Source organism: Cynocephalus volans, chromosome 1, assembly GCF_027409185.1.
Source record: "Cynocephalus volans isolate mCynVol1 chromosome 1, mCynVol1.pri, whole genome shotgun sequence".
Taxonomy (NCBI): domain Eukaryota; kingdom Metazoa; phylum Chordata; class Mammalia; order Dermoptera; family Cynocephalidae; genus Cynocephalus; species Cynocephalus volans.
This window is the reverse complement of record NC_084460.1, coordinates 259113728-259185816: the sequence shown is the minus strand read 5'-3', so window position 1 is coordinate 259185816 and position 72089 is coordinate 259113728. Positions and strand designations below refer to the sequence as shown.

Here is a 72089-nt window from a genome sequence, read left to right as displayed (position 1 = left end):
ATGTAGAAGTAGTGCCTTATACTCTTAAACTTTTCATGTAGGCGTTTTTATCAAACAATCTTTCCCATTAAATATTTTACTTATCATGGAAATATATTGTATGCAAATGACATTTCTATTGATTTTTATAAGCTTCAAATATATACCATCTCCTGACTTTTATTTTAAAAGGTTCTAGTCTTCTTCCTTTAGAATTTGGAAACACCAGACACCATTCTAACTTCTTTCACTTAATCCAAAAAATGATAGCTAAATTAGAGCTTCTCTTAATTTAATAAAACATGCATGCAAAGTAGAAAATAAAATTATTATCTTTCCCAATAGATAAGCTGAATGATGGCTGACCAAAATGTCAGGTAACTTTTTAGACACTGAAAAATATATTATTTAAACATAGATTATTCAACTTCTTAAAATAATAGACATATTCATATTAATGAATATGGATATGTTTGCTCATTCATTTTACTGTTGAACAAAATAAATATTTTGTGATCAAATATAATATAGCATTATTTTAATGTTTTTGTCTCATAATCATCAATATTCTGCCATTACATATAAAAATGGCATTTGTTAATTAAAATAATTTAACAAGTGATTAATATGTATAAAATAAGCAGATAATTAATATTATTTTGTGTCCACCACTTTCTTTGTATTAGGTTAAATGATTTTGCATCTATTAGCTACTTAATTTTGAAAACAACTAATTGGGGTAGGAATTACTAGTCATAATTTAAAGGCAAAGTGAAATTTAGAAAGGTTAGTAGTTTCCCATATACATTTAGCATCACATCGAGGAAGTGCAACTGTGGAAATAATGGTCTTACTGAAACTACTTAAATATACAAGGGAAAACTGAAGCCAAAAGAACATCTGATTTAAAAGTGCAGGATTGCAAGAATTTACTTAAATGCATTGGAATAATGCCGATTTGATTAAGAAAATGTTACATTGGAAATCTTATTTATGTGAAAAAGGCTATCTCATACTGTGATTACCATAAAAGCTTTCTCTTAAAAGTATTTTGAAATTTTACCTGGAAAGAATGATCCAGTTGAAGCCTCCTCTTATAGTCAAACTGACAGGCGAAAAACAAGATTATGATTTACTCTTCTGGATTTACAGAATTATGTACCTTATTCATTGGACAGCCTTAAACATTCTTTTCACTCTTCTTCAGGATTTATTGTGAAGGAGTCAAATACTATATCTGAATACAATCATTATTGAAAATACTGTTTTTGTGTGGCATTAAAATAAGCATCTCGTTATGATTATTTTGTTCATCATTCCCCACTAGTGTAACTTGTGTTTTGAGTTGTCTTTCTTAGAGTAGATGGAGCTGTATCAACTACTGTTTTAATCTAGACCTCCTTCAGGCTAACCAATAAGCAAGCTAGAAATGGTGTCTCTGGCCAAGGATATGCTTTCAGTAACATCAACTGGCTCATGTGAGGATCAAAAGTTCAGCTTCAGCTGAATAATATGCACCAAGTAATTGAGTCCTTTTACAGATCAGCAAATTACAAATTGAGGGACTTGGCGTGAAACAAATTTTATGTAATATGAGATTAAGTTTAAAAATCCAAGAACATGTAAACAAAATTTCTCACGGAAAGAATGTCAAAATACTCAGAAATTTTTCCCTAATTAAAAATGCAAATAGAAAGCATTCCATTCGATTTTTATTTTAGAAGTTTAGGATTCATTTAGCATTACAGCCTCTCTAATTCTGAAAGAAAAGCAGCCTTCTCACCCAAAGTAAACTATTTCCTGATTAATCTCCTTAAATAAGTGTTGAGAACAAAGTTCCGATAACTAGTTTGCCACAGTCAGAAAACTAGGTTTCTGTAGAATGTCTGAAAGTCACTTGTTTCATTTATTTTAATGACATCAGCACATGAATTACATCTTTGGAACAGGTGGACTTGTTATCATTTGGTCAGTCTATCTATCTTTTCCTGATGTCATCCCCAAGAAAAAGTGCCATGACACTGTAGTGCTTATTTATTGTGGCCTTAAACAAAGAGTTCCCTATAGAAAAACCTCTGTAAACAGAAGCAGACAAAAAGTTTACCACTTTATTTCTGCTTACTTACCTCTGGTTTCTAATGGAGAGTCAGGAAGACTTTGTCATTCAAGTTAGATATTTTGTATGATTTTGGAGAAATTACTCTTTATGATACTTGGATTCTTTATCTGTGAAGCCACATGAAATCCTTAGGACAATGCATTAACATAGCAACTGTAAAGAACAAATCAAGAAAATTTCTTTATTGTCCATTTTCCATGCTTAATACATCATTATTTACTCTTCAAGTTTAAATTGTGCATTCCCACATGACTAACAACATTTTAAGCAAAATTACTTAAATCACTGTACTACAAAACTTTATCATATTGCTAGAAAAGCTCAATGTTCAACAGAAGGTTAACAACTATTTTTAAACATTTAATAATGATGCATTATGATATGTCCACAAATTCCTAAATGCATCATCCAGAAGGAACACAAAATCTCAGATAATTGGCCAATTCATGCTAAAGATGCATTAATTCTCCTGTGTAAAATTTCCATTTCCTCAGAGTTCAGCAACCACATTATTAGAGAATAATCCTAAAGACATTGAGAACAGTTTCATCTCACCTTGACTAATAGACATGTGCAAAAGTTCAAGCTTAGAGAAGTTCAGGTAGTCTTTCCTTTAGGGAGAAGACAGGGCTGTAGCCATTTTAATTATTGGCTCTCATGTTGAAATGTGGAATGAACTCAAGTGGGCAAAACATAATGTACTTAGTGTTGAAGAATTAGACAAACTGAAGTTTCAGAGAGTTAGTGCACCTTTGGTGGAGGGACAGAAAGCGGGAACTAACAAACTGTGTCTCAGGCACCATGCTTATTTCATCATGTATATTACCTAATTTTAGAGGATGTAAAAGTGGAAGAGTGGAAAAAGTCATCTTAAAACAGATGGTAACTGAAACCATGATTTCAAATAAATTGCCTAAGAATTAAAAAATTTAGAATAGAAAAAAAAAATTAAAAAATATCAAAAAGGTAACTGTGGGCCAAGAAATGACATGGCCACAAAGGTTTCATGACTTAAAATTATATTGTGTCAAAATGAATATCTGAAATTTCAAATATTGATTAACTGGAAGTTCTGAAGAGCTTGGGCTGTGTCTTTCACCCCTCTTTCTGCAGTGTCTGCTATGAATATTCACAGAATAAATGTTCACTAAATTAAAAAGTGTTTAGTAATACAGGAATCACTTAAACATTTGTTTATATAGTGTTATCTTTAGTGCTTGGAGGGTGACAAAAGTGAAGAAAAATATACTCTGGCCTAAATAACATTACGGTGCTATTTTCTAGGTATTTGATAAAAGGTAAAGTAAAAATTTGCAAATTCCATTATTACTAAGGCAATAAAAATGCCGACTTTGACCAAATTTTTATTATGTTTATGAAATCTTTATGTTTGTAATATGGTACAGAATTCTTTAATTAAATTTTTTAAAGATTTTTGTCAGTGTTTATGCAAAAATACTTAGGAACAGCTGTATGACGATATTAAAATCTTTCCTGTTATACTATTATTAGTATTTAAATAGCAAGTTACTTTAGAAACATTATTCCTATGGGATGATGTGCTAAGTTTATACTTTTGCATGGTGTTTCATCAGGATGCAATAATGTTCTTAATAATTAGAGGAAGCCCAGAGTTTCTGAATTTTGAAATCATTAGTAATTGATCACTTCAAATGAGAACACTGCTGTTTTGACTAATGAATGCATTGTTAATGTTTGTGATAGATGATATTTTGTACTGATAGAGAAATGACTATGTATGACTATTTATCATCTGATTCTCAACAGGATACTGTAAGAAACAAGATAATTTATCTTAATTCCATATTTCCTTTTAATGTGTTTTAATAAAACTTTGAAGTATAAGGAACAGTATTAATTTGTTCCTTCAACTTCAGTTATCCAGGTGTATTATATGGTGACAGTTTTCCATCTCAGAGAGAAATCAATTTAAATTATCTGTTAAATTCTAGTGTGTAAACGTTTCTGACCAAAGGTGCTTATGAAAGGACTGAAGTAGGTAGTTAGAGGATACTTTATAAGAACTTCTCCAAGGGCTGCTGTACACTTTTCCATCTATTGAGCTGTAATCTCAGAATGCTCTGTATCTCTTATCTTACAAAGGGAACTTGTAACCACAAACTGCAAATGCTTAAGCTTATGTTGCAAATATTTTTTCAGTGCTTAGGATAGTTGAAAACACTTGACAATTATCACCCCTCTATTAGACACATAGCAAATATGTTCTTAATAAATATTCTCTTTCTTTAATCTCTTCTTCTTTCTCACCCACCCAAAATAGACACATATTCATATATGACTCTTACCTCCATTTCTTTTCTCTCTTACCAAAGAAATAACTCCATCAGGAGTTTTTGCTTCCATTAATTTTAATTTCAGAAATATCCTTATCAAATATTGACCCCAAGCCATTAATAACTACTCTTTGGCTACCTATCCATATTTAACCTCTTGTTCAAGGTTGTACAACCTCCAAATAGTAGGCTGAAAAATAAATTATAACTACTGATTAAAGTGTCCAAGTTTCTTTTTCCTTTTAACTAACCTGAATTGTTTTGCTTTATCTGACAAGCAAGAACAAATTCAAAGCATAGAATATCCTGCTGAGATGCTTTATAAATATACAGCCATTTTATTTTATAACTTTTTTTGTTTGTTTTAATCTAACAAAAGCATTTACATTTGTCTATCTAAAGTTAAGTTCCCCAGTCTTAGATCTATCTCAGAACATATTTTTTTTCTTTTATTTTCAATTTGTTCTTCAGCAAAAATGGAAAGCTGATTTCTTGCCCCATTCTACCCCCAATAATGGCAAATAAGAATACCCAATGAGCCACTGAAACAACTCATATTTACATAAAAAGGGTAATGATGAGGCAAAAGTAAAAGTAATAAAAAATAATGTAGTTATTAAAAGCTTTACATTTAGGGCCGAGCCCGTGGCGTACTCGGTAGAGTGCTGCGCTGGCAGCGCGGCGACACTCCCGCCGCGGGTTCGGATCCTATATAGGACTGACCGGTGCACTCACTGGCTGAGTGCCGGTCACGAAAAAAACGACAAAAAAAAAAAAAAAAAAAAAAAAAAGCTTTACATTTAATGTATTTTAATAATATCATAGTACTTTTCAGGCTTTCTTTGTCTTAAGATTATAATGGAAAATTATTCTCAGAATTTGAAGGAAGATATATTATGAGTATTTCATCCCCCAAATCAATGCATATTTTTTCCTATTGATTAATAAAAATACATTATTTTTATCACCAGGAGGTAAAGAAAGTTTCCAAAGTCTTCTATTTGTTTGTTTTGTTTTAATATTCTTATACTTCCCAGATAATTATGTTCTAAGTGCAGTGGAAAGGATATATTTTCCTGTGCTGTCATCTTTCTCAGAGTTTTCCATGCTGGGAATCAGAGGAGACCTTCACAAGTGAGAATACCAAAATAGAGTTGACTAGCTCTTAAAACTCTGTTATATATGATTATTTGAATTTTTGCTAGTAAAACTGCCATGGGCTCTGTGTGTATGTGTGTGTGTGTATTTCATAAGGAGCTACAAAATCATTTTCGTAATGTCTTATGGAAATACTGTTTGTAAAATATAGTTATAGTATAGATATAGTCACACATGGAATTTATCTAATATCTTGAAGTTCTTTACAGTGTTACTATACAAAATAATGATAATAATCGCTAGCAAGTATTACAGACTCACGTGGTATCAGATACTGTTTTCATAGGTTTCATGTATGTTTCCTCAAAATCTTGTATCTGTCGTGTGTCATTATTATTTGTATATTAAAGATGTCAACACTTAATTTTAGAGAGGTTGAGAAAATAATCTAAGATCACAAAATAACATATGGAAAGAATAAGAGACAGGCTCAATGTTTTCCAGTGCCTGCTCTCTTAGTCATGAGCTGTCTCTGAAGATCTTACTCAAATTTAATCTCATATATTAGAAAATTAAGAGTATGCAGAAAAGGAAAACCAAATATGCTTGAGTCAGGTTTTGGCCTGATTCTCTCCTGGTTCCAACAGATTTCGATTGAGCTACATATTGTACGCTACCTCTGACATAAATTTTAAGTCAGTAAAGAGAGAAATAGATTCTATCAAACATACTATAATTTTCAGTTTTTTAGTTCAATGTCAAGGCTGATAGGCTTTTGCTTAGTTATCGAGGAATGTTTATTCTTTCTGGTCTAACAGTTAGTATTCAGGGATTCTAAAGTTGACCACTGACAGTTAAGAAAAAGAATAAATGCAAACAGTATGAGATAAATATGACACTTTAATATTTTAAATTAAATAGCTTTAAAGTACTGAGGGCTTGTAAGTGCATGTTAAAACTATATCTAATAATATATTACTATAAAAATGTTCCAAACTTCAGTTTTCTTAAAAGACTTTATACATTTTAATGACTTTTTGTTCATAAAACCTACAAAAAAAAAAAAAAAAGCACAGTCAGTGGTATTAACAAATGTTTTCATTGTATAATTCAGCCTGGAAAATTAATTAGAGAACTTAAACTATCAGATTTTATATAAGTGTAATCGGGTTTTGTGAATTGATTGATAAGAAGCACTATTTGTCTGGCACAACGAGGAATAATTTTCCACATTATTACTTAGTTCCTTGAACAAGTCAACCTAAAACTTGGCAACGATTCATGAAAAGAAAAGCATTACCAAGTACACTTGACTTTCTGAAGGACAGAGTTATATAATATAAATATATGAATATACCAAATGGGAAAGAGATGTGAAACTAAGCAAGGACACATAAGAAATACCCAGCCATAACATGTAGTTATGTAGCACTTTAAGAAAATGAGATTCAGAAAGATAATCAAAGTCAGTGTTTGGTAAAAACATTAAAACAAGACATAATCAAAATATAAATAATCAACAGGGAGAAGGTATCTGGAAAGCATGAATGCCAAAAATACATGGAATCAAGGTACGCAGGAGATTAAATGAAAGAGAGAGAGGCACTGTAAAAGAGATTGTCATAAAATGGATAAAAGCCCACTCCAACAGGAAGCTTTATTTTTACCCCCTACCCTGTCCAAATATGAGCCTATAATGGGCAAGATAACCCTGCCTGCCCCGCCACCTGCAACCTGCCTCAATGAGTAAATGATTCCATCAGTCTGAATTTCAAGATTTTGAGATGCAACCAAATGGCCTCAGCAGGAGTTTAGGAGAATAATATTCTTCTATGTTCTACTTCCAGCCATCAGCATGTTTGTTTATATCTACTTTGATTTCGTCTTCGCCTTTTATCCACCTTCTTTAAATTGTTACTTTCTTTGTTCTGTTCTTATTTGGTTTTGTCTTAGTTACAGGAGTATTCCTGATGTGTCTGTGCTTGGCTTTAATTTTACCACATTACCACCTACTGTACCATCCATAGCTATACCTTATTTTATTTAGACGTTTGTATTCATTTTATAACAAGTCCTTATCTATAGGATTTTAGAGAGGGATATAAACTTCAGATATAATTTAATAACTTTTTGTTATTGAAAATACCAGAAATACAAAAAGAAGAAAGAATACTGTAATAAACAGCCACGGATCAATATTCCAACTTCAGTAATTATCAATTCATGTTTCATCTTTACCCTCCCCCTCACTGCTTATCCCTTAATATCATGTCATTTAATTTCTAAATATTTCAGTATACAATTTTATAAGATAAAACCTCTTTAATAATATAACTTCAATAATATTATAACACCTAAAATTTTGCAATAATTTCTTAATTTCAGCCTATATCCAATTAGAGTTCAAAATTATCCAATTGTCTTATACATTTTTAAGACGTTTTCTCAATTAGTCAATAAATCTTTTATGTCAGTTTTATATAAGGACCAATTTAAAAAACTTATATTCCATTTTGTATGCAACTTTGGGCAGCTGAATCAGAATTTATATAACATCATAATGTATTAGAACATTAGTGTATGGACCCCCTGATTCCAAATATTTAACCGCACATTTGCAGAAATGGATTGATTTTCAAAACCAAGATCAGGTAGCCTCAGCCCGTTGTCACAGTGCAATTACACACTTGAGAAAGGTATTCTCCTCAGAGATATACACAAAAATGACTGCTTTCTTAGGCTCCAGTGTCACTTGAATAATCCAGTCTTAGTGATAAAGTGGGAGTAGAAATGAAGATGTGCTCATTCAGATATTTTTAGAATTTGCTTTCAGGAATCCTTGGGTCATTGAATAGCAGGCCTACTTTTTAAAAAATTTTTCTCAGAAAACCTTTTTCCAACTGTGTCAGAGAGTAGCCAGCTGATTTTTTAGTTTTAGATAAGAAGACATATTGAGATGGTTTTAATTAATCCAGTCCAGGTTGAGGAGGTTGTATTTTCCATTACACTCTGAAGTAAGAAGAAAGGTCACACTATGATCATAAATATATTTATCTTTATAATTCTATCTGACCATGCATTTTATGTCGGAAATGTATCTCTATTTTATTGGATTTTGTGTCTGGATGAAGGGGTAGAAAAGGCATTAGTAATGAAAGGGACTTGATTTTGGTATGGCACACTTATTTATTTGCTGTAAAATTTTGTGCAAATTCTGTAACTTTAAATATATGCTCTACCATTTTTTTTATTGAAGCATAACTGATTGCACATATCTAGGGTACAGCGTTTAATATCACTGCCTGTGTGTAATATGTGATGCTCAAAAAAATTTATTACATATTTAACCTTACACATTGTAATCATTTTTTATGGCCCTTTACCAATTTCTCACTAACACCCTCCTTCCCACCTCAGTTGGCCTCAGTTCTGTTCTCTCCTTTCAAAAGTTCAATAAATTATTGTGATTGTTGTTTCATTCTTTCTCTTTCTTTCTTTCTTTCTTTCTTTCTTTCTTTCTTTCTTTCTTTCTTTCTTTCTTTCTTTCTTTCTTTCTTTCTTTCTTTCTTTCTTTCTTTCTTTCTTTCTTTCTTTCTTTCTTTCTTTCTTTCTCTCTCTCTCTCTCTCTCTCTCCCCCTTCCTTCCTTCCTTCCTTCCTTCCTTCCTTCCTTCCTTCCTTCCTTCCTTCCTTCCTTCCTTCCTTCCTTCCTTCTCCCACTTATGAGTGAGGACAAGCAGTATTTCTTTTTCTGTAACTGACTTATTTCATTTAACATAATTTTCTCTAAGTTCATCCATGTTCCTGTGAATGGAAGACTTTCATTTTTTATGGCTGAGTAGTATCGATTACCTATCCACACACACACACACATACCACATTTTCCTTATCTAGTCATCTGTTGATTGACATTTAAGTTGGTTCCAACTCTTGGCTATTGTAAATAGAGCTGCAATAAACATGGGAGTGCAGGTATCCCTTCAATGTGATGATTTCATTCCTCTAGGTCTAAACCCAGCAGTGGGATTTATGGATCATATGGCAGTTCTATCTGTAGTTGTTTGAGGAAACTCCATACTATTTTCCATAATGACTGCACTAATTTATGGTCCAACCAACAGTACAGGAGAGGTCTCCTATCTCTGCGTCCTCACTAGCATATGTTATTCTCTGTCTTTTTGGCAATGGTCAGTCTAACAGGGTGAGATAATATCTCAGTGTGGTTTTAATTTTAATTTCCCTGATGCTTAGTGATATTGAGCATTTTTTCATGTGTCTGTTCACCATTTGTATATCTTCCTTTGAGAAATGCCAATTCAACTCCTTTGCCCATTTTTTAAATGGGCTGCTTATTGTTATTATTATTATTATTATTATTATTATTACTATTATTAGTATTATTAATTTTTACTGTTAGGTTGTTTGAGTTCCTTGTATATTCTGGATATTAATCCTTTTCAGATGCATAGCTAGTAAATATTTTCTCCTGCTCTGTAGGCTGTCTTTTTGCTCTGTTGTTTCTTTTGCTGTGCAGAAGCTTTTTAGTTGGATATAATCCCATTTGTTTATTTTTCCTTCTGTTGTCTGTGCTTTTGGGGTCTTATTAATAAAGTCTTTGCCCAGTGATGCTTCCTGAAGTGTTTCCCCCTGTTTTCTTGTAAGAGTTTTTTATAATTTCAGATATTATATTTAAGTCTTTAATCCATTTTGCATTGATTTTAGTGTATGGCAAGAGGTAGAGGTCTGATTTCATTCTTCTACATATGGATATACAGAACCATATGTTGAAGAGGCAGTCACTTCCCCAATGTATGTTCTTGATGCCTTTGTCAAAAAATCAGTTGGCTGTAAGTATGTGAGATGATTTTTGGGATTTCTATTCTGTTCCATTGGTCCATGTGTCTATTTTTATGCCAGTATCATGCTGTGTTAGTTACTATAGCTTTATGGCATAATTTGAAGTCAGGTAGTGTAATGCCTCTGGCTTTGTTTTTTGTTCAGTATTGCTTCGGCTATTTAGGATCTTTTGTGCCATATGAATGTTAGGACTGTTTTTCTATTTCTGTGAAGAATGTCATTGATATATTGGTGGGGATTACATTAAATCTGTAGATTGCTTTGGGTAGTATGGACATTTTCACAATGTAAATTCTTCTAATCTGAGATCATGGAATGTCTTTCCATCTTTTACTTTTTGTGTCCTCTTTAATATCTTCCAGCAGTGATTTGTACTTCTCACTGCAGAGGTCTCTTATTTTCTTCATTAAGTTTACTCCTAGGTATTAATTAATTAATTAATTGGTAACTATTATAAATGTCCTTGCTTTCTTGATTTCTTTTTTGCTAGTTTGTTTTAGGAGTCTAAAAGTGCTACTGATATTTTTATGCTTATTTTTTATCTTGCACCATTACTGAAATCATGTATCAGCTCTAAATGTTTTTTTTTTTTTTTTTGGTAGAGTCTTTAAATTTTTCTATATTTAAGATCATGTCATCTGCAAACAGGAACAGTTTGACCTTGTCTTTTCCAATCTTGTTGCCCTTTATTTCTTTCTCTTGTCTGATAATTTGGCTAGTATTTCCATCACTAAGTTAAATAGGAGAGAGAAGAATGGACATCCTTGTCTTGTTCCTGAAACTTTTCCCCATTCAGGATATTGATGTTGGGTTTGTCACATATAGCTTTTATTGTCTTGACATACCTTCTCTCTATACCTAAATTGCTGAGAGTCTTTACCATAAAGTGATGTTGAATTTTGTCATTTTTTGTAGCTATTGAGAGAAACATATAGATTTTGTCTTGGATTTTGTTGATGTGGTGTAACACATTTATTGACTTGCATATGTTGAACCATCTTTGCATCCCAGGGATGAACCCACTTAATCATAGTGTATAATCTTTTTAATGTGTTGTTGTATTCTGTTTTCCAATATTTTGTTGAAAAATTTTGTGTCTATGTTCATTAGAGATATTGGCCTGTAGTCTTCTTTCTTGTTATATCTCTGTCTGGTTTTTATATCAGGGTGATCCTGCCCTCATAGAATAAATTTGGGAGAATGGCCTCTGTTTCAATTTTTTGGAATGGTTTGAAGACAATTGATATTAATTCCTCTTTAAATGTTTGGTAGAAATCAGGAGTCAAGCCATCTGGTCCTAGGCTTTTCTTTACTGGGAGGCTGCTTATTACTGTTTTAATCTCACTGCTTGTTATCGGTCAGTTAAGGTTTTCTATTTCTTTTTGGCTCAGTCTTGGTTATTTGTATGTGTCCAGAAATTTATCCATTTCCTGCAAGTTTTCAAATTTGTTGGCATACAGTTTTGTATAATAGTCTCTAATTATTCTTTTTATTTCTGTGGTATCAATTGTAATGTCTCCTTTTTCACTTCTGAATTTTGTTATTTGGCTCTTCTCTTTTTTTCAGTTATTCTATGTGACCTCTTGTCTATTTTGTTTATCTTCTTAAGAAAAACAATTTTTTGTTTCATTGATCTTTTGTGTCATTTTTTGGGTTTCTATTTCATTTAGTTCTTCTTTGATCTTAACTATTTCTTTCCATCTACAAATTTTGGTATTGGATTGTTATTTTTATAGTTCTTTGAGGTGCAGTGTTAGTTTTTTATTTGAAATCTTTCTATTCTTTTGATGTAAGCATTTATGGTAGTAAACTTCCCTCTTAGGACTGCATTTTGCAGTATCCCACTGGTTTGGATGTGATGTGTCATTATTTTCATTAGTTTCAATTTTTTAAAAAAATTTCCTGTTTAACTTCTTCTTGGATTCACAGGTCATTCAGAGCATGTTGTTTAATTCCCATGTATTTGTATAATTTCCAGAGTTCACTTGTTATTGATTTCTAGTTTTAATCCATTGTGGTCTAGAAAGATACTTGAATTGATTTCATTTTATTTAAACTTGTTAAGATTTCATTTTATATAAATTTGTTGAGACTTGATTTTGACCTAACATGTGGTCTATCTTGGAGAATGTTCCATGTGCTGATGAGAAGAATATATATTCTGCAGTTGTGGATGAAATGTTCTTAGATATCTGCCTGGTCTAGTTGTTTTAAGGTGCAGTTTAAATTCTGTGTTTCTCTTTTGATTTGTTGACTAAATGATGTGTCCAATGCTGAGAGAGAGTTGTTTGGGTCACGAACTATTATTGTATTGGGGTCTATCTCCTTCTTTAGGTCTAATAGTCTTTGCTGTATATATTTGGGCACTCTGGTGTTGGGACCATATATATTTATATTTGTTATGCCTTCTTGCTGTGTAGATCCCTTTATCATTATATAGTGGACTTCTTTGTCTCTTTTTATGGTTTTTGTTTTAAAGTCTATTTTATCCAATATGAGAATAGCTATTCCTGCTCATTTTTGGTGTCCATTAGTGCCTTTTTCCATCTTTTCACTATTAGTCTGTGTGTGTCTTTAGAGGTGAGGTGATTTTCTCGAAGACAGTGTATAGATGGCTCTAGCTTTTTAATCCAATCAGTCTGTGGCTTTTGAGTGGAGAATTTAATCCATTTATATTTAGGGCTGCTATTGAAAGGTATTGTCTTACTCCCAACATTTCATGGATTTTCATTTGGATGTTTTAAATACCTTTTTGTTCTTTTCTTTCCTTTTGCTGTCTGTCTTTGGTGTATGTTGCTTTTTTGAGGTGGTAAGATATAGTTTCTTTCTCTTTCTCATTTTCATTTGTTTTCCATCAGCGGGTTTTGATCTTTCTTGTGTATTCATGGTAGTGATTATCATTTTTAGGATTCCAGATGCAAGACTTTCTTGAAGATTTCCTGTAGGGCTGGTCATGGGGTGGTGAACTCACACAGCTTTTGTTTGTCTGGGAAATAAACTATTATTTCCTTCATTTCTGAAGGATAGTCTAGCTAAGTGTAGTATTTTTGGCTCCCAGCTCTTTTACTTCAGTGTTTTGAATATATTATGCCTTTCTCTTCTTGCTTGTAAAGTTTCTGCTGGGAAATTTGCTGTTAATCTGATGGGGACTCCCTTACAGATGACTTGACCCTTTTCTCTTGCTGTTTTTAAGATTCTCTCATTGTCTTTGAGTTTTGCCAGTTTGATTATGATGTGTCTTGGACAGGACCTTTATGAGTGAATCTATTTGAAGAACTTTGAGCCTCCTATATCTGAATGTTATCTCCCTATATCTGGAAGTTTGTGCTATTATTTTGTTGAGAAGATTTTTAATGCCTTGTCCTTTCTCCTCCCCTTCTGGAACATCTGTGATTCCAGTGTTTGTATGCTTAAGTTTGCCCATTAGCTCTCTTAGATTTTCTCTATTTTTTTTATTCTTTTTCTATTTTTTTTTCTGTCTGTCTTAGTTATTCAAAAAGACAATCTTCAAGATCAGAAATTCTTTCTTCTGTTGTCTCTAATCTGCTGCTTAAGCTCTTGGTTGTATTTTTTACTTTGTTGAATAAATACTTAAATTCCAAGAGTTTCTGCTACGTTCTTTTTCAAGGTATTATTCTCTTTGTAAATTTGCTCTTTCATATTCTGGATACTCTTTCTCATTTTGCTGTGTTGCCAAACTTAGTTTTCTTGTATTTTGAGTTTCCTTAAGATTGTTACGCAGAATTCCTTTTCAGTCATTTCAAAAGTTTCATGCTTTATGGGATATGGTGTTTTAGAATTATTGTATTCCTGTGGTGGCATCATATTTTCTTTTTTTGTATTTCTAATATTTCTACATTGATATCTGGTCATCTGGTAGAGCAGTTGCTTCTTCTGTTACTCTGGAGTGGGCTTTGAGGAGAGAGACTTCTTCCTCTTGGATATGCTTTACATTGACCATCAAGTAGGGTCTATTAGTATAGGTTCCTGGTAGACTTAGCACTGTAGTCTCTGTGTGCATACTTTGGCCATATTCAGTATTGGAGATGCATGTGAGTGCCTCCCTGGCCTAGGCACTGGGGCACTTAATAATTCCTGGCTGAGCTTAGTGACACTGTGCTGGTTTGTCAGAGACATGGGCAAGCTGTCTAGTTTCGGGGAGGAGCACTCAGGTGCCCTGTCACTCTTTGGCTGGGGTGGTGACCCTTGGCAGGCTTGTTGGCACCCTAGCTAGATTCCCATGACCCCAATGGGTACACTGGGTATATTGGGGCTCCTCATTTTCAATGGGTTACCCTAGGCAGGGTTTCTTTTTCTTAAGGTAGAGGTCCCTTATGGGTCATTGCTTCCCCCTGTTGGAGGATGGGTGGGTAATGTTTGGGAATTTTCTTCCTTACTCTGCTTGGGTATCCTGATTTCTGCACTTCTGGGAGGTACTTCCTGCCATCTTCTGCTCCAACACTTTTAAACTGAGTAAAAAATTTCTGGGCTGAACCCGTGGCTCACTCGGGAGAGTGTGGCGCTGGGAGCGCAGCGGCGCTGGGAGCGCAGCGGTGCTGGGAGTGCCACGGCCGCAGGTTCGGATCCTATGTAGGGATGGCCAGTGCACTCACTGGCTGAGTGTGGTTCAGTCGACACCAAGCCAAGGGTTACGATCCCCTTACTGGTCTCACACACACACACACACACAAAAGATTCTTATACCATTAAATTGTTTTAAAAATTATGTGATAATATTTATACCACAAGTAAATGATAAATATTACAAAATAATGCTTTTGAAATCATTATTCTGGGGAAATAGAACAAATCTCAAGGAATCTCCCACCCCAACCCCAACACTCTGTTTTTAAAGAGAACATTTATTTGAATTCCTAATATGTATACTTTACTTTATAATACAAGGGTACTTCAAGGAGTTTGTGGAAAAATTGAATTAAAAGACCATATGAATCTCCACAAACTTTTGAAGTACCCTCTGATTATCTTTTATTGTGTGTATATGCACACTTGTATGCATAAGTTAATTTCCAGACCAAAACTGTAATGGTAGAATTTCAAGTCCCCTCCTACAGGTGAGAAAACTAATCTTAGAATAAGTTCAGTTACTTCCCATCCCTTTTCCACATGACCAAGGGGGAAAATATCAAAGAGAAAAATGCCAATGTTTCTTTCATTGGCCTATTCACAGGAGTTTAATAGAAAAAATGTGGATTTCAATAAATTTTTATGTTTTGAAATGTGTTCTCTATGAGAATGGGAATGAAGTGACATCATAGGCATAGAGTTTTTAAATGACTCGAGATTTCTGCTTCTGGCTATGATAAAATAACTGGCACTGAACTAGCCCTCTTGCCTTGAAAAGTTTTAATGTGGACAAAAAATATGAAGCAATCATTTTCAGGCATTTTAAATCAAGCCAATCATTACTGCAACATTGAGAGAACAGAAACTCTGGAAGTAAACCCTAGATTGTTCTGGCTCTAGATTTATGGTACACATAGCCAAAGTCCAATTAGAGTGTGGCACAACTACAAAATGGAAGTGGCAGAGATATCAATTCAGGGCTGTTGCATCAGTTGGAACGTGTGGTACATGGACATGGTAAATGAATTGTATAGGGGAAAACCCCATAGCTCTGTGTTGTTGTTTGCCATGTGTTCTTGGCTGAGAACTGGTCTACACATATGCAAAAGTGAGAATACGTGGCTTACAAGGAGTGGTTACTACAGGATAGAAAGCAAAGTAGAAATACTAGAAGTTAAGTAGTGTAGGAAAGAGTGGAACTTCAGTCTATCCAGAGTGTAGAAATAAAGTTAATTCATCATTAACACCCTGAAAATCCAGCCAAGACATTAGAAATGTCACATGATAATTAAGAACCAAACTCTAATAAGTCCTACCTTAGACTCACCCCAATAAACTTTAAAACCAACAGACCATGATTGGAGATTGAGGGGTTTGTGAAACATCTTGGATATGCCATAAAATGAAGTATAAAACCAAGCCTACAAAAGTTTAAGGCGATCAGCAAGTAATTAAACTGCTTAATAGAATAAAAATCTGTATTTTTCAGAAGAAAATAACAAACTCCCATCTTCATACATATCACGAACAATGTCCAGTATTCAAAAATTATCATACAGGCAAAGAAACAGGAAAATGGGATTCATAGTCAAGAAGAAAAGAATAGTAAGTAAAAACCAACCAACCTCAAGACAGTTAACTACTGCCTTGAGCAAACCAAAGATGAAGGCAGCTATGATATCCAAACAATGAAAGAAACATGTGTTCAAACAATTAAAGGATAATATGGTTATAATGAACGAACATTTAGAAACTCTAAGAAAAGACAAACAAACAATAAGAAAATGAATGAAATTCCAGAATGAAAAGCTATAATGACTAAAATTAAAAATTCACTAGTTGACTTAATAGTGATTAAACATGGCTGATGAGTCAGTAAACTTGATGAGAAATTAAAAGAAAATATTTACTTTGAAAAACATAAATTTTAAAAGTTTGAATAAAACTAAACAAAACATGAGGCACCTCTGGGAAAATACAAAATGGTCAAATATTCAGAGGAGAAAACGTTAATAGGTAAAAATATTATTTAATGATATCTTAAGGGAAAATTTTTCAAATTTTATAAAACCATTGGCTTATGGATGTAAGAAATTGGTAAATACTAAACTGAATAAATTAAAACAATAAAACAACACATACACACACACCTGAGGTATACATTATAAGCCAGATAATTTTAAACATATACACATATGCGCACACCTAGGCACACATAAATTATAGGATGAAAATATTGAAAGATCCAGAGAAACAGACCATTACATATAGGAGATCAGCAATAGTACTTGTTGCAGAGGAAGTAAGAAAAAGTAAAGACCAGAATATAAATCAAAAAATTGAAAAGAGACACCCAATATAGAAAGTTAACAAAGATAAAAGTTGATTTTGTGGGACAAATAAAATTGATGAACCCATTGTAAAACTTTTAGAAAAGAATAATAGAAAATATATATTACAAATATCAGGAAGAAAGATTGTGCACTATTGCAAATCAATCAGAAACTAACTATAAGAGAATATTATGAAAAGCTTCATGACAATTAAGTTGATAACATAGATGTTTCTTTGAAACAATTTATCAAAAGTGACTCAGATAGGAACGAAAAAATCTGAAGAACTATTCAATTAATTCAATTCATAATCAAAATACATCTGGCAAAGAAAATTTCAGGCCCAGATGGTTACACTGGTGAATTCTATAAAAATTCTAAGGAAGTAATCATACCAATCATAGAAATACTCTTTAAATAAAGGGAACATTTCCCAATTTATTTTACATTTGCATAAATAAACTACGCATTCATAATACAATATTTCTGCAAACTAGAAATATAGTTAAACTTTCTCTAACTTATAAGGAACTTCTACTAGTAATATACAACTAGCATCATAGTTAACAGCCAAAGACTAAATGCTTTTTTTCTAAAAATAACAATTTAATGTTTAATCTCATCACTTTTATTCAACGTGATGCTAGATTTCTAGCCAAGGTAATATGGCTATAAAAGCAACAAAAGGCATAAACTAAAAATAATGGTGTAAAAATGTCTCTATTTGTATAGACATTATTTTGCCTCAAAAAATCATATGTAATCTACAAAATAACTACTAAGTTAATGAACAAATATAGCAAGACATTATAATGTCAATAAAGTTGTAACAAAACATTGTAAAAATACCATTTAGTATAGTATCAAAATCATGAAATATATGAGATTATATTTAGCAAAGAATTTGTAAGACCTCTATAATAAAAATTTCAAAATATACTGAGAAAATTTAAATATTTAAATAAATGGGAGATAAGCCATGTTAATAGATTGGAAAAAAGACATATTTTTAAGATATTCTCCAGGTTTATCTAGAAAATCACCAGAACTCCTTCCAAAAGCCTAGCATAATTTTGTTGGAATTGAGGAAGTGATTTTAAAATGTATACAGTAATGCAGAGGATCTGGAAGAGAGAGATGAACAGTAATGAGGAGAGGAGATTAATTAAAAGGATGTAAACTACCCAACTTGAAGACTAATATTAATCTAATATTAATCTAATATTAACTAATATTAAGGAAGTATAATAGTTGTTTTTTAAAAAGAAAATAAATCAATGGAAAGATATGAAGTCCAGAAATGGAAAATGCACACATACATATGTAACATAATTTAAATTTTCTAAACAGGTAATGGGGTAATTCATTGGAGAAATGATTTTCCTTTCATTGAACTAAATACCTGTCTTAAAACATAAAAGATCTTGCTTCTCAGAGCATATACCACTGTTTGTTCATAAATATAAATGTAAACAAAAATAAATAAATAAACATCAAATTTACAGTTCTAATGTCTAAAAGCATGCATAGAATATCTTCACAAGAAAGGAAATATTTTCATATGGTGTGTATGCATATGTAAAAAAACCACTCATCTATTAAAGATAATATTGATTAATTGGACTTAATGAAAACAAAAAGTTTTGCTCTCCAAAATATAATATGAAGAAAATGAAAAGGCATGCAGCTGGAAGAAAATGTTTGCAATACAAAAATCGATGAGAGATCTTGTGCCTAAAAAATAAAAATTGCTCTTATACTGTGGTTCTCTTCAGATAATACAAATTTTCACCTTTTGTTAAAGAACTCTTACAAACTCAATAATAAGATGACAAACAACACAACCAAAAATAGTCAAAAACTAGAACAGATACCTCTCAAAAGACAAGTAGAACAAACCAAAATGTATATGAAAACAATATCATCATTAGTATATCAAATAAATGTATAATAAAACAATGGCATGCTATTCAGAAATAAAAACCAGTAAACCACCTATACAGACAAGATGAAAGACTCAAAGTTTATATTGAGGAAAATAGTTCTCCCTTATGGAAACAAAATGTGTATACTGTATAATACCATGTATACAGAATTCTAGAAGCAGCAAAAGTAAATCTGTAATGAAGAAAATCACATCAGTGCTTGCTTGGTGGGTTTCCTGCAGAAGTTGACTGCAAAGGGGCCCAGGGGAACTTGCTGAGGTAAAGAAAATGTTCTATGTCTTGATATAGATCAGAGTTAACTTTTGTTGAAATTTGAACTATACACATTTATCATGTGCACTTAATAGGTAAATAATACACCCAATAAATTTGGGAGAAATTTAAGAACAATTTGAGAATAGATGTGAGAATCATGGAAAACATGCTGTATTTGAATTTTAACATAGGCATTTACAGTTAAAATTTTAATTAATATCCACAACCACCACGAGTTAAAAAGCACTGTATTTGGTAAAACGGAACATAAAATTGTAATCCAAGAGGTTAAGTTGTTTCAAATTCCTCAAGTAATACCAGAATACGTCAAAATTATTTTTCTTAATGAAGTAATTCGTTGAAGTAAATTATGCTTATGATGTAAATTGGGTTGTATACAAATTCTTTCATATCATCTTAAAGCATTTTACACTGGACTAATAATGACCTGTTTTTCTATGTAGTTATTTTAGGCTTATTTCTATTTTCAGAAGGGACGATGACAAAATTTTTATTTAAATATGTGAACTTCCTTGTGGGAGATGGGAGGGCACAGGCACAGGAACGGTTTTATGATGAAAGTGACTGCTGAATAAATTGGAGAAGTTGTAGGTAATTGTTTGGTAGATAAACATTTTGAGTAACTTCAACTATTGGCATAATTGTTTCAGGCATGAGAAGTAGCATGCATATTTCAAAACTGAGATGATATTATATTTAATATGTTTTCTAGATTACTGCTTTGTGAAACTGCAATCTACTGCTAAACAATGGTAGTATATCCTATTATTTTGATTTAGTTAAAAAGCACCATCAAGTCCAAGTTCCCCTGCTCACAGAACATGTTTGGCAGGTGCAAATCAAAGAATTGAGAAGGGTCAACTTTCTGTACACACAACTTCTAGCCAACACTTCCATAATAAAACTACAGTTTATTTCTACAGCAACATTTCTATAGGTTTGGAACCTTGACAGTCAAACTATTCTGTTATATGTTAGGCACTTCCAAATAGAAGTAGTTAACACTACACCAGATTCAATTGCTTGCAAAACATATGCCTTGGTCATCAAAAATTAATGGTATATATTTACTAGAATTATCGTAATTTTATTTATTTGTATATTTATATAGATCCTTAGTAAGGAAAAAGATATATTTGCATCCAAATCCTTGGCCTTTAAAGTCTGTTCTACTTTTACCAAGTCAAAAGAGAAGTACCAGAAAGCCCTTAAAAGTTCCCAAGAGAAGTAACTTATTTCCAAGGATGTACTTAGTCTTTAAAGAAAAAGGAGAATGAAGGATGTTGGGGGTGGGGAGAGGCAAAAATATCACAGGTGCCATTGATTTAAGATTGTGAAAAGGAAAAGAAGAGAATCAATTTTTCCTAGGTCAGTCATGTGTAAAGAGGAGTGTTACTAATATTGCACACTCAGTGAGGGACTATCTTTAGAGTATTTTTATGTCACCAAGATTTCAGACACACCTCTAGTCATAACAGTTCAAAATAAATGAGCCATAATTGACCACAGAGTGCATTCTACGCCACATTCACTTCAGTTTTCTTGGGAGCAGATGTAGGAACAATCTTAACCAGAAGGCCAGAAGAATACTCCATTTCAGAATTCATGACAGTTATTATAATTTCAAAAAAAGAAACAAAACAGATACCAATAACAGATGGACTAAAAGTTACTGTGCACATTTTATGTACAATTGCACTAAACACAGGATGTAATTTAAATGACAAAAAGAAAAAAATGGAATATTAAAGCTAGAGATAAGTTAATTTTAATGAATTTCTTATCATGTAGCTGCCTTTGCTTCTCTACAAGGCAATGTAAATGTGAATATGGTGCACTCCAAATACTTTGGTCAGCTTATTATGATACATTAATTTTGTAAAATATATTGTTACCCCAAAGATCACCTATTTTTATCTTGGATAGCTTATATTATATTTTGCACATTTTATAACTATTTTAAACATCAGTTTCAAGTTTCTACATAGTAAATTGCATTTAAAATGACATTTAAAATTTTAATTTATCTTAATTCATAATCACAATTATGCATTTGAGTAGTGAATTTAAGCAATCTGCATAAAGTTAAAAGAAGATAATATAGATGCACTACACCTGATGTTTATATATAGCTGGTAATTCTGCAAAGAGAATTTTTCTCAAAACCCTCATGTTTCTTATCCTCACTTAAACAATGTAGGAATTTATGTCTCCCTTCACCTTTAGTTTCCCCATGACTGTCAGAACAACCTCACAACCAAAGCCTTTTTTTATGAGCATAGACCCATTTGTTCCTAGGAAAAGTCATTGCCTTAGCCATATAACACAATCAGAAATGTCATTAATATCCTTATTGATAAACGTGTGAGCAGGTTTGTCTTCATAAAAAGAAATAAACTAGAGTGACGAGGTTAGCGCAGAAAGTGAGCTAAGAATCTGGGATGAAGCATTGGGTGTGAATGCCCAAGGTGAGTAGAAGATTGGTGAATAGATTACCATCTCTACAGAGGAAAATATACCTAAAACTGCTCGGTAAATAATAGAAATTTCTAGAGCACTAATTTTCTACTCTCTTGGCTAATTACTTTTGCGTTTCCTATAAATTTGATATATCTATCCATCTATCAGTCACCTATCTACCTTTTGATCCATCTATGGTTATATACATATATTTATTTCTCAATGTTGTCACCTGAATTTATCAAGGTCATGCTAGTCCATACAAATTTCAGAGATTAGTAGGGGATTCTAGGATTAAAAAGGCTGCTAATAGTAACTTAATTTCTCTATCTCTCTGGATGCAAATAAAATTAATTATACTTTCAATTCTCTACTCTTATTTAGACGTTATATACATATGTACACATACTTATAATGTGTATACATATTTAACAGACACAAGAGATTCTGCCACAAAAATTGCTCTGCATATTTAATTAATGTTAAAACTTTTTATTTACTATATTTTGACATTATGTATTAAAGTAATCAATTCTATGAATATTATGGTATATCAGATGTTTTATTTTAGATTGTAAAGAAGTTGAGGTGATTTATAGCTTTTAAAATAAAGTAACACATTCTTCAGTGTCTAATTTTTATATTTCTTTATGTGCTAATTTTCTAATATAAATAGCTTAAAGCTGAATTTATATTATTAATCAAATTTAATCATATTTTCCTTAATATTCATATTTATATTTATGTAATAACTCAGTTATTGTTTTGTTCTGGTTCATTTATGATATAAAATTTTAATAATATATGAAGAGAAATACCATTGAACTAAGGAATTTGCAAATAATAGTAGAAAAAATGTGGGATATATCATGGTTACACACGAGATTTTTTTAAAAACCCTCAAAATGATTTTGACAAACAAGTTAGTTTCTTTCATTTGATTCTTACTACCTAGACACTGAAAGTAATAGGAGATTAATATGTTTATTTAATACATACATAATGCTCACAACTTTTCTTTCTCGTAGTAAGACAAATGTAGAATTATTCTATTTGGTCCATTTCCTTTCTGATTAAATAATGACTGACATGCAGGTGGCTGTTTTCTTCTTAATGGAACAACGTACCTTTTAATCACATATGGAAACACATTAATTCCCTGATGATTACATCTGAGCAACCTGTGAATTAACATCTTAATTTTTTTCTTAATAGAAAACAATGAATGTCTAGTTGTTCGTGACTTTTCATTAACAAGGCTACATTGCCATTATCAAACACAAATAGGAGAAATAAAATGATTAAAATAGACTTCAAAAATTCTGACCGTATTTCTTTAAAAGAAAAGCATTTTTCACCACGGAAAAGGTTTTCTTCTAAGTGTTCTCATATGATGTTCTTTTAGCTCAGTAGTGCTTTTCTTCTGCCTTTCCTATCTCTCCTTCAGCAAATATCTAGGTTTGAGAGAGTAGCTCCATAAGATGTTGGCAGACTCTGTGACTAACTGTGTGAGCATTTCCTAAACCAAATCTCTGCTGATAAAAAAGTAAAGACAGATCAGATGAATTCTAATAGATTCTGGACAAATTTGCTTTCAAGCCCCAAGTCAATATTTCTCAGTCCTTATTCAGGACACTGAAATTACAGTCTGTCAAGATCTGATCTCCACTTTCCCCTTTTGCAATAAAGTCCAAAGTAATAATGCATGTAATTTTAATGTTTATAGATTATTAACTTAATTTTCAGAGATTACTATTTTCTTGTTTCTAAACTAAGCAATTTGATTAGTACACCCAGAGATGTCTTAGAGTTTTGTTTTTTTTTTAATCAAACACTGTCGAGATGTTTTGATATAAAACTACTCATGCGTCTTGTAGACCAGTAGGATTTACACTGAGGTTAATTTTGTTGATCTTTGTAATTGTTTTCCTATACTTTACAAGGTCAGTGCCATGGCCTGATGGTTCTCAAAATACCATCTGCTTCTATCACCTGTGTAATTGTTACATTTCCCACAGCCCAATTACACAAGCTGTAACACAGTTCTCTGACTCTGTCACCTCTAAATTTGGAGATGTGACATTATGCCATATCATATCCTGTAGTTACATCAGAGCATAAATTCTGAGTGCAGGAGATAACTTCACCATGAGGCAATAGTTGGATTTGGGGGATGAAAATAATCTTAGTTTTTTGAAGTATAAAGAAAGCATAGATATTAATATAGTACATAAACATATATAGTATATGCGCAATATATCTATGGTATTAAAATTTCTTGGGTGATTATTAGGTCAAAAATCTAAATTTTTTCCTTAGGAAGTGATAATGAAAACAATAAAGTTTGAGAAACACTGAGAGTGAGAGCCATTCATTGTCTAACATTGCTTTTTGTGTTCTCTCAGATTGACAGGCTCAGGAACTTGCCAGCCATCTAAAACATGTTTGGTCATGTATTTCCTGCTGTGTGGCTCCAAAAGATCACCACCATTTATAATTCCTGTTTCCACTTTAAAACATTATCAACATTGCATTTAATTCTACTAGTCTTCCTAGGTTTAAGAATGATGTATACCTAATTGTGATTTCATTAATGAAGTTTATTTTTGAATGATTAACTGAGTTAATCAAAATTATAAAATTGGTCTCTTAGTCACAGGAGCTGGGGATGTTGGGGGGAAAAAAAAAACACATGAAATGAATTTTATAAAATATCAGGCCAGAAGCCTGGAAGAAGTAAGAAAGAGAGTGAAAAGTAGTAGCCAGGAAGAACTATGAGACAACTGGAAATTTGAAAGCAAAATACATAAAAGAGTTTGCTCATTTAAGGATTGAGAAAGAGAAGTCCATGGGGGAAAGACAAAATCTTCTTACGATAAAATATTATTAGGGACCAAAACTATTTAAATGTTAGTAAGTTTTTAAACTATACTAAAGCCATCATTTATTTGCATCAACATCATTGGTTCAAGCAGTAAAACAGCTCTTATAATAAACATTCGGGACCAAAACAGGCCAAAAGAGTTTTGGCACTGAACTATAAGCCCTCAGTTTACCTAAATTGGAAATACTGAAGAGACTTTTGATTTCATATTGAGTTCTTTTTTGAAGACAGTCAAGAAGCACAAGGGACAGTAAATATAGCATTGCTAAGTCAGATGCTTAGGCAGCTGAGCATTAAAGAGTTGGCAAGTCCCAGGTGGAGCACAGCATCATGGATCATGAGGGAATCGCTCTTTTTTCATTAATTTAGTCTTGTGCGGGGTTGCTCTTAAATTATTCCATTGAGAAAACGAGTCTTATATAGTGAGGGGAAAGGCCATGTTGTAATATATAGAGCACAACCAGGGACTCATTTTTGACTTATAATTTATTTCTTCCTGACATGACGATATTTGGATGATTGCCAGAGACCAGTCAACATGTGTATTCAACGTAGAAAGGACAGCTGCTAGGATATTCACTTTCATAGTCCCTTCAGAATCAAAAAGAATCAGCCATTATTTTTGTATGCAAAGGACAGAAACACGTGTATAATTTCAGGGGAAAAAAATCCACAGACTTTTAAGACTCTAATAATTTGTGTTCTTTGTTGTTTCCTTTTCTCTGCTATTGCTCCTGCCAAATCTCCCCTAGTCTGTAGCTATAAACATTTTACAGAATTTCTCCACCTCCTTTCCTTCCCTACTCTAATTTATTCTGAAAAGAGCTTTCACGTTGTGCTTCCTAAATCCCAGTCCTCTTCAAAAAGTTGTGGTGGCTTCTGTTTCATCTGGTGTTGGTGCCAGGTGCTCACTGATACCCTTGTGTGACTTGGGTCTATCTGTGCAGTTTTATCTAGCATTTCTTCCTTATATAACTCTTCGCTCAGAGTAAATCATTTATTGTTTTCTGAGCACACCACAGATATTACTGCTTCTTTACCTCTGTTCATACCCATTTCTCAGCTGTCTCAGATTTTTCCTCAGACCCACATCATCAGCTAGAAGATCTTCTTTACTCAGCATATGTAAAATGCCACTTAATATACAGCAAATAATTTATAACCAGTAAATTCTTAATTAATTTTAGGACTTTCCTCTTATTTTTATTTTTGTTTATTTACTTTATTTATTAATTTTCTTGGTAAATATTAAACATTTTAGAGTGAAAATTACAATGTTCTTATCACATTTCTCTCTTCATTGCCTGGCAAGGGATCTGGTATATCAGGAGAGTTAGGAATATTTGGAAAATTGAATTAAATTGGCAATACATTTACAGACAAATTTATAAGGGTTATATGCTACTTTTTACCTGCATCATTTATGCTCTGCTTTGTGGATATCAAATAAGGAACACTGGAAGTCATACATATCTTGATAAACTTTAGGACCACTTGATGATTCAGAAATAGAAATATATTGAAAAAATATAGGAAATATAGAAACACATAAAAAATAGAAAAAATGTAACTGTTAGAAAATGATATTTTCTTCATGAGCTCCTTCATAGTCTTAAAAAAGTCTCTGGTGACATGATCCTAGCTAACATGGGGGTACACACTCACACAATTATATTTCACATAATATATTGGGCACATTCCAATTTTCAACATCTATCCTTCTATACTGGAATATTAAATTTGAGTGATAGTTTCAAATCTAATTAAAATTGCACAATTCATTTACTTAACTAGTTATTGAGGACATGTCTTAAGTCAAGTGCCCTGCTGAAAATCAGTGTGATGACAAATAAGTAGTGACCCTTGCCACGTGGGATCTCACAGCCTAGGAGACAGGCAAAGAGACAGTGCTTATATGGCAGTAATTACAATAACTGAAGTGGAGTCTAAAGGATCTCTACCATTGAGTTAGGAACAGAGCAGCTTCTTCTTGAGTAGCTCAGAGAATGCAGATCAAAACAGGAACTTGCACAGGATCTTGAAAAAGATAGCTAGCCAAATCTACTTGGGCAGTCTAAATAAAGAAGTTTTAGTCAGAAATATCGGAATATACAATGGTACAATTATGGTATTGATCCAGGAAATATGCTTTCAACTATATATAAAAACACCTGAAGCAAATTGGTTTTAATGGTACAAGTATTTATTATACGGGGATCCAGAAGTATGGTAGGCCCCAATTTTTTTTTAAATTCAGCAGCTCAAATATGTTTTCAGTGTGATGGTTAATTTCATTTTTCAGCTGGACTGGGCAAAGGGATACCCAGATACATGGTAAAACATTAGTTCTTGGTGTGTCTGACAGGGTGTTTCTGAAAGAGACTAACATTTGAATCAGAAAATGAGTAAAGAAGATCCACACTCACCCACGTGGGCAGGCACCATCCAATCCATTCAGGGCTCTAACAGAACAAAAAGAAGGGAGGGTAAATTCTCTCTTTTCTCAAACTGGGACAGCCATCTCCTCCTGCCCTCAGACATTGAAGCCCCTGGTTCTTGGGCCTCCGGACTCCAGATATTTCACCATTGATCCCTCAGTTCTCAGGACTTTGGACTTGGACTGAATTACGCCACCGGCTTTCCTAGTTCTCCAAATTTCAGATGACAAATCTTGGAACTTCTCAGCCTCCATTATCATGTAAGCCAGTTCCCATAACACTCCTCTCATATTTCTATGTATATCTTATTGGTTCTGTTTCTCTGAAGAACCATGACTAATACAGTCCGGAACCCATATCTATCACTCTGCTCTTCCATCCACCACGATTATTTTTCTATTTATATTAAGTATAAGCTCTATTTACTTAGGATTGCTTTTCTTTCCCTTAGGTTGATATGTTGACTCTGCATCCTGTATGTTTTTTCCTCCTTTTGTTTCCTTGCCCCTATAAACTTGCCTCTGCAACCTCCTGCTGCAGTAGCTTAGAGTAGGTGGGTATGAGTAGCAGGAAGGGCAAAAGAAACTGAAAATTCTTCCCAAGGATCTTGATGCTCCTCCTAGTTTGACGCCGATGTCTGCAGTGTGCTTCTCATGATGTCAGAGGTGTGGCTTACTGCACATGTCTGCTCATTCCTAGCACACACCTTTGAGGGTGAGGACACAACCTGTTTTGAACATGCACTGGTTCCTAGCATATTATGGTGTAATTCATCATTGTTGTTAAATCCTTTGTCACTTGAAATACACTGTATTTTTTTTTCTCATGGTTTATAGTTCAAAAATATGGTGTCACAGCAAAGTTTTACTAAAGGAGATACACAAACTTCTATATTTAATTTTTCCTTCCTCATTTTAAATTTCTGGGCAGATAAAGTAGTAAATTGGGGTGAAAGCATTCTTTTGAACTATTTTCTACAATGTCTTGCTTTTATTTCCCCATTTCAATATAAAAATTCATTTATAATTTGACTCTTAAAAAGTTCCAGCTTATATTTTTGATAAGTTATTATTATGTTAAAAAGAGAAAAATTACATATACCTATATGCATCATTTAAAATGAAATCATCAATTTATTTTCTGCTCAGAGGTGGGAAACATTATTCAAGAAACACTGTTTATCATTCTTGAATTTCTGTTCTTGATTTCTTTCCTCAGTCAATTGAGCTCCTTGTACTGTGTTAGAGATTCTAGTGGTACAAAGGTAGAAATTTAGACTTGGAAATAAAGTAGAAGCATAGAGCTATCTGGAAAATAAGAATGCTTGTCGATCAGTTTTGCCAAGTAAAATTCACATATTGGAGGATACTCAAATGTGAATTGCTGATTTGACTATCTGAAAAATGAAAATGAATCATTCCTTATGATTAAAGTAAAATACAAACAAATGATAATGCCAATATAATTATAAACAATTTATACCTAAGCACTTATTACTTGTTAATGTAGCATAGATGAATAGTAATTTCACAAACAGGTGGCTATGAAGGTCATTAGGAACTAGGTCCTCTATAAATGTTCTACGATATATATATCCCCTTGCTAGCACAAAACCAGTTCAGGTCTGTTTCCATTACTCCAAACATGACAGTATACTGAAAACAGAATATCCCAAGCCAGAATGCAGATTCCTTGTGCAACTTTGTCAAATATTCTCTCTGACAGTCAAATTTGTTATCTCTGTAGTAAACATGTTGGACATATAGATTCTGCAGTTCTTTTTAACTCTAAGACTCCTAGAGTCTATTTAAATTTAGTCTGAGATGTATGCAAAAGTTTCAAGCTTCTTTTGTCCTGGTGCAGGGAGAACAAATAGCTTTCTTTATAGTTTCTAGTACTCAAAATAGCTCACCCACCCAGTTTACAATAGTGTCAGAAATCTCTCCTTTATAATACAGTATTTAGAGTTTAGTCTTTAAGACTTCTCTTAAAATAAAAATTTCACCAAGAAATCTTTTTAGGTTGTCATCTTCTATTTTAGTCTTACGATGCAATCTGTGACCATGACCATCATAATAACAGTTACAAGAGAGACACTGGGAGAGAGAAAGAAAGGAGAGAGAAACTGATTTTGATGGAGATGATAAAGAAAACAGGTAACACATTAGTCCTATTAGCAATTAAGCATATTTGGCATTAATTAACAATAAAATTCTAATATATCTGCTTATAGTAGGTAACCAGTGGCATAAAACACATAATAAATTCCATAATTGTAGGGAATACAACCATAGCACATTGTAAAATTTTAGAATTCCTCCTGCATGGAATCCCTGAGCAGGCAGGAAAGCAGACTGAGGTGATCGGGAGAATATGCAAACTGAGGGAAGGCGGTCTGAAAGACAGGAGAGAGTCCTTAAAAAAAAAAAAAAAAATGCTTCCAGTTTCTTTTGTCTACAGGTTGCTCTGATAATCCATATATTCCCAACTGAATCCCAAACAAACCAACCATAAAATTAAATTCAGAAATAATGAATTACCATCTAATACAAGGTTTTTCTCTCTTGCCAGAGATAGTTGAGAGAGGCATGCAGTCAGTCAGGACTCCTTCTGTTTAAGTGAAAAAAAGTTAAATAGAAATAAAGAGTGTGAAAATGAAAATTTTGTAAATTAGATGGAATTGCCCTTGAAGATAAATAGAAGCAGTGACATAAATTCTATCACTTTTTTGTTTTATTTCAAATACTCTCAAAATTGTCAGTATCGTTCTCTCATCAACTTCTCCAAAGACTGGAGAACTGGCCTTAGACATCTTCAGTCTTACCTCATGACATTCTACAACCAGAAAGAAATCACTGGGAATGTGAGATTTCCACACGTGAACATATCCTCAGAACGATGACTGCAGTGAAGGGGATGCAACACTATGACTGGCATCACTGTTCATTGTTTATGTGGCCAGGGACTAGGGGAATGAGGGAATGCTTCCCACCAGCATCTCAACTGTATGTTTAAATAAAGATATGTGTCAAAAGGAGTATTTGAGGAAGACGAAATAGAAAATACCCACAATAAGTAGGAAGACTTTATTAGGAGGTTTGGTCAGTAATAACAAATGTAAATTATTACCAAATCACTCACTTTCCAACCACTTATATAGTAATAAATTACTATCACAAAATGAGAATCTTATTTTGGATGTCCCAATTAATGCCTGATTCTGAAGAAATTGTGCATAATATTTCAAATAATCAAAAGGTATTTATGCCTATTAGTTATTTTTCTAAAATTATCTTAAATTATATTTATCATGTTGATTGCTACCTTCTTACTTAAAGCTTTTTTTTAATTTAATGTTTTGGCATTGTTCTTTGCATCATGTGTTTGTTCTCTTATTCCAACTCAATTAAAAAGGACTGGCCTACAGTTAAATGATCTTAACTGATCACATTTTTGTGATTTAAACAATTTGCTTCATCTTTCTATTCACTAATTTTCCATCTTCCTACCCACCACCTTTTATACCTACAAAGAAGGCTGATACTGATGAATCACATCAAAGGGCAGAACTGAGATGCTCAGACCTAGCTGACACGCATCACTAACTTAAGTACATTATATAATATTTTTAAGGCTTTTGAACAAAGTGAAAATTACACTCAGAAGGATGTTAATCAATGTATACTCTTCTAATGTCAGTGTATCTATTATGAATCCTAGCAGTATAGTAGCATTTTGTCTGCTCGTATAAAATGCTATAGAATTACTTTAATTTGCACTACTGATTCCAAGACAGGCTTTTTTGTCGACTTCTTATTTATGTAATGTACACAATATGAACATCCTGGTTTGAAAAAAAAAGTTATCTGTCATTTTTATGTATATGAAAAAAAATCCAGAAGTTCAACAGCAAGTTTTTGAAGTTGTTATTTAATCTTAGTTTACCAACTGTGGGGAAGCAAATTACACAAGAAACATTTAAATAAAACAGAAATTTAAAGCCAGGAAGAAAATAATTAACCAAGTTATAGGTATATATCAGAAACAAATCATTGTTATTTAATTCTCACATGTAATCTTCAGTTATTTCAGTTAATGGCGAAAGATGAAATAGAAGAAAAAACTGCATGATTAACTCAGTTATTAAGAGTTATTTTGAATTTACAAAATATAGTTGTTTTTGCAATATAGGAGATATGAGCTTTTTTTAAATATCACTATTGCTATTCATCAATTTTAGGCCCTAGTTACACAATTACCCTTGCTATTTCTGATGAATAATTTATGAAGATTAAAAGAAAGAACAGACAGTGAAATACATAAGAAAATGACAGTACATAAATGCAGTCTAAACATATCTGGGTTTCACTTGAAATGTTTTAAGACAACACGACACATGGAATATTTTAAGACAGGAATCACTTTTCTAACTTGTAAATATGAGCCTGTCTAAGACCATTACTTTGACATCCATAGTCAAAATAAGTAGACCCGATTATCACTAATATCCTATTTAAATTGAGTCAAGTTGCTTAGGTAAGCCAGAGGCTCAGAAGATCAGAATAGCATTATTATAAAACCCCACTCACCTATACAAATTTCAAATTAATTAGTAGTGTCAGGATAACGTTGCCTTAAAGATGTGTGTGTCCTTGAAGATTAGACTTCTACACTTGGATTTTTTTTTAGAGATTCATCCAGTGACATATAATTATACAGATTTTTTGTTCTAACGCATTGATTTCTTTTCCCTGAGTTCTTATTGTATCTTTATTCATTTATTTTTGTTCTGTTTTGTTTTTTAAAGAAAGTGAAATTTTATTAATATTATTTTTTACATTCTAGGATGCTACTGCGGAGCAGTTGTGAGGGAAGGGGAGAGGAGAAAGGGGAAGGAAATGGGATGGAAGATAGAGGAAGGAAGAGGGGCCAGATTGAGGCCTGTGGCAGCCCCCTCATTCACATAGGGGAGACTGGGGGGCTTCCAGCAGTGGTTTGGTCATTGCTGGGCTGGGTGCAAATGTCAGGGGAGTGTGGAAAAGCCCTCACCCCCGACTAGCCCAGCTTGGGAACCCAGGGCCCTTCTTGCTGTGGCTTGGTAGTCGATGCGGGGCTGGTTGCATGTGTCAGGGGATGTGGCCAGGCCCAAAGCCTCCCACAGCTCCTGCTTGGGAGAGACTGGAGCACTTCCTGTGGCAGCTCAGGTTCAAGAGAGCCCAGGGCAATTCCTGCAGTTACTTGGTGATTGCTGCTGAGCTGGCTACAGGTGTTGGGGGCATGGCCTAAGCCTGAGGTCCCCAACCACCCTGGTTCGGGAGAGCCTATGGCACTTCCTGTGGTTGCTTGTTGGTTAGTGCTGGGCTGGCTGTGTGACGCCACCACCTCTGTGAAAGCCCAGGGTGCCACCTGTGGCAGCTCGGTGGTAGCCACTGGGCTGGCTAAGCATGTTGGAGGAGTGTAGCCAAGGCCCTCATCTCCCGTGCTTGGTATTTGTTGCAGGCATCAGGGGCTATTGCTGAGGCCCCTGGTCCTCCACCCTTTCTGGCTTGGTATCCCACAGGACTTCCAGTCCTTCTATATGTTATAGGTGTTTTTTGGTAAAATGAGACCTTTGCTAGTTAATGTGAAACTTTGTCTCTCTGGTTGCGGGTTCTTTGTTTTTTCAAGTTCTGTGTTGAATTATTTGCTGTTCCCACCATTTAAACTCTGTGCTGGAACTAATCTGTTGTCCTTTGCTTACTTCTAAAATGGGGGAACTTGAGCTGTGTGGTTGAGCTAGATTGCTGCTTTGCTGCTGATTCCCTAGGGAAGGCTTTTTGTGTAGCTCAGGTTTTAATGGTTGACTTTATAGGTACTTCCAGCTCTCAAGAGACCTAAAACTCTGGTCTGGGTCTGAGTCTTTTCATCAAAGTGCACCCCATGCAATTCTATATTCCTGAGCTGGTCTCCTCTGACTGGCCCTTTACTAATAGGGGTGCAGATCAGCTGTCCTTGCCATGCCCCGATGTTCTCCTGGTGGGCCTGTCTCCCCTTTCACCCATACTGCAAATACTTCCCACAGGACAGGCCCTGCGCCGGTCCTTGAGATGACTCAACGGCCTCTGAGTGGCTCTTTTTCTTAAGTTGTTGTGGCTCCTTGCTCCTATGTGGATCCATGTGAACCCTATTAGTGATCTTTCTGGCCTGAGGGCCACCAAGGCCCTCTTCCCCCCTGCTGCCTCCCAGCAACTCCATCTGAAGGGCTCAGCTGTGGCTTTTGCTAGCTGCTGCTCTGTGTGCTCAGCAGCTCCAACTTGGAAGAGGCCAGGGCTCAAAACAGTCCAAGTGTTTTTTTTTCTTTCTCTCATCGTGGCTTCTCCTGCCTTCACGCACTCCGTAGATCTCTCCTCTTCCCCCAAGCTCTAGTGGTCCCAGCTTGGCTGTTATTGCTTTTTTATGGTTGTAAATTGGTTGATTTGTGGGAGAGAGTGACACTGGGGACCGTCTATCCTGCTATCTTGACCAGAAATCCTGATAATTACACAGATTTTTAAAGTAAAACATTTTTATTGTCATAAAGAATATCCTCTTCTGCAGAAATTTACAGATAGAAATGCATAAGGCAATTATAACTCATTCCTGTTTGTCAATGACATTTCCTTTAAACTCTAATATACAACACATGATCCTTGTTCAATTGCTGCGAGTACTGGAAAGTTTTATGTTGGAAGTTACGTATTTCAACCTGAGCTTTCCCCATTACTTCTAAACAAAGACAACTTCCAGAGAAACTTTAAAAACACATAAATACATACATTTAAAATACTATAATTGTATGCTTATCATTAAAAAAACTATAATTTATTTTATTTACAATCTCCATCTCTCTCTCTTTATTAGATAATCAAGACTTCTTCATGAAGTAGAAATATAAAACTTGTGTTGCATTGTCATTTGGGAGTTCCAATTACTTCAAAGCCTGGTTATAGTTATCTTATTCTTCTTTTTAAGGAGAATAAATTGAGCTTTTGGTTCCTTGCCCTTAGGCAGGATCTTAAAGAATTGATATGAATATACAGACATTTTATTTAAAAGCTCTCAAAAACATTCTACATTAAATGAACATACGCATGTGAATAATGTTGCTCTACTACTATATTGGTAACCATGTATGTGTCAGAGAATTTTATTGACTGATGATAATAGCCCCATGTATATATCTGACAAATATGTAATACTTTTCATTCACGGAGATTGTCAAGCTATCTTCAAGATCATAGAAAAACCCAAGCTTTAAGAAATATGCCAGTACTAATCCCAGTAGTGGTCAAATAACCAAAGAGGGAAAATAACTGTGTTTGGTAAATAAGGTTCTTTCCAATACACACTTTAAAAAATATTTCAGCAAATAATGCATATAGGTATTTTTTCTGTCTATAGCTATATCTCTTATTTATTGATATTTGTTGCTACATTTTGTTTATTTTCATGGGACATAGTCACATGCATGCTAAGGAAAGTGGTTCCAGAAAGCTGAAGTTAAAGACGAGGTGGAATATCACTTTTTCAAACTGAAATACCTATCCAAGAAAATGAACTAGATAGAGAGTGCTTACAATTTATAGCACGTGATTGGTAGGGGTGTTAATGAAAGCAGTTCAAGAGTAGGTGAAGATAGAAAACATCTGCTTCTTTCACACTCCTTGGGATAGCCTCCTGAGACATATGATTCAGCCATTTTGAGCTAAGTGCCTCTTCTCAACAGATTTCTTAAAGGAAAGCTAAATTTTCTGCAGAATAATTATGATACACTGAGAACATTTTGCCTGTCCTTAGTGGCTATCATAAGAGAAAGATCATTTTGATTCCTTCAATTATAAAACAAAAATAAGTTATCTTTGAAAGTAAATTGCATTTTTATTTTTCCTGAATGCGCTGCTGAAATACGGTGAGTTTAGTCTCACGCTGTTTTTTCTCTCCAGGAATAAAGAGACTTTAGAGATTTACCAAAAGTGTTACCATGTTAGCAGATAAAAAACAAAAACTCACAAAATTCAAACTGTCTTCATTAACATATTATCATGATCAATATATTCCTTGATATTTATTCACCCATTCTCAGAATTTGACATTCTCTGGTTTATAATCTCATCATCCTGTTCAATAAAAAAAAACAAGATCTAACACAGCTTATAAACTTTGGAGTTAGGATTAATACATACAGTCTATATTATTGAGCATTGAGAATCACTTGGGGATATAGAGTTCATAAATCTTAATTAAAAAGTAAGTCTGAATTAATCTAAGAAAGAAATCTTAAAGAAGTGCTTTTAAAGAATATCCACTAAAATATTCTGCTCAAAAGACTGTTATCTTAGTATTTGATTATAGGACTAAAAATGAGAAGAGATGTCACTGACCTTTGTATTTGAGGGTTGGTTTGGAAACTAGAGAAGAATTTTAAAAGACTTCTTTATCCCTACTAGGGCAAATTGACAAAGATTTACACAATATTCACCCTGTTTATTTTTATTTAAAGTACTATATTTCCAGAATGTTTTTTATTGTATTTAATGTAACTATGTTATTAGGGTAAATGCGTTAAGCTACTAGTATGAGTTGGAGATATAGGTAATTGGGCCATAGGATAATAGAACACAAATGGATATGTTCTCCGATAAAACAGGGTGAATACAGAGGGGAGAGTTTGGGACCATCATGTATATTTAAGTTGAAGAGGTCTGGTGAATCAACAGCTCAAAATCATCATGGAAAGTTGCACTGTAAAGGCAACAAGCACTAAAAAGAAAAATAAGGCTTATCATTAGGAATGCATGATATTTAGCCATATTACTATATTGATCTAGCTTTTTGTTTTATGGAATTATGATTTATGGAAATATTCTAGGCACTTTGTTCTTTGCTCAGGCATATGCTGCCTCTGCTGGATACTACTTTTGCTTCCAAAACACTCAGTACACACAGAGTTTTTTGTTTGTATTGTTTTGTTTTGTTTTGTTTTTTCCTGAAACCACCTCCCTCCTTACCATTCTTTTTTGATAATCATAAACTAGATTCAACTTTCTAGACAGCTTCCTTTTGGTTACTATATTATGGACCATGTTGATACAAACCAACTCTTCTCTCCAAAACCCTTACAAATTTTACAGAATATGCTAATCAAGCCAAGAATACTATACCCGGAAAGCTTATCCTTCAGAAATGAGTAAAGAATAATGTATTTCCCAGACAAACAAAAACTGTGCTAGTTCATCACCACATGACCAATCCTGCAGGACATTCTCAAGGGAGTCCTGCATCTTGAATCTGAAAAACATTAATCACTACCACAACTACACAAGTAAGAACAAAACCTACAAGTAAAACACAAACGTAAATGAGAAAGACAAAAGAAACTAAATCTCCTAGCACGGGGCCAGTGGCGCAATGGATAACACGTCTGACTACGGATCAGAAGAAACTAAATCTTACCACCTCAAAATAACCACATAAACATCAAACACCTATAATCAGAGGAGAATAAAGGAACAAATGATACTTAAACATCTAAACAAAAAGCAATAAAATGCCAGGAAAAAAGATGATACCTCTCAGTAACAACCCTAAATGTAAATGGATTAAACTCCCCACTCAAAAGACAAAGACTGATGTACTGGATCAAGAAGCAAGACCCAACTATATGCTGTCTTCAAGAAGAGACTCATCTCAACAGCAGAGATGCAGACAGACCAATAGTGAAGGGATGGAAAAAAGATATATCATGCAAATGGAAACCAAAAATGAGCAGGAGTAGCTATTCTTATATCAGATAAAAGACTTTAAACCAAAAATCCATAAAAAGAGACAAAGAAGGCCACTTTATACAATTATAAAGGGATCTATCCATGAAGAAGACATAACAATCATAAATATATATGCACCCAACATTGGAGTACCCAGATATATAAAGCAAATACTATTAGACCTAATGAAAAGATAGACCCCAATGTGATAATGGTGGGGGACCTGAACAACCCCCCCCCATCATTAGACAGATCATCCAGGCAACAAATCAATAGAGAAACATAAGAGTTAAACTGTGCTTTGGACCAATTGGACCTGGCAGATATCTACAGAACATTTCATACAACAACTACAGAATAAACACTCTTCTCAGGAGTACATGGAACATTCTCCTAAATAGACCACATGTTAGGTCACAAATCAAGTCCCAATAACTTTAAAAAAATTGAAATCATCTCAACTATCTTTTCAGATCACAATGGATTAAAACTAGAAATCAATAACAAGCAAAACCCAATACTCTAAACAAATACATGGAAATTAAACAACAAGCTCCTGAATAACCTATGGGTTCAAGGAGAAATTAAACAGGAAATAAAAACATTTCTAGAAAACAAAAAAAAAAATAAAGGCATATCATATCAAAACCTGCGGGATACTGCAAAAGCAGTACTAAAAGGGAAGTTTATGGCAATACATGTTTACATCAAAAAAATAGAAAGATTACAAATAAACAACCTAACTCTACATCTAAAGAACTAGAAGAAACAATACAATCCCAAAGTTAGGAGATGGAAAGAAATAATTAAGATTAGAAGACATACAAATGGCAAACAGAAACATGAAAAAATGCTCAACATCACTCGTCATCAGGGAAATGCAAATTAAAACCACATTGAGATACCACTTCACTCCAGTCAGACTGGCAATGATCAAAAAGATGGTGAATAACAAATGCTGGCGAGGGTGTGGAGAGAAGGGAACACTACTGCACTGTTGGTGGGAATGTAAATTAGTACAACCACTTTGGAAAACAATTTGGAGGTTTCTCAGACAACTACAGATAGATCTTCCATATGATCCAGCAATCCCTCTTCTGGGTATATATCCAGAGGAATGGAAATCATCATGTTGAAGAGATACCTGCACTCCCATGTTTATTGCAGCTCTGTTTACAATAGTCAAGATATGGAACCAACCTAAATGTCCATTAATAGATGATCGGATAAGGCAACTCTAGTATATTCACTATGGAATACTACTCTGACATAAAAAAGAGTGAAGTACTCCCATTTGAAACAACATGGATGAACCTGGAGAAACTTATGTTGAGTGAAATACGCAAAGCACAGAGGGATACATACCTCATGTGCTTACTCATATGTGGGAGCTGAGAAAAAGGAAGGCAGGAAAGAAAGACCACAGTAATCCCATGATCCAACACAGGCAGAGAACATTCCTAAGGCTACAAATTGAAGTTGAGGGGAGAGGGGGAAGGATGTTGGGGGATAATTGGAAGGGGACAAAGGATACAAAAGCTACTTCTGGTAATAGGTATGTCCCCAATATGAATCTGGCCCCCACATCATGGGCAGGAGGGGTGACAATCACCTTGTATCTCATGAATATTTGCAATAAATGAATGAATGAATGAATGAAGATTAGTGCAGGCCTAAATAATATAGAGACCCAAAAAACAACACAAAGGATCGGTGAAACAAAAAGTTGTTTCTTAAGAAGATAAACAAAATAGACAAAGCATTAGCTAGTTTGATGGAAACAAAAAGAGAGAGAAGACCCAAATAAAACAATCAGAAATGAAAAAGGAGAGAATACAAGTGATTCCACAGAAATACAAAAAGATTCATTAGAGACTATTATGAACAACAACACTCAAACAAATTTGAAAACCTGAAGGAAATGGATAAATTTCTGGAAACATACAAATGACCAACCAAGAAGAAATAGAAAACCTGAAGAGACTGATAACAAGCGATGAGATTGAAGCAGTGATCAGCAGTCTCCCAACAAAGAAAAGCCCAGCACCAGATGGCTTTACTGCTGATATCTACCAAACATTTAAAGAGGAATTAAAACCAATTCTCTTCAAACTATTCCAAAAATTTGAAGCAGAGGCCACTCTCCCAACCTCATCACCTTGATACCAAAACTAGACAAATATACAACAAAAAATGAAACCTTTTACTGTCTTAATTGACAAATACGTCATTGTTAATTTGAGTCCCTGGTTAAATTATAAGTTCCTTTTTAGAGTCGTTTCTGGAAATAAAATGTTTCTTGGTTTATAAATTATGAGGACATAAAATTACTTAATTAGCTCTACATCCTATTAATAACTATGTATTTTTATCTTTTGTTTTAACTATTTGATCATTACATCTTTTTAAAATAATGAGTAAGCATTTTATTGTTCATTAATGTGTTCAAATACTTCATGAGAATGTTCCATTTTGGAGAAAGCAATCAATACAATTATAAATAAACAAGTTGAAAGGATAATATGCTTTTCATGCTTAATACTTTTAGAATGTTAAAGAATCATCATATTTGTTTCTAAGTGTGTAATCCCTAAATCCATTTGTTACTTAAAAGTAAACTTGTGATCAAAATAACTTTCTTTGAATTTACACTTGTATTCAAAATATAATGTCTAATATTTGTTATATCTATAGTACTGAATACTGCAAGGAAAAATACAGACACTATAGAAATATGCAAAACTTTTAGAAAATCAATATAGAAAAAATATAGAATGTGCGTGCACACACACACATATTGATCCCCAGGAGAAGTATAATCAGTGGATAAATCAATTACGCCTGAGTATGTCTCATTACTATGTCCTGCCAGAGCCTAAGTTTTTTATTAAAGGAATACTTCCAGACAATTACATCATTTTATGGATATGTGTCTTGGTTATGTAAAGTCAAAATTGTACATCTAAAAGCAAATTAAATTGCCCTATTGTCTGAAAAATATTTCACTGCAAGTTGAGAATGACAAAAAGTGCTTATGAAATTGTGTAAATATATTTCTGTTGCTGGAGAAAAGTAGACTTTAAATCTTATAAGTATACTTCCTACTTTAAATTTATTTGTTTTGCTGCCTAAAATACTTGTAAAATATAACTTGGTATATCAATTGGGATCATAATTTCTAAGAAATATTCTGAATATAAGATAGAATAATAGAAAAGCATTTTGAATGCCATTCACTTTCATTTAACTTTATCTCTCAAATTTTTAATATGAGAGACTAGATCTTCTAAATAAAATATTTCATGTTAGCTTTGCTATTTATTATATTGTCCTTAATTTACTCACAAAGGGTTTGCATTTGGTTAGTAAAAGTTCATGATCTCATAGTAAATACAATAGGTTGTAGAAAACAGAATCCGTGTAAATAGTGAAGGACGACATCTACTAGCCTCCTCCTTCACCAAAGAATGAAAAAGGTATTTAGACCTTTTGCAGCTGTCTAAAAATTGTATAAATGTCTTTAATATTAATGTCCTATTCTCACTTTTAGTATTCCTCAGAAAACCTAATACCAGAGGTCAATTCCTTTGCTCCTGTAATGAAACTCAGTCTTGTTAAATGTTGTTAAAACTATGTCTTTTTGCCTTTTTTCCCTTTGCTGCAACCAGAATGCAAATTGCAGCATACATACTTCCTAAAACATAAAGAAATTTACCAAGATAGCTTAATTGGCATTTAGTAGTGTCATTTATAATTATATTTTTATGAAACAATAGCAGTTCAAAAGTATTTTTATAACAAATTAAAAGTATAATAACCGCAACAACATAATACATAACTAGGCAGAGTCCGTATGCTAGTAAAATAGTGAATTAAGAAAAATTTTAAATTCATACAAACTTAGAGAAGGTATATGCTACGATTATTACTCACATATTTCATGAAATGCTTAAATCATGAGAATAATTACCTCTCTTTCTCTATTTTCATTTTGTTTGTGTGATGTGTGGTGTGGTTTACCTAGCGGATTCTAAAATAATAAAATATCTAAGACAGGTAGATAGATAGAAAAACAAATTTAGATAAATAAAGTGCCAACCATTCATTTACCCACTCAAAAATATTTCTCGGTCACTGCCATGCACCACGAGCATCATGAAAGGTGCTGAACTTACACGCGTAATAATATTTGTTTAGCCCCATCCATCTCCCTGGCCGCCGGTGTCGCTGCGCAGCTCCTCTGACCCTCGCCGGCCACCGCCAAAATGTCTGCAGGTGCACCTGCGGGCTCAAGCGCTGCCACTGGCAGTAGTAGAAGACTTCAGCGGTCGATGAGGTGGCAGACATGAGAGTCAACGTGGATAAGGTGTTAGAAAGATTGACCAGAAGCTCTCCGAGTTAGAGGACGGGGCAGACGCGCTGCAGACAGGACTTCTCAATTTGAGACAAGTGCCGCCAAGTTGAAGAGAAAATATTGGTGGAAGAATTGTAAGATGTGGGCAATAGGGATTCGCGTTGTGGTTATTATCATCATCATTGTATGGAGTGTCTCTCTGTAGAGCTAGGGCTGGGTCTGAAGCTCACAGACCCCTTGAGCCCATTCACAAACCCTTCACATGTAGGTCTATTAGCTAGGTAACTGGATAAAACGTCCTTGGAGCCTTGGTTGAAGAAGGAATAGTCTTTATTCAGCACACACTACACTATGAGCTAAGCAGTGCAAAGAGAAACTCCAAAACTCAACTGCTAGGGCAAAATCCAAAGAAAAACTGAAACTGAGCAGCTGTCATCAGAGTAAAGGAGCTCTAATGTTAGAGGCAGCTCTCTGCTGCCAGCTCTGCTTCACAAACTGCAGAACACGCAATAGTAACTGCGTGCACATGCCACTAACTCCACCCACACACAACTTGTTTACAAGAAATGTGGAGGGAGCCTGACTAAATTATCCTATTTTCCCCACACTCTCCATGAAGAACCAGTGAAACTCCAGCCTGCTGTTCAAGAAGCCTTTTTAAGACTTTTGACTCAGAACTTATCAAGCTTACCCACTGTTCTATCTAAAATGATTATTTTTTGTTAGTTAATGTAAAGTTCGATTTCTTGGAAAAAAAAATTGTTTAACTAGCATCGTTCACTATGAGACTTCCCAGGTCAGATCTGAAAATAGTGCAATCACGAGTAATTAGGTATTGTGTGGAAAACAAATTTTAATAATTTTTTAAGCCTAGTTAAAATTTTTAGAATTTATTTCAGACTGAAGAAAATATTCCTGTGTCAGTAAACAGTCTCAGTTTCCAAAAGGATACAGGAATATAACAGATTTTTAAAAATTATGTAAATAGGAACATTTTATTAACATTTTTAAGTGGAAGCTATTAACAGCTTAACTGGAGATGTTCATGAACTACATTTCCACAGACGTAGACCAAAATACCTTGACTGATTTTATTTTTCACTATTCAGCTGGATGTTCAGGGTAATAAGAACACATTTTGTTTCTTATTTATACAAATGTTAGAAAACATTTTTGTCATCTTGCATGTCTCCTTTATTATAAACTTTAAAAAAATTTTTTTTTCACTGTACTTATTTATGGGGTACAGTTTGTTGTTTCAATACATGCATATAGTGCATACGAATACAATTAGAATAGTTAGCATACCTATCCCCTAAACATTTATCATTTCTTTGTGGTTATAACATTCAAGATACTCTTCTCTGCCTTTCTTGAAATATACAATATAAAATTAGCATTGTCATTTTAAAATGATTAAAGACCAAATCTTAACTGATGTTCTCAAGAGACTATGAGATGTACTAGTAGCTGTTTTACTACACTTGCACTGAGACATTATAATAATAGTAGCTAGAATTTATTGATTGTCTTCAATGAGCAGATGCTTGCCTAATCTGTAATCCTCAAAAATAACCCAGTAGAAATATAATGGCACATTTTATAGATGAAGAAATTAGGGCTCCAGGCATGTAAGTGCTTAGCTAAAATTAATAAGAACTAATGAGTTTTAGCACAAGAATTGAACTCGATGTTACAGAATCAAATTTTTTGCACTTTCTACCATATCCTGCTGACACTCCGAAACTTTGTGTACATTCATGTGCTGTGCATACTGAAAGGTAGAACGTGCACCATAGAATTATGTACTCGCAGCAACATGGACTGAGGGCTGCACTGAATTCATAATAAATTTCAAGTTATATTTATGTGTAGTTATTAGACAAACATGACTGACTCCAGCAAGCCCATAGTATGAACTCCTGTGCTATCTTGATATTTGTGGAAATTGTTAATATACAAATAGCAATCTTCTGATAAATGGGACAGAACTCGGACCACCGAAGGATGGAATATATCTCAGTTAGATGTTCCAGTCAGTGTTTGAATGCACTTTCATTCATAAAAATAGGGAAGGCAGGTTTAGTTCTTCAGCTGCTCTTGTGGAACCCTTAAATAGACTCTGAAAATTGATGATTGCTGGTGGCAATGACAACATTTCTCCAGGGTGTAAATTATGGAGGGAGAATAGAAAATCACCCATTTATTCCTCAAAAGTGGTAAGGGGTAGGTTTCCCAGGAGGGGTGGAAGAGTAAAAATAGGCATACATTGATAAATGGGCTTCTTTGTAGGTGAGAGCAATGGAATACTTTTAAGTAACAAGTAATCTAAACTTTATATATAGTATGATTGACTTCACATTATCTGTTAAAACCCATAGAAAGAGATCTGAAAGTCATGTAGTCATCTTTAGTTGTGCTTCTAAACTTAAAAGTTCAATGAAATATTTAATTGAAAAGGTCAAGATCCTAAAACAAGATATTCACTTACATTTGAAAAAGCCAGGATACATTTAATACTCTCCAAAGAAAATATTTAGTTCAAAATCAAAATAAAGAGAAAAAAGATTTGGAAGGAAAAATAGACAAAGATTAGAACCAAAGAAATGAAAATAAAATGAAGAAAAATCAGTGGAAAATCTGGGAGAACCTAGCGTAAGAACAAGTAGGCTTGCATACTTCCTTCAGCAGCATATATACTAAAACTAAAATTATACAGAGAAGATTAGCGTGGCCCCTGCGTGAGGATGACATGCAAATTCCTGAAGTGTTCCATAATTTTTTTGCACAGACATTTCCTCAAGGTCATTTTTTTAATACACTTCGTAATCAGCACTGGCTTTCAAAAGTATGATTATTATTTCCCTTAAAAATATTGCATAATTTGACTAAAATCCTCTTGTGAATATTTCTGATGAAAAATAGTTTTATTAAAAAAGTTTTTGATGAGATAAAAAGTATGCTTATAATCTACAAAATCATGAAGGTCTTAGGTACAATTAGGTACAGTTTAGACATATCTGTCCCTTGAATGACAGAAAAAAGTCCTATTGAACTTTTAAAAAGCAATTTTATGGACAAAATTAGCAAAGACAATTAGAATGTATAGTAATATAATAAAGATGAAAATACATTTATCAATGTAAATCTGAAAGATGTTTTCTTATCTTATTTGGGACATAACTGAGGAGCTTCAGAGGAAGACATACTAGCCACCAAAAGTGATGTCACTATACACTGGATGGAAAATTGGCCCCACTGAATTTAGTAGTTTTTATATACTTACATGAAATTTATGTAAACATCAATAAGCCTTAACAATTTGACCATAGTTACTAATTTGTGACATTCTGATAATAGCGATCCAAAGATAGAAGGCACTGTTATTCTGAAACACCATTTTTCCATCATTGATTGTCAAGCTAAAATTAAACAAAATTATTCTAGAAGAAGCAGAGAAACTGAAAATAATGAGGCATTTGGTTGAATTACCATAGTCAAGTGAATTACTCTTGAGAGAAGATAATAAATTTTATGTTAAATTCTAATTACCATCAGCTTTCACCTTACTGCCTACATAAAATCTTCATGAAGTATGTATTTGTTAAAGTCTGTATTTTAACATCAAATAACCTACAGTTGGCTTTTCTGTTTACCTCTTGATTTCTTTAAAGTATATGCTATATTTAAACTCTTAAAATAATGTTACATGCTTTTTGATAATATTTAAATCTATCAAGATTACTAATTTTCAAATGATTAAGAGAGTAGAGAACATAAGTATAAAACAATTTATGTGTGCAGAAAAAGCAATATGTTAATTACAAGAAGGTAATATTATAGTTTAAGACTGCAAACACATAAAAATAACTTTAACTTCTATAAAGGGTACAGTTTAAAAAATACTGTAAAATTGGCTTTTCTCAAGTGTATCTTAATATCCCCCCCCCCCCAAAGTCAAAATAAGAAACGGTCATATATCCAATGCCCCTGCATTTTGTAAAAATGCTATTCAGGGAATCATCAGTTGTATTTTTAATATTCTCTGCCATTAAAACTGGTGCAACATTTTTTTTTCAAAATTCATATCTATGAAAAAGCATGTAATTTCTGATACACTGCTACATGTTGTTTTACTAGGCACTGAGGGCAAAGGAATCCATATTTTTTCACTTTTAGCTTTGGTTGCTATGGAACACTGGATTTGTTTCCTGCTACAGTTGTATTTTGTCTTATCCTTATTATGTTAATAATTATGAGAATAACCTTACCAAATTTATTATTTATTTATTTCCCCCTAGTGTTAACCAGGATATGAGAATAACTTAAGTCAGTAATAGTTTCTTATAAGTTTATCACGTGAATAAAATTGTTCTAGGTAATAGATAACCAGGAAAGACCAAACTGAAACAGGCTGTTAATGAGCGTCTACATTATTTAGGGTACAACTCAAGATTTTTTTAAAAAGACTCCAAAATATAGTAATTGAAATGAGAAAGAAATTATTTCTCTCTCTCTGGGGAGTCCAGACATAAACAACTCAAAACTGGTAAGGTTGCGTCCCACCACAAGATTGCTCAAACACTTAGGTTACTGACATTTTGTGGTTGTAATCCTGCATAAATAAAATTGGTTTTCTCTCACATTTTTATATGAGCCTACAGGAAAAATAAAAAATAGAATGCTTTAGGAAAAGTATTGTCTTCTGTAAGAAGTCTCAGAAATTGCACACATTGTTTCTGCTTCTTTCCCATTGCCCTGATTTTAATCATATGACAAATCATAGCTATAAGAAAAGCAGAAAAACAGTAAAGGCAAGTCATGTGCTTAGCTAAAATTGGATGGGGTGATTTTTATATTTACATATGGAGGAAGTGGATGGTTATTGGAGTAATATTGTCATCCCTGTCATAGCTTTTCTGCCTGATGTATTTCTACTTTGCCATTTGACCTCTATGTGTAATAAAAAAGTGACAATACACTGTAGTGGAAAGTCTTTAGTTTTATAAATAGGCAGGCACAGTTTGGCATTCCAGTTCCACTGATCACTAGCTGTTAACAGTTGTCAAGTTACTTAATGTTTCTGAGTCACTATAGGCTCATACCTGAAATGTGTATAAAATATCTAATTTAGAGGTTTCTTGACTTAGTTATGATTTTGTAACAGAGTATAAGTCATAATAAATGACATCAATTGATGTTATTAGAAGGGAAATTGTAAATTGCACTTTATTGAAATATTTTATTATTTGCCCATTAGTTAAGAGGATGCCTTCATCAACACTTTGTCTTCTGGATCTACTTATCTAAGAGCTTCCACACACACACAAGCCCGGTAAGCCTCTACCTATTAGAAATAAAGACCAAAAAGAACTGCTTCTCATATAAGGAAAGATGTGCTAACCAAAGAATATTATTTCTTTCCAACTAAATAGGCAAGAACTGATATTGCAGATTAAACATTAAATGCATATTTACCACTCTGGCTGTATGCAATTTAAAAAGTTAATTCTACTTGGAAAGCAATGTTTTTCAAGTGAACTTCTCTCTTTTTTGTCACTAATATTTGTTTTGGTACTAATTATAAGTTATGGAGAGAGCTGAAAAAAATATTGTGAAGGAGGAGTCACCTGCAAAAATATGTACATGAATGATTTTCTCCTGATGTGTCTGTTAGTTACTATGGTGACAATCTGTTCAAGCATTTAATGAGCAAATAACTTTTTCTTCCTTTGAGTAACAGAATTTCTAATTATGTTTGTAATTTAGTTTAGAGATTTGTTGATTTGTACATGTTTTTAAATATTTGATTTTTCCAGATATAATTTTAAATTCAAAACTAATTTTGTTAAAATGGATTACTATTGCCCCAAACATTTAACACAAAAATATCTGATAACCAAATATTTTCACTAAGGAGTACATATCTTAGAAATTATTTTTAAAATGTACAAGTCATTTATTACTTTAAAAATGTATGTTTGGATAAATTGTGCAATTAATATGGTCATTTATTTATTAACTAACATCTTCTATGAGTGTCTTGATAAAAGAAAAACCTGTCTAAAATAATAAACAGCAATATTTTCAGGTAAACATTAACTTTAATTTCAGTCTCATAAATAATTGTTCAAATTACTAAGTACCCAATTTTTCCATTTATAGGACTTTGGAATTGAAGATAATTTTTAAATTTATAGTTTTACTCTGCAGTGAACACTTTGGCTTGTTCAGCTAGTAAGTGGTTTTGCGTTAGAAATTATCAGTTGTTAATTATCCTTGCTTGTTTCACTAATGCTGTTATTAAAAATGTACAACAAAGTGGGTGAAGTTGAAGACAAAATGAAGTTAATTACAATTGAAAAGAAAATCACAATCAAACCAAATGTTGTTACAATTAGAATTTAGAATCTAAAATAATTCTAATCACCAAAATTAGAATAAATCCTGTACTTTGAAATTTTTAACCTTATATGGACAACGTAGTTCTGAATGCTTGCATCTTTTTTCAGATGCTGCCAGTTCAGCCTCCTTCTTAACACAGGTATGTCATTAGGGATCTACCTGACACTGGCTGTTTTATTGACAGGCTTATCTAATTCAGTAATTTATTCTTATTTATTGATGCCATATTTTATATCCTTTGGCATGCCTACCCTCCCACACATTCTCTCTAATTCTGTTTCCGTTAAATCACATTAAAATTTACTGAAACAAGACTGCCTCGGATACAATTGTCACTCAAAGATTCTGTAGCTATAAATTTAAGTCATATAAACTCTTTAGAGATAAATTTCTTTAGCTTTTAAGTGGGTACAATAATTGTGCTTGCCTTGGTCTGTTACTGCTGCTATAACAAAATACCTTAACTAAGTAATTTACAAACAACAGAAATTTATTTCTCCCAGTTCTAGAGACTGTGAAGTCCAAGATCAAGGTGCAAGTTAATTTGATATCTGGTGAGGGCTCTCTGCTTCAAAGATGGCACTTTGTTTATGCGTTCTCACATAGCAAAAGGTCAAAAAGGGGATGAAATCTGTGTCCTCACATGGCAGATGGATGAAAGGGCCACACAGCTCTCTGAAGCCTCTTTATAATAGCATTAATCCCATTCATGAGAATGAAACCCTATGACTTAAATCATTTCCCAAAATGTTCAACCTCTTAATGTTACCACAATGGGTATGTTTAATGGGTACTGTTTTAATACAAATTTGGTAGGGACACAAACATTCAAATCACAGCATTCCTCCCCTGGACCTGAATAATTTATGTTCTTCTCAAATACAAAATGTCTTAATTTCATTCCAATAGCCCCGCAAATCAACTTGTTTCAGCATGAACTCAAAAGTCGGATGTCCATAGTCTCATGTAAATATTATCTAAATCAGATGTGGGTGAGATTCAAGGTGCAATTTATCCTAAGGAAAACTGCTTTTCTCTGGCTGTGAGCCTATGAAACAAACAAGTTATGTGCTTCTGAAATACAATGGGGGGAACAGGTATAGGACAGACATTCCCATTCCAAAAAGGAGAAATAAGCAAGAGGTAAGGGGTAACAGATCCCAAGTAAGTCCAAAATTTAACAAGGCAAACAACATTAAATCTTAAGGCTCGAGAATAATATTTTTTGACTCCATGCACTATCTTCTGGACACAATGGGGTGGGGTTGGGCCCCTGAGGCTCCCAGCAGCCTTGCCTCTGTGGCTTTGCTGGGCACAGTGCACTCTCACATTTTGGAGCCACATGCCTGTTGCTCTCTCAGTTGGAGTTGCACACTCTGCTGATCTGTGTCCCCAGGGCAGAGCTGCCCCAATGGCTCTCATAAGTATTGTCCTGATGGAGACTCTCAGAGCTAACTCCATAGCTCTGCTATACATTACTCTAGTGAGGGATTTCTGTGGTGTCCCCAGCTTCTTGGCTGTAGTGGGCATTCCCCTAGCAGAGGATCTTTGTGGTGGTCTTAATCATATGGCTCCACTGGGCATTGCCCTAGTGGGAACTCTCTGCAGTGGTCCTAACCCCTTGTGGCAGTTCTCTTCCTGGGCAATGAGGCTCTCTCAGGAATTCTTTGAAATGTAGGTGGAGGTAGCCATTCCTCCACAGCTTGTACACTCTGCACCCCTGTAAAATTAGTACTGTGTAGATGCCACTAAGTTTTACCACCTGCGCCCTCCAGAGTGATGGTCCAAGCTATACGTGGGCCTGCTTGAGCCATAGATGATATGGCTAAGAAGTGTTCCGCTGGAATGTCTGGAGCTAAAAGTTAAGATGGCCCTGGGCAGCAAGCCCCAAGTTACTACAGGCACTTGGAGCTCTGGGCCTGTGAAAGGAATGGCAGCCTCAAAGCTCACCGAAATGCCTTTGAGGTCAATTCTTCCATTTTCCTGATGAACAGCATTCCTTCAATCCATACTAATCTCTTTCTCAGCCTTTGGTGTTCTTTCCTGAACACTCTTTCTCAGTCTTTACTACATGTTCAGGCTGAGAATTTTCCAATTCTTTAAGTTCTTCTTCCCTTTTAATTATAAATTCCATCTTTAATTCATTTATCTTTTATTGCATTTTTACCATAAGTAGTCTAAAAAAGCCATGCTACATCCTCAGAAATTTGCTTAGAAATTTCTTCTGCCAAATATTCTACTTTATTGTTTTTATGTTCTGCCTTTCACAAAACATTAGGACACAAACATAATTCAGCCAAGTTCCTCATCAATTTATAATAAGGATGGCTTTTGTCTATTTTCCATAAAGGTTTTCCTTATTTCCATCTAACACCTCATCAGAACAGACTTTACTGTCCATATTTCTAACATTCCGCTTCTGACTACTTAGATAATCCCTACAAAAACTGATTCTTGTTTTATAGCTCTCCTCTTCTTCTGAGCCCTCACCAAAAGTAAACAGTTCTTCCAGGAAGAGGTTATAAACTGTTTAAATGAGCTTTTTGGGAAACAATCCCAAAATTATATGACATACACATAACCAGGTAAATTAATAAATGACTGTTGGAGTAGAATTGAGTTTTAAAACAAAACCTGTAGTAAAAGCTGTAGTGTACTGGGCTTATTAACCCACAAACCTCATTTAAAATGCAGTAGACTAAAGGTAGAGCTTCCATAGACCTAAACATTTTGACAGCTTTTACAAACTACTGCGTTAAGCTGGAAATATATATGTGTTTCCCACATAAAAGAAAAATGTTTATAATGTATGTCATTTGTTACTTTTGTCCCCTTTGTCTGTTTATGGATAGTTTAACCATAGTTTTTCTGCAAATTAAGTTACTGGTAATTAGTCCTGTATCTCTCTTTGTAAGTCTATGGCAGTAACTTGGTGAATGTTTACATCCTGAACTGAAACATGCACTCTTTTGAAAACATTCGCAACCCGAGGAGTACAGAGGAAGCCCTCGTCAAATGTATGGGTGAGCCATTCTCTTGCAATCAACTGCTCTGCTCTCATTATATGCACAAATTTATGCCAGCTCAGAAATTCACAGGTCATTGTAACAGCTGCCACCAAACAGAAGCCCAGCAGCCAGATGTCTGAGTGGTCTGTGCTCCTAAGAGTCGATGGTTGGAGGAGAAAGTAAAAATTCTCACTGGGATCCCAATTTGTTCCAACTCCTTTTATAAAACTTTTTGGCTTCATGTCAAAATCCATAGCAAACAGGTTGTACTAAATAACCAATCTATATAAAAGTGGGTTGGCGGAATAGAGGTAACCTTTGCCTTCCTTTAAGTTGGGAGTGAGTGAGAATGAACTGTATTATTTAAAACTTTTCCATAGGGCCTGATGTCTAAGCCTATCATGCATAAGTGGGCAGGACTTCTGTAGTTTTGCAGTGCCACTAACTTCTCTATTTTTTGAGCTAAAAAATTATATTAGGGAACTTATATTCATATTTGAAACTGACTGACTCTCAATATATATACTTATAACTGTGGTTTGCAATGGTTTCTGCATCACCAGAAGGCAGATTTCAGAATAAAGGGGAGAGCATCCCAGTACAGAAGAACAGGTCTCCAGGGAAGGAAAGGCAGTCATATCTTTTAGAATAAAGCAATTATATTCTCATATCATTTCAGATTCTAAATGAGTTCCTATAAGTATTATTCATATATAATATACACTGACAAAGGAGAGATAAATATGGACTAAAGAATTCAAAGGAAGCCTCATAAAGAATAATATAAATTACACATATAACTTATACATGTGTATAATTTAATTTTAGTTAATATACATAGTTCACTCTTTCTGAATATAGATTTCTTTTTATATTCATGTTCTTCTACTTATTGAAAAATTTGGTAATAAAAACAAAGTTTATGTTTTTTTGTGTGTATTGATTCTGGAACAATTAACTGTGAGCCTTGCTCATCCTCCCCAAATATATGCAGGAAATTTGGTATCCACTCATTTTATTTTCCAACCCAAAATTTTATTCTTTATTGTATTTTTTTAGTTTGTGGTGAATAGATTTAAAATATAAAAAAGTTGAAGTTTATATTAAATCTCTATTGACAATACATTGGTAGGAATTTCTGATAGGAACTTTATTATATCAGTCTAAATGATACAAAGAAAATTAAGTTGAGATCATGCATTAATAAATCTCTGTCCTTTTGGAAATCAGAACTGTTAACATATTTAATTTTATTTCAAAAATTCAGTAAATATGCAAATATAAAAAAGAACTTGTATTTAGGGCTGTTTAGAATTCTAAAAATGATTCTCATTTAAAAGTCATGTATTTTAAGAATGTAATTTTTAAAATGAATGTGTTTGCCCTCTGCCACAGGCATTAGATATTATCAAAATAATGTTTGGAAGGCACTGTATTCCAGAAAATGTTTGGGGAACAGATTTGCCTCACTAATTTAAGCAATATAATTCTACTAATTCTGTAATACTTCATTATGTGAAACAATTTTAGATATATGAGAATAGTAAAATGCCAAATTATTTCAAAGAGTATTCTTTAAAGCCTATTGATATGCAAAGTTGTTATTAAGATAGCCAGTGGTGGGAGGGGACAGAAGGCAGGAAGGGAAGCTTGAGGCTGAACCAGCTTCAGGATTAATCTCCTTTTCAACGCTGCTTGCCATCCCCTTTTCATCTAGAACAAATTGCTTTTTATCTCTTACTAATTGATTTTTGAATAACATTTCATTGGTTTTTTAAAAAAACTCTTGCTATTTAAAAAAGTGTAAAATCTACTATTTTATTTTATGAGGTAGACATAAAATGAGCTATAATTAACATAATTATGTAGATGAATAACCTGAATCCAAAGAAGTTAGGTAATATGCCCACAGCCACATAGTTATTAAAGGGAAAAAAAATTGGGGGAAATCTAAATCAGGTTTCAGTTCCCAGCTGATGCTACCAGTTTATAGAACCATCCGCAAATTGGAAATATGGTGGTAAAGAGACAGAACTCTGGAAATATTGTGGTAAAAAGACCAAAATCTAGAGTCAGAATGCTTGGTTTGAATCTAAGCTTGGCCACTTGCTCTGTGACCCCTGTGATCTTGCTTCCTCATCTACAAAGCAGCGCAATTAGATGACTTACCTTTTAGGACTACAGGGAGTTTTAACTGAACCTGTGTATGTAAAAGCAACTCAAGGGGTACTCAGGGTTCAGCCTCACTCTGCTGCTTGCTTTGGAGTGGTTCTAATGGGTGATGTCAGCAATAGAAGAATTTTGGTAGAAGACATATAGTGAGTGTCAGAAAAACTGATATCAGACTGTAAATTCCTTTTATTTCTTTTTGAGTACCCGGTACACTTCTATGGATATATCGTACTCAAAATAAAATATTAATAATTGAATGATTGGGTATGTGGATGGCATGGGATAGAAAGGGCAGAGAAAAGAGCCTTCATTAACATGCCTCCAACATTGCCTCTTTAAACTTAAGTTATACCAGGCATAGGGAGAATCACCTAAATTTGTGAAGGATCCTTGTCTGAACACTCTGTAAGTAAGTGAATTCACAGAATCATTAAATCACCTTTTAACTAAATGTTTTCTACGGAAAGCTACTCTTGGTGAAGCTTTATTTTTATTTTTTATTTTTTATTTTTTTTTAAATTTTATTTTGTCGATATACATTGTGGCTGATTATTGCTCCCCATCACCAAAACCTCCCTCCCTTCTCCCTCCCCCCCTCCCCCCCCAACAATGTCCTTTCTGTTTGCTTGTCATATCAACTTCAAATAATTGTGGTTGTTATATCTTCTCCCCCCCCCCGGTTTGTGCGTGTGTGTGTGTGTGTGTGTGTGTGTGTCTGTGTGTGTGTGTGTGTGTGTGTGAATTTATATATTAATTTTTAGCTCCCACCAATAAGTGAGAACATGTGGTATTTCTCTTTCTGTGCCTGACTTGTTTCACTTAATATAATTCTCTCAAGGTCCATCCATGTTGTTGCAAATGGCAGTATTTCATTCATTTTTATAGCTGAGTAGTATTCCATTGTGTAGATGTACCACATTTTCCGTATCCACTCATCCGATGATGGGCATTTGGGCTGGTTCCAACTCTTGGCTATTGTAAAGAGGGCTGCGATGAACATTGGGAAACAGGTATACCTTCGACTTGATGATTTCCATTCTTCTGGGTATATTCCCAACAGTGGGATAGCTGGGTCTTATGGTAGATCTATCTGCATTGTTTGAGGAACCTCCATACCATTTTCCATAGAGGCTGCACCATTTTGCAGTCCCACCAACAATGTATGAGAGTTCCTTTTTCTCCGCAGCCTCGCCAGCATTTATCGTTCATAGTCTTTTGGATTTTAGCCATCCTAACTGGGGTTAGATGGTACCTCAATGTGGTTTTGATTTGCATTTCCCGGATGCTGAGTGATGTTGAGCATTTTTTCATATGTCTGTTGGCCATTTGTATATCTTCCTTAGAGAAATGCCTACTTAACTCTTTTGCCCATTTTTTAATTGGGTTGCTTGTTTTCTTCTTGTACAGTTGTTTGAGTTCCTTATATATTCTGGATATTAATCCTTTGTCAGATGTATATTTTGCAAATATTTTCTCCCACTCTATTGGTTGTCTTTTAACTCTTTTAATTGTTTCTTTTGCTGTGCAGAAGCTTTTTAGTTTGATATAATCCCATTTGTTTATTTTTCCTTTGGTTGTCTGTGCTTTTGGGGTCGTATTCATGAAGTCTGTGCCCAGTCCTATTTCCTGAAGTGTTTCTCCTATGTTTTCTTTAAGAAGTTTTATTGTTTCAGGGTGTATATTTAAATCCTTAATCCATTTTGAGTTGATTTTAGTATACGGCGAGAGGTATGGATCAAGTTTCATTCTCCTGCATATGGATATCCAGTTGTCCCAGCACCATTTGCTGAAGAGGCAGTCCCTTCGCCACTGAATAGGCTTGATGCCTTTGTCAAAGATCAGCTGACAGTAAGTGTGTGGGTTGATTTCTGGATTCTCTATTCTATTCCATTGTTCAGTGTGTCTGTTTTTATGCCAGTACCATACTGTTTTGGTTATTATAGATTTGTAGTATAGCTTAAAGTCAGGTAGTGTTATGCCTCCAGCTTTATTTTTTTTGCTCAGCATTGCTTTGGCTATGCGTGGTCTTTTATTGTTCCATATAAATGTCTGGATAGTTTTTTCCATTTCTGAGAAAAATGTCTTTGGAATTTTGATGGGGATTGCATTGAATTTGTATATCACTTTGGGTAGTATGGACATTTTCACTATGTTGATTCTTCCAATCCAAGAGCATGGGATATCTTTCCATCTTCTTGTATCCTCTCTAATTTCTCTCAGCAGTGGTTTGTAGTTCTCATTATAGAGATTTTTCACCTCCTTGGTTAACTCAATTCCTAAGTATTTTATTTTTTTGGCGGCTATTGTAAATGGGCAGGCTTTCTTGATTTCTCTTTCTGCATGTTCACTATTGGAGAAAAGAAATGCTACTGATTTTTGTGTGTTGATTTTGTATCCTGCTACTGTGCTGAAATCATTTATCAATTCTAGCAGTTTTTTTGTAGAGGTTTTAGGCTGTTCGATATATAGGATCATGTCATCTGCAAACAGGGACAGTTTGACTTCATCTTTTCCAATCTGGATGCCCTTTATTTCCTTCTCTTCTCTGATTGCTCTGGCTAGTACTTCCAACACTATGTTGAATAGGAGTGGTGAGAGTGGGCATCCTTGTCTAGTTCCTGTTCTTAAAGGAAAAGCTTTCAGCTTTTCCCCATTCAGGATGATATTGGCTGTGGGTTTGGCATATATGGCTTTAATTATGTTGAGATACTTTCCCTCTATACCTAACTTATAGAGGGTCTTTGTCATGAATGAGTGCTGAACTTTATCAAATGCTTTTTCAGCATCTATAGAGATGATCATATGGTCCTTGTGTTTGAGTTTATTAATATGGTGTATCACATTTATTGATTTGCGTATGTTGAACCAACCTTGCATCCCTGGGATGAATCCCACTTGATCGTGATGAATAATTTTTCGTATGTGTTGCTGTATTCTGTTTGCTAGTAATTTAGTGAGGATTTTTGCATCTATATTCATCAGGGATATTGGCCTGTAGTTTTCTTTTTTGGTTATATCTTTACCTGGTTTTGGTATCAGGATGATGTTTGCTTCATAGAATGAGTTTGGGAGATTTGCATCCGTTTCAATCTTTTGGAATAGTTTGTAAAGAATCGGTGTCAATTCCTGTTTGAATGTTTGGTAAAATTCTGCTGTGAATCCATCTGGTCCTGGGCTTTTCTTTGTTGGGAGCCTTCTGATAACAGCTTCAATCTCCTTTATTGTTATTGGTCTGTTCAAATTTTCTACGTCTTCACGGTTCAGTTTTGGGAGCTTGTGTGTGTCCAGAAATTTATCCATTTCCTCCAGATTTTCAAATTTGTTGGCGTATAGTTGTTTGTAGTAGTCTCGAATGATTCCTTGTATTTCAGATGAATCAGTTGTAATATCGCCTTTTTCATTTCTAATTTTTGTTTTTTGAGTCTTCTCTCTTCTTTTTTTTGTTAGCCATGCTAATGGTTTGTCAATTTTATTTATCTTTTCAAAAAACCAACTTTTTGATTCGTTGATCTTTTGAATTGTTTTTTGGTTTTCAATTTCATTCAGTTCTGCTCTGATCTTAATGATTTCTTTCCGTCTGCTAACTTTAGGTTTGGATTGTTCTTGTTTTTCTAGTTCTTTAAGGTGAAGTGTTAGGTTGTTCACTTGCCATCTTTCTATTCTTCTGAAGTGAGCGTTTAATGCAATAAATTTTCCCCTCAATACTGCTTTTGCAGTATCCCACAGGTTTTGGTATGATGTATCATTGTTTTCATTAGTTTCAATAAATTTTTTGATTTCCTGCTTGATTTCTTCTTGGACCCATATGTCATTAAGTAGAATGCTGTTTAATTTCCATGTGTTTGTATAGTTTCCAGAGTTTTGTTTGTTATTAATTTCTAGTTTTAATCCATTGTGGTCTAAGAAAATACATGGGAGAATTCCAATTTTTTTGAATTTATTGAGACTTGATTTGTGACCTAATATGTGATCTATCCTGGAGAATGATCCATGTGCTGATGAGAAGAATGAATATTCTGAGGTTGTTGGGTGGAATGTTCTGTAGATATCTGCCAATTCCAATTGGTCTAGAGTCTTGTTTAGATCTTGTGTTTCTCTACTGATTCTTTGCCTAGATGATCTGTCTAATATTGACAGTGGGGTGTTCAGGTCCCCTGCTATTATGGTATTAGTGTCTATTTCCTTCTTTAGGTCTAATAGAGTTTGTTTTATAAATCTAGCTGCTCCAACATTGGGTGCATACATATTTATGATTGTTATGTCTTCTTGATGGATCAGTCCTTTTATCATTAAGTAGTGTCCCTCATTGTGTCTTTTTATGGTTTTTAGTTTAAAGTCTATTTTGTCAGATATAAGAATAGCTACTCCAGCTCGTTTTTCTTTTCTGTTTGCATGGTAAATCTTTTTCCATCCTTTCACTCTTAGTCTGTTTGAATCTTTATGGGTGAGGTGGGTCTCTTGTAGACAGCATATAGTTGGGTCCTGCTTTTTGATCCAGTCAGCCAGTCTGTGTCTTTTAATTGGGGAATTTAAGCCTTTTACATTAAGAGTTGTTATTGAAAGGTGTTGATTTATTCCTAGCATTTTATTGGTTGTTTGGTTGTCTTAAGTGTCTTTTGTTCCTTGCTTTCTGATTTACTGTTTGTTTTCTGTGTTTGTTGGTTCCTTAGGTTGTAGATAGTGTTTTTGTTAGCCTGTTTTCTCTTCATGTATGCCATTTTTATTATACTAGCGGGTTTAGATTTTTCTTGGGTTTTTATGGCAGTGGTAGTTATTTTTCAGGAACCAAACCCAGTACTCCCTTGAGGATTTCTTGTAAGGGTGGTCTTGTGGTAGTGAACTCCCGGAGTTTTTGTTTGTCTGAGAAATATACTATTTGCCCCTCATTTCGGAAGGATAGCCTTGCAGGGTAGAGTATTCTTGGCTGGCAATCTTTGTCTTTTAGTATTTTGAAAATATCATCCCATTCCTTTCTAGCTTTTAGGGTTTGTGATGAAAAGTCTGATGTTAACCTGATTGGGGCTCCCTTATAGGTGATTTGACGCTTCTCTCTTGCCGCTTTTAAGATTCTCTCTTTGTCTCTGAGTTTTGCCAATTTGACTATGATATGTCTTGGAGAAGGCCTTTTTGGGTTGAATATGTTTGGAGATCGTTGAGCTTCCTGGATCTGAAGATCTGTGATTTTTCCTATACCTGGGAAGTTTTCTGCCACTATTTTGTTGAATATGTTTTCAATGGAATCTCCATTTTCCTCCCCTTCTGGAATACCCATGACTCGGATATTTGATCGCTTATGGTTGTCTGATATCTCTCTCAGATTTTCTTCAATGTCCTTGATTCTTTTTTCTTTCTTTTTGTCTGCTTGTGTTATTTCAAACAGCCCATCTTCAAGTTCAGAGGTTCTCTCTTCAACTTCGACAAGCCTGCTGGTTAAACTCTCCGTTGTGTTTTTTATTTCGTTGAATAACTTCTTCAGTTCAGCAAGTTCTGCTACATTTTTTTTCAGGACATTGATTTCCTTGTACATTTCCTCTTTCAGATCCTGTATACTTTTCCTCATTTCATCATGATGTCTTGCTGAGTTTTCTTGTATCTCATTCAGTTTCTTTAGAATTATCACTCGAAGTTCCTTGTCAGTCATTTCAAGGGCTTCTTGTTCTATAGGATCTAGAGTTTGAGATTTATTAACTTTTGGTGGTGTACTTTCTTGATTTTTTGTATTTCTGGTATCTTTTTTTTGGTGTTTATTCATTGTGGCCGGGGATTTCACAGTCCACCGGTTTGAGACTAATGACTAACTAGGATGTTGCTGTGGTTGCCAATTTCGTATGGCTCCCTCCGTGACTGCTCAGTTGGCCTCTAGTGCCTTGTGTGTGTGGTTGCCTCAGGTCTTGGGCTTCTCCTGGGAGCCACCTTTCTGGTCAGCTTGTACTCTGCTGGGCTGGTGGGTCATGTACCACAGGGTGTGTGATCTCTGTTGAGCTTTCACTTCCTGTGCAGGACTTCTCCCTGTTCCGTGTGCTCTGACCCAGGCTGTTAGATCGTGCAGTAGCGACCCCACCGGGTGTGTGGTTTTTGTCGAGTCTCCGCCTCCCTGGCCGCACGTCTCCCCACTCTGTGCGCACTGTGCTGGGCTGGGGCGTGTCTTCTGCACCCCTCGTCTAACAGCTGGGCCTTCAAGACCCTGCTCGGCACCGCCTCGCCCAGGAAGTCTACCAGGTTTCTGCTGGGCACAGACGACCGGTCTCTCTGGGTGCCTTTGTGGCACTATGTAGATCTTTCTCGGGTCTTGTTCACCTTTGTATCCCCCCAGTATAAACCGAGTCTAGCGCCCACCTGCAGCCTGGTCTCAGGCAGGTTCAAGCGGACCTGGGAACTCTCCTACCACACTATTCCCAACCAGAAATTCGTTAGGCTTTTTTCCAAACTGGTGGCCGCACAGATGGTATCTGCCTCCCAGTAACAGGGAGTTTACCTGGGGCCGGAGTCCAGGGTATGGTGGAGTGACAGTCAGCCCGCCCGTACTTCCTTGCCCTCCCGAAACTGGCCCGGGACGCCCTCCGCCACCAGCCCCGCCAGAGAACCACGGAGGGAGTGGGAGCCAAGGCTGGTCCGCAGGCTCCGGAAAGCCTGGCACCAGGCCAGCAAGTGGGAGGGCTCAGTGATGGCCGAGCAGGGCGGAGCTGCCCGCACCTGGGAAAATGGAGGCAGCACCAGCGGTGAGTGGGCTGGTGGTGCAGGCGGGAGCCGCGTGGGCATCCACCCCCCGAACAGAGCTGTGCCAGGGATCACTCACAGTGCTGTGCCAGGTCGGGTGCTCGCTCTCTGTCTCTGGTTTGCCGCCTTTCCCAGTTCTCGGCCGCTGCCGCCTCGGGCTGTTCAGTCGCAGCGTGGCTCGGGCGCTCCCAGGAATCTTCTTTAATGCCGGCCTGAAACCTCGAATCCTGAATAGGGCAGCTGGCCGCCTTCAGCGCGGCCCCGGCCTCCGGGATCCTGGCTGCATCCACAGCAGCCCTGGCACCGTGTTCCCTGTTTCGAGACTCACTTTTGCAGCTAAGAAACAGTTCTTTTCCTGCTCCACACTTTAAAGCTGTTGTCTGTAAATGAGGCAGCCTCTCCTGCCGGGGGCAAAGTGGCGGTCACCCCCCACGACCGGTCAGCAGCAGCAGTCCTCCCTTAAGAGATGGCGAGAGGAAGGACCACAAGTTTTCCGGCTGCCTGAGTCCCAGTGGCCACCTTTTCCACCTCAGCTACTCCGCGCCAGCCGCCGCAGCCGCCGACATCTTGAAAAACTTGGTGAAGCTTTATGAAAAATGAGTCCCTTTGTGAAATGGGTTTGGAAAATGGTACATTGGCTGTCACTCTCTTGGAGCCTTTCTCTGCACATTGCATATATAGATATCTTAGAAATCCTGACTTAAAAAAAATAAAAAAAAATAAAACACTTAAGTTGGTTTAATGCGGTGTTGTTGTTTTTTTCTTATCCACACAATTCTTTTTCATAGAATTCTTTTTAATCTATAAGAAAACCCCAAACAAACAACAAAATAAACTAGTATTCTATGGAATACACACTGATAAACACTCTCTTAATCTATGGGCAGCATTGCACTAAATGTATTAATGTTCAAATAAATGTGCATTTTCCACAGAAACTCATGCCTTTTACACAGAATATAAAAGACATTTAGCCTCCATTCAAAATAATATCCACTCTAGGAATGAATACTCCAAGATTTTATAGACTTAAATTGATGCTTTTTTATTACCTTTACTTTTGATATGCCCTGAATTTGTCTATATTTGATAGTAGTTCAAGGTTTTCTTCAAACCTCACCACAGGTTACATAGCTCTAAAATGAACCATGGGAGGGTACAGAGATGTGCCTATCCATATTATGATTGAAATCACAGATAGCAATCTATCTTTCATCTTCCCTGGTTTCTTTGGTCTCAGGCTTTTTCTTGAGTAAAAATTTATTTATGTGCTAAAGAGTTTGCTCTAGATATATAAAAATAAAATTACTTGCAAACTCATTAGGGAATTGGCCTATAGCATAATGCATCTCAGAATTAACATTCATTTTTGAAACCTAAATGGTTTAACTTATTGCTATACCAGCTCTTTATTTCATGGACTATAAAATTCAAGAAATATTGAGTTTCATGGGCTATGAAATAAAAGCCTATAAAAGTGTCTTGGAATGTGTAATTATCTGCTAGATCAGGCAGTTTTACCAAACTCATAATAAAATACATTGAGATTTTTCTGTTGCAATCACTTGATATCTAAAAACAGGGGATACTAATTGGAAAATAGATAAGATCATCATAATATGCAAATAAAACGAATGAATGACAATTAATAAGACCACATCCTTCTAAATTTATTCAATGCAATTGGGTTTTATCAAACTGCCTTTATACCTGCTGCAAAATTCCAGAAAATGAGTAAACAGGTTTAATTACAGAAAATAAAACAAAATCACTACTGCCAAAGGTCTAAATCTGATGCTTGACAGTTTTAGTACTTAGTTTACTTCCTTTTCAAAATAGACTGAGAAATTGCTTAGTGTATTTAAATGTATCTTTAGCGAGTTACAAAATGGCTCTTTCTCTCTCCTGGATTACAAATTTACAATTACAATAAGCTCAGAGGGAAAAAGTCATTCAGTGAAATCCTGACTTATTTCTTGCCTTCCAGAAATCTAATTTTACTTTTCGCTAACATTCAGTGTCGATCAATTTGACCAATTCTAGTGATGAAGTTCTTATTCACTGCCTTAATGCCTTCAGAGCCTTAACACTTTCGCTTTCTTATATGCCATTCATGTATATTCTCACAACACCCTTTGTCCTGTCAACTGGATATTTCCCTGCAGACACACTGGCTGAAAGTTCAGCTTCTTTTGTTTCTTACTGTAAAACTGTTTGCCAGTATTTGTCTTCACTTTTTATTTTGAAATTTCTCCTTCAATCTGGCTGAAGTTTAAAACACGTTATTTTAAACATTTGATTGAATATCCTTCATGAATTGTCCATTTTGGTCAACTGGCTGAATTTCAGTGTTCAAATATCTTGACATGTGTGTGTGCGAATACACTTAGTAAATACATTCACAAGAGTGTTTTATTTCACTCTTCATTGTTTTCTTGCCAATTGTTTTCTATTTCACTTTTAAGCATAATTACTGCAATAGGAGAACAGCTTGTTGCCCTATAATATCAGCTTCCCTACTGCTGGTAATTTTGCTGTTCACATAGAGATGAAGAACACAATTCCCAGCCACCGTGGAGTTTTGTATGGCTTCTTGACTAATTCTTACCAAGTAGTCCATGATAGTGCTGGGAACCCTCCTTAAAGAGCAGCTCTTGTGTGTGCTTAGCCGTTTTTCTTCATTTTCCATGTAAGTCAAGTGGTCAAGCAGTTCCCAAGCAGCAGCATAGCTCCAAGGCTGACTAGCCACACTTCCTTCAGTTTGCTTGGTAAGAAAACAATGTTTCCAAGTGGATTTAGACAATTGGGCTATATTCAGTGCACAGAAGACAGTGTGAGCTTCAAGATCATGTCATTGCTCCTTGCTCCTCCCCCAAGTCAACGAGTGCAACACAGAGCAGACTCAGGAAGATGCTGTGCACACAGGTCTGTTGTGCTGCTGAGAAACACTCAGCACTTTATCTGTCCAAGGATGCCTGCTTATAACATCATCTTTCAGCTTAAATGAGCTTATTTGTTCATAGCATGGATAGAAATGTCAGACCATGAAGAATTATCATCCAATGCTATCTTCTTTTCTTTTTCTTTTTTTTTTTTTTCTTTCTTTTTTTTGTCGTTTTTTCGTGACCGGCACTCAGCCAGTGAGTGCACCAGTCAGTCCTATATAGGATCCGAACCCGCGGCGGGAGCGTCGCCGCGCTGCCAGCGCAGCACTCTACCAACTGCGCCACGGGTTCTAATATGTATGTGATGACACCATAATCTACCATATCCGTCTTGGCTACTTACTTCCTAACTTTTATCCAAGAACACATTTCTGCTGTGTTAAAGACATTTTTATTTTAAGTTTCCTTTACTCAAAATGAAACCTAATCCTTACTGATGTAATTGCTTTTCTGTTTCTTGCTTTAAAATGTGTTAAAATAACATACTCTAATATCACTGAATTTGCAAAACATAGAAATGTACAAAAAAAAGAAACATCGTTAATCATACATCTAGCAATAACATTACTAAAAACAATCTAATCAGTGATTTAAACAATATTGGAACATTTTTGTGATAGTATAATCTAAGCATCAACTTGATTAGGTTAAGGAATACCTAGAAACCTCATAAAGCAATCTTTTGGGGGTATATCTATGAGGTTGTTTCCAGAAGAGATTAGCATGTGGGCTTGGGTGAACTAGGTGAGAAAGATCTGCCCTCCATATGGGTGGGCAACATTCAATCCCCTGGGGACTCAGAGAACAGAAATAGAGGAAAAGGAGAATCTCTCTCTCTATTTGCTGGAGCTGGGACACATTCCGCTCTCCTGTTCATGGACATCAGAACTAGAGACACTTCAGCTCTTGGGTTCCAGGACCTACTCCAATGGCACCATCAGCTTCCCTGGTTCTGAGGCTTTGGATTTTTACTGAGCCACGCTACCAGCATCCAGTTTGCAGATGGCCTCTCGTGGGACTCCTCAGCCTTCACAATCGCATGAGCCAGTTTCCCTAATAAATCCCCTCTATTTATATACATGTCCTATTTGTTCTGTCTCTCTGGAGAACTCTGACTAATACAGGTATATTCATTCACAAGTATTTGTCTATATTTCTGTTTTGTGAATAGAGTTATTGAGATCAAATCACAATATTAAAAATATTTTAAGATGCTTGAATCAAAATGCCCAAGATAGTTTTCTCAAAATGAGTTTTTATACATGTCTACTAAGAGTGAAGGAGAGTAATTTCCTCAGTATATTTTCTGTTTAAATTTGTTTTATGGATTTCTGGTAAATTTGAACATCTTTATATGCTTAATAACTATTTGTATTTTTGTTAAGCATTGATATCTTAGTTTATTATCAATGTGTGCCTCGAGATTTCTGACTGAGTTCATTTGCTTTTTCCAAACTTTGCAGTTAGTTGACATGATGTCATACACCTATGGCCGGTGGAATGAAGGCAAAGCTGATTTAAGTGATTTTCAAGCTTGAACTATAATTATTCTCCCATAACCTACCCCCTTCCAAATAGATTACACTATTGAATACTATATTTTAAAATTAATACATCACTAAAACTAGCTTATCCTCATGCTTCATCAGATGATGAACATAAATCTTTAGATTTATTTTCTCAAAAAAAGGTATGTCTTCAACTCCTACCTGACAAAGATTGTTTGTCATACACTAAAGTCATTTCTAATTATATCAGAGACTGTTATCTATGGTTATAAGCAATGTACTTCTCTCGTCTACTCACAGATGCCTGCAGTCCATGGAGTCACAGAAAAAATACTTACTGCTAATACTGTCAACACTGGAAATGTCTTAGCTGCTAATACAACACCCTAAGCAGTTTCCTATTCCTTGGTCTTTCAAAAACACCAAACCCTTTAGGTCCCAATATATTCCATTTGACCCCATTGTTCAAGAACCCTCTGAGTCATTCTACTTGATTCTCTTATTTGCATGTATCTTTTCTGCTTTGCTATTATATTTTTCCTTAATTTTAAGCCTACAGATTTTTCTTTTTGTGGGACAGAAATATCCATTGGGATCAGTATGGGGATCTAATGCCATGATGTTCTCTTCTATGGCCTCCTTTAATTATAGTTATAATAAGATACAACCAAAAAACAAAAAGATATAAACTCACTGCATCCCAGGAACCATGCTAAGCATATACATGAATTTTCTCATTTCCTCATCACAACAGCCCTAAGATAGTACAAAGACACCTTTCAATAAATAAAAAGTTAATGTTCATTTTAACCACTGGAGAGCACTTATAATACCTACTAATAATAATTGCTTTAAAATTATGCTTAATAATTTATTATTTATGATAGTTAACCAGTTTTAAATTTCATTTTATTTTAGCTTTTTTCCTCTGTTGCCTTAAGCTACTTGTTTCATATCTGCTTATTTTTATTTTTCTTCACTAAGTCTAATTTGACTTTGAAATTATATTCTGTTTTTCATTCTGACAATGCTGACAGTTTCTGGTAGAAGCTAAGAATGAGGCTGCCATTTCAGAATGCACCAAAGGAATTACAGGGTCATTCTTTTGAATATTCAGACCATACTACAAGGCATTGCTATTTGGTTTTAAAAAGTATAAAGAAGAACACAAATACAGGAAGTCTTATTAATCTATCTATCACTGCAAATGAGTCTAGATAGGATAGTCTGATCATATAAATTTGAATGATGGTGATAGTCTGCCATCAGCTTCCAGGGGGCACCCATTAGTTATGGCAAACAGAATTCTCACTTGGATACTGAGTTCCACAGTATTAAGGTAATCTACTAAAATTGAAATATAGATATTATATTCTCTAACTATAACAGTTGTCATAATAGGTTGCATGAGAAATGTGATATAGGGTTTAAAGAAACTGTGTTTGTAAAGCACTTCAAACTTAGTTGAAAGATATAAATTTGTAAATGCCAACAAGTAGTACTTTCATATTATTACATTTTGTTATTTTGCCATTATAGCAAAGTAGTGCTAATGTACATAAAAAGTTATTTTTAAAAAATTATATGATTACTGCTTGTGAATATCCACCCAATTTCAGTTTCTGGTTGAAAAATTTCCTTAAGTCAACAGCAGGGTAACAAGCACATGGTTTAACAACAATTAAAGTTTGTATGGTAATTATTCTATTTTGAAGCAGAAAACTAGCCTGTCCATTATATGACAAGCTTAATTCTCCCTGTGATCAAAAAGCTACTAGTAGAAAATGAGGTACTTAGTGACTTTCTTAGCTCTTGAAGTGATAATATCCTTATTTTACACCAGGGATTATGTCAGTAACTTGGGAAGAAAGTCTATTAGGTACTATTGTGGATTTAAGATTAACACACCTTTCCCAATCACTACAGTATATGTTTAGAAACTCTGCATGCAGAGACCATTAATTTCACATACTGCCTTGCCCAATAATTGCAGTTGGTAAATTATGCCAATGTAGTCTTGGGCACTTTGCTTGTTACTTGGATAGCATACAAGTTTCATTTTAAAGCTTAGCTAATAACCATCTGTCTTTTGGAAAGATGTAAAATATAACTAATGTGTTTCTAAAGTGGTATATAAATGAACTAGAGCTATTTTATTTTACTTGTGACTTACCTTACATTTTTCAATAAATCTTAGTCATTCTTAAAAATCTACCTATGAATTAACAATAATATATATAGACATGTTTGAGGTTTTGTGATATTTCATCAAAACTGAAGTCAATTTCCATGTGTTCAAGAGTAATCAAATTCATGATCTTTGTGTTTACTGCCTGACATTTATATAATGCTTATCTAAGGAGATGTCTGTCTTTTTCTTTTAATTTGAGTGTCTTATGGTACATAATCTGACATTATTTACATAATCTGACATTATTGACATTATTTACATTATGGTACATAATCTGACATTATTTACATATCTATCATGTGAACTTCAACATGATAACTGTAAGAGAATAGAATTATCACATTTGCTCCAGTTATTTTTCTAAGTCTGATCTTATTGTCTGCATGTTCCTGTGATACCTGTAGAAGGAAATTAAAATTATTCTGCTGTCTAAGACCAAGTCAATATTATAAAGTTATTCATAAGCAAACAAGATTTGAATATTTGGAAAGAAACTTCTGATCATTAAACTTTTATTCTGGTATATTAAAAATAAAAATAATGTAAGAAGCAAAGAAACAGAAACAGAATAATTGTATTGAATGGGGCCTCAGAAGCCTAGATTAACCAGGTAAGAAAGGAATCCACCTGGAAACATCTCATCTCAATGGATTGACTTCCAACTTGAGAGTGTGAGGAGCTCCACTGACCTGATCCCCAGTAAAACTGATGAAAACTATATAATATAATATTAAAGCCTCTGGAAGTGGTCCTAAGGGGGAACAATGAATGAAAAAAAACCCCATCTATTTAAGAAATCTACTATAAAAATTAGTAAAAGATGTGAGAGTTCGTGGTATTTGGACCAGGTCCACTCCCTCCCTTCCTCCTCCTAGCTCAGTGAGGAAGAGATTCCACTCTGGACTATTGCATCCAAAAACACTGTGCTCTCTCACACCCCAGCATCCAGATAGAGAACCTTCTTTCTTGGAGGAGCAGGATGTAAGCATTTCTTTTCTTGTGCCAGCTCCTGAGTTAGTAGTTCCATGCTAGGAGAGGTAAGCTAAGAAGACTCCAGGCTACTGTCTATGTCCAAAAGTGCTCTTCTTCTAGAGTAGGGGTGCCCCTCAGAAGTAGCTTTGCCAGTGTCCTTAGCTCCAAAGATCTAGCTCACATATTTTCCCTCATGAGAAAGTGGGGGGTGGGGAGGACAGGCCATATAACAGATAGCTCCTAATCTCTTCTCAAAGCAAATTGACTTCATTTGCAATAGAGAATAAAGGAGCCTAAAGCTGCTCTCAAAAAGAGTGGAGGCTGTGGTGAAAAGAATTTAGGAGGATATATAAGACACAGACAAAACTGTAGGCAGCTTCTTTGCCAAAGAGACCCAGAATAAGACAGCTGAGAGGTGACCTCTTGGAGTCAGAACAAAACAAAACAAAATAGTGACCTCAACTATTCCTTAAAAGAATCCAGAATTTGACTGGGTTAGTCTGTAATCAATTTATGCTCCAGAGAACTGTTGAAAATAGTACAGCAATTAGTTAGTGCAGTTTAATAGCTGAGTATGATTAGGGGAGAGAGACATACCAAAATTGCTGTCAAGTTGGGTGACTGGAATGCTCTCCTGAGTAACACCATCTAAAACCAAACTCTGTGTGTGTAGAGAAGTGGTAGTGGGACAGACTTCACTGAAATAATCCACTAAAGCAGTCACTAAACATATAAACAAGTATATGGCAATTAAGAGGCCAAAGAGGAGGGAGCCAAAGAGGAAGGAGGGTTTGTGCAATATATTACTGAAAATGTCCAGTTTTTCCAACAATAACGTATAAGACATACAAGAAAACCAGAGGAAAAGCACAGGAAAAAAAAACACAGAAACTGCTTATGAGAGAGAACAGATGTCAGATTTATCAGAAGACTTTAATGTAGCCATTTTAAATATGTTGAGAAAACTAGAAGAAACCATGATTAAGGAAGAAAATAATAATATGACAATATCAAATCAAATAGAGAATAGCAATAAAGAGAGATTATTTTTAAAAAATAAAAATTATGGCATTGGAAGGTATATTTATTGAAATTTTAAAAATCACTTGAGGGACTCAGTAGTAGATTTAAAATGACAGAAGAAAGAATAAAATGACATAAACATATATTGAAAGAAATCATGTAAGACAAAAACCACAGGAAAAAAATGAATATAAAGAGTGCCTAAAGGAAATGTGGGATAATATGATAACATTAAGCAAACCAACATACATGTAATTGCAGTACTGAAAGGAGAGGAAAGAAAGGAGGAGAAAACTATCAGGAAGATAATGGATGAAAATTACCTTAATTTGATTTTAAAAATTAATCTGAAAATTGGGGAAGCTTAGTGAATTCCAAGTAGGATAAACAAAAATGGATTAATAAATGGACACATCTCACTGAAAATGCAGAAAGTTAAAGACAAGGAGGAAATCTTGAAATCAACAAGAATATAAGCAACTAGTCACTCACAAAATAACCTAGTAAGATTAACAGCTGACTTTTCAGCAGAAACAATGGAGGCCAGAAAGTAGTGGAATAACATTCAAACTGCTCAAAGAATAAAATTATCAACAAAGAATTAAGAATTCTATATCCAGCAAAGCTCTTTCTTAAAAATAAAAGTTAAAAAATTTTCTCAGATTAAAAGCAAACAAAAAAAAAAATAAAGTAGAGAAAAATTTTAGCAACCAGACCCACCCTACAAGAAACACGAAATATTAAAGAAAGCTTTTCAGCCTGAAGAAAATGACCTACATGTAATTTGAATCTATATTTCTATATATCTATATATCTATATATAGAGAGAGACATAAAAGAAAATATGAAAGAGCACTGGCAAATGTAATTATGTAATTATTGAAGAAAATAGAAGTGCATATATTTCTCCTTTTTTCTCTTCACTGATTTAAAGCAGTTTCATAAAAGAAATCTGGATACAATGCATTATCAGGCCTATAAAACACAGCAATGTAATATATGTATAACATATTTGTCAATAATACCACCCAGGATGTGATTGGGAATAATGCTGCCTTGGGTTACAGAAATGATTACAGATAAAAAAGTAATAATTATAATATGTATTGCTGGATTTGTAATACTAATATATGTAATGTGTTTAAAAATAACACCAAAACAAGGGGTGAAAGGGAATAGAGCTATATAGGTGCAACATTTCTATATATCAATGGGATTAAACTATTATCAATTGGAAACTGATTCAAGATAAACTAACATGCATATGGTAAACCGTTGAGCAATTACTAAAAATACAACTTTTAAAATATAATGAAGAGAATCAGTAAACAAATTAACCTATTACATCAGAAAATATTCACTTAATACAAAAGAAAGCAGTAAAGGAGAAATAGAGAATAAAAATGACATGAGACTAATTTTATTTTAAAAAAGTAAAATTGCATATGTGAATTAAACTATATCAATAATATCAGAAGGGGCAGAGCAAGATGACTAGAAGGATCAACTGCTGATCTCTCCCACAAAGACATAGAAAACAAAGAATGCTCAACTAGACTTGAATAAAAATAACTGAAGTTGAGACCTGAAGCACATCAAAGGAGTGCAGAGAAAAATCGTTTAAACTATATTTTAGACAAATTGGAATTGACAGACATTTACAGGACATTTTATCCAATGACTGAAGAACATGCATTTTTCTCATCAGCACATGGAACATTTTCCAGGATAGACCACAATTTAAACCCCAAGTCAAATCACAACAAATTTTAAGAAACAAATTATTTTAAGTATCTTTTCAAACACAATGGAATAAAACTAGAAATCAATAACAAGTGAAACTTTAGATACTATACAAATATATGGAAATTAAGCAACATGTTCCTGAATGACCAATGGGTCAAAGAAGAAATTAAGCAGGAAAACCAAAACATTCCTTGAAACAAAGGAAAATAAAAGCATATCATAGCAAAATCTATGGGATACTGCAAAAGCAGTACTACGATGGAAATTTATTGCAAAAGTACTTACATCCAGAAAACAGAAAGACCTCAAATAAACCACCTAACATTATACCTAAAAGAACTAATAAAAGAACAATCAAATCTAAAAATAGAGTTGATGAGCAGAAATAATAAATATTACAGCAGAACTAAATGAAATAGAGACCAAAAATGATTCAAAAAATTGACCAAAAATAGTTTGGTTTTGAGAAGATAAAGAAGATAGACAAACCATTAGAATAACTGAAAAAAGACAAAAATCAGAAATGAGAAAAGGAGACATTGCAGCTGATAACACGGAAATACAAAAAATCATTAGAGACTATTTTGAACAACTATACACCAATAAATTTGAAAACCTGTAGGAAAGGAATAAATTTCTGGACCCATAAAACCTAATAAGACTGAGCTAAGAAAAAATAGGAAATCTAAACAAATCAATAACAACCAACAAGATTGAATCAGTAATCAGCAATCTCCCAAGAATAAAAGCCCAGGACTGGATGTCTTCACTGCTGAATTCTACCAAACTTTTAAGAAGAATTAATGTCAATTTTTTTCAAACTATTCCAAAAATTGAAGAACAGGGCATTCTCCATAACTCATTTTATGAGGACAGCGTCAGCCTGATACCAAAATCTGATAAAGACACAACAACAAAAAAAGAAAACTACAGGCCAATATCCTCGATTAACATAAATGCAAAAATTCTCAATAACATATTAGCAAACAAAATTCCACAGTACATCAAAAAGACTATACACCGTGATCAAGTGGGATTCATCCCAGGGATGCAAGGATAGTTCAACATATACAAATCAATAATTGTGATATACCACATCAACAAAATGAAGGCCAAAACCATATGATCATCTCAATAGATGCAGGAAAAACATTTAACAAAATGTAACATTGCTTCATAATGAAGACTGTCAACAAAGTAGGTATAGAAGGAAAATACCTCAACACAGTAAAAGCCATATGTGACAAACACACAGCTAACATCATCCTGAATGGGGAAAAGCTGAAAGTTTTTCCTCTAAAAACAGGAACAACACCAGGGTGTCCACTTTCACCACTTCTATTTAATACAGTATTGGAAATTCTAGCCAAAGCTATCAAGTGATACAAATAAATGGCACCCAAATTTGAAAAGACAATGTACACTTTTTGCAGATGACATGATCTCATATATGGAAAAACTTAAAGACTCCACCAAAAATCTCTCACAGCTTATAGATGCAATAAAGTTGCAGGATACAAAATCTATATATAAAATTTAGTAGTTTCCATACACCAACAACAAACTAGAAGAAAAAGAAGCCAAGAAAGCAATCCCATTTACAATAGCTACCAATAAATAAATAAATAAATAAATACCTAGGAATTAATTTAACCAAGGAGGTGAAAGATCTCTATGATAAAAACTACAAAGTACCAATGAAAGTAATTAAAGAGTACACACAAAAATTGGAAAGATGTTCTGTGTTCTCATGGTTTGAAAGAATTAGTGTGAAAATGTCCGTACTACCCAAAGCAATCTACATAATCAATGCAGTCTCCATCAAAATACCAATGACATTCTTCACAGAAACAGAAAAAGCAATCCTAACACTTTTATGGAACAAATAAAAAGACCCCAAGTACCAAAAGCAAGTCTGAGCAAAAAATAAATGAAGCCAGAGGCATTATACCATAGGCCTTCAAAATATGCTACAA

At 34.4% G+C, this 72089-nt stretch overlaps 1 non-coding gene and 1 pseudogene across 1 annotated transcript; both read left to right on the top strand.

Annotated features, from left to right (window-relative positions):
• Positions 1–41337: 41337 nt before the first annotated feature.
• Positions 41338–41631, top strand: LOC134369564 (vesicle-associated membrane protein 3-like; annotated as a pseudogene).
• Positions 41632–44101: 2470 nt separating this feature from the next.
• Positions 44102–44208, top strand: LOC134365208 (U6 spliceosomal RNA). The gene has a single exon (XR_010021959.1). It is a non-coding gene; the product is annotated as a U6 spliceosomal RNA (small nuclear RNA).
• The last annotated feature ends 27881 nt before the right edge of the window (positions 44209–72089 follow it).